This window comes from Pinus tabuliformis, chromosome 6, assembly GCF_031772625.1.
Source record: "Pinus tabuliformis cultivar Carrire ecotype Pingquan chromosome 6, CPIR1, whole genome shotgun sequence".
In the NCBI taxonomy this organism is placed as follows: Eukaryota; Viridiplantae; Streptophyta; class Pinopsida; order Pinales; family Pinaceae; genus Pinus; species Pinus tabuliformis.
In genome coordinates, this window is record NC_142292.1 from 522,688,786 (window position 1) to 522,760,874 (window position 72,089).

Here is a 72,089-nt window from a genome sequence, read left to right on the forward strand (position 1 = left end):
GAAGATAGTGCAGCTCGAGCAACAGTTGCAAATTGAAAAAGAAAATGTGAACCAGCAAGCTGTTGAACAAATCGCTCAATTGCAACAGAATATGGAAGTGTTAAAGATAAGCCATGAAGCAGACATTTCTGCAAAGAACATGAAAATTCAAGAATTGCAAGAAGCCATGGAAAAATATGAATATGTCCCTACTGTCGATGAATTCATCAAAGAGGCATTGGAGCTAAATTCCCTTCTATCAAAATAGCAAGAGCAATTTTTCCAAAGAATGTCGCATATCGCTCCTTATCTAATCACCAGTGATTAGTTAATGGATAAGGAGATTGACCAAAGAACTAAATATAATGATTTAAATACAAGGATATACAAATTCATTGAATGGAAAGAAACAGAAGAAGGAAGGAGAGCTCATCTACCCAATATTGAGGAGAAATGTAAGGGCATTCTATTCACAGATTGCGATACGCGGATCAAGTAAGCTAAATTGGTAGTGGCAAGAGTAGCAAGGGTGTCAAAGAACATAGTAATAGTAGTAAACCACAATTTGCATGCCATCAACCTGGTGAAAGATGATAACCTGAAAATAGTACCAGATTTAAATGACTTGCATAAAAGCTGGAAGGAAAGAGTGGAAATCCAAAGCAAAGAGATAAAAAAGTTAGCAAAGACTCATTGGGAGGCGTATTGGCAATACATTGTCAAGCCACACAGCCAAATAATGACCCTCAAATTCTCACTCCATTCAACTCAATGGATGATGCCACCTCTCGCGGATGTTATTTTCACAAGATAGGTCATAACACAATTTGGGGCACCTCCTCAAGTGAAATTGATGGCCGATATATGTGATTTAAAAGAGAAGCTCGAAGACAGCAAGTCATCGTTATAACCTCTACTCATCAAGTCACTTTTATTTTTAGAGTTAGTTAACTAGTTAGGAGGAAGGTTATTTGAAACCTCCTCAAATTTTTGTATAATCTATTTTTGAACATTAGTTAGAATAGTATTTATACCCTTCTCATGCATTTAGAGAAGGGTCCAAAATTTTATCAAAAACATTTGCAAAGAATGCACTTCTGTAAGTTTGTGAATTCCTTGATGAAATTATGGAACATGGTAATTTCTTTTTAAGTATCAGACTACTTTCCTTTGTTGATGCATTATTGTATACTTGGAAGATAATTTAATCTTAAGAAAGGAGCTGATCTATGTCATTAGTGAAATGAGAATAACTTCACACATATGGTACTTCTATCTTGTATGATTAGTTGTGTTTTTGTTTAATTAGTGATAACATTTCATTTTCATGAATCGTATATGAGATACGTTATTTTTATTATGCGTTAATTGCACTACTGTATGATGCCTAGCTGAAATTGTTTATTTTCATATATAATCATCAGATATATGCGATATAGTTTATACAATTTTTTGATTAAATATTAGTCAAAGAAATTACCTTTACACGTTATCACCTTTTTTTAAAGTGTGATTGATATTTATTATCAAATGTCAAACATGTAACTCTTTTAGACTGCATATCATACAGAATACTCGGGTTTATATTAGATTAGGTTAGTGGGTTTATATTAGATTAAGTCAGTTAGAGATTTGCATGCTAGAATAGGTCATTTAGTTATCATTATCCTTACTACAATCACTTACTCTCATTTTAAAACCCACACTAGGAAACTGGTCCCATCATCCCCAGTCAGAGCCACCACTTCAAATGGAAAAGGAGTTGTCTTTAAGGTCCATACTAGGTGGTTATCCCCCATGTTGGACCAGTAGAAATCTGAGGCTTCAACATCATCATATGAGCAACTTGGTGTGGCGGACTCTTCTGATTTGGTTGATACATTGAGGATATTGAAGGAATAGATAAGGAGTTGTAAGGTAGATAATGATTGGATCATACAGCCACAAGAGAAGCACGCATAGGCTAATTCAATACTTCTTCAGATTTTGTTAGACATGCAGTGACAAGGGCCGCTTCAGATCAACCATGGACATGAGGATGGAACTAATGGGGCATATGGAAATAGGTATCCTAGTAGACATAGGTCACATAGATATGACACACTGAGATATGGCAAGTTGTTGGACACTCTGAATAGGAGGGGCGATGAGTACAGGTACTATTCTAGTTCTAGTTCTGATAGACATCATTATCATCATCGTTGTCATCCTTATAGGAGGAATGATAGGGGATACTTTCCAGATGAGTTTAAGAAAGCAAATCCACCTACTTTTGATGGATATGTGAAGAAGTCAGAAGATGCAAAGGCTTGGATACTTTGGATGAACAAATTCTTTGAGTTGCATGAGTACACGGATAACATGAAGGCTAGAGTAGTTATCTTAAGCTTGAAAGGTAAAGCATACATTTTGTGGGAAGATGTTAAGCAGGTCAGAGACATCAGGACAAATGACTTGAGTTGGTGGGAGTTCAAGAGGCTTTCTAGGAAGAATTACTTGTCAAAGAGGTACTACGACAATAAGGACAAATAATTCTATGAGCTAAATTTGGGATCACAGATAGATGAAGAGTACACAACCAAGTTTCTAGAGCTATTGAGGTATGTGCAATATCTTACTGATGAGAAGGGTAAAGTTCAATTATTTGTCAGCGGTTTCCCATTAGCATTTAGATATCAGATTGAGTATAATGAGCCTCGGTCACTTGAGGAAGTTATTGGGAAATTGATGCATTGTTATGAACAATCAAAGCGTAAGACTGAATCTCAACACAGATGGAAGCGAAAAGACAAAGGTAAAGATAAAGGTAAATGGCAGCCTAAGAGGACAAGGTGTCAGCATGCAGATGAAAAAGAGAATGTGGCAATGCAAAAGAAGTTTAATGCAGCTGGACAGGGACATGGGCCGCAAAAAAAACATAGAGGTGTGGGTACTAGTCAGTTGGAGTGATGGACATGTGGCAAGGAACACCTTAAGAGATATTGTCCATAGAATTAGGGTGGTAGGCCTCAGGTATGCAATGTACAGGAGGTGCAAACTGTTGGGGATGTTGGGAAGAGCATTCCTCATATCTATGAAACAATGGATAACATATAGGAAGAACACCATGAATCTATCATTGAGATGGACGGTAAGATTTGTGAACAAGTTATTTCTATTTTTGATTGACCCTGGATCTAATTATAGCTATGTTAGTCCTGACTTGGTGGATAAGTGTGGTTTGAGTAAAGAGTTACATGTAAATTCTTGGTTAGTGCGGTTGGCTACAAGTACAAAGAAGTGAGTTCATCATTGGGTAAGAGCTTGTGCATTTTATTTGAATGGTATGCCTACCGCAGCACACTTAAATGAACTATCGTTGGGATCATGTAGCACATTGTTGGGCATGGATTGGTTGTATCTTCATAGAACCAAGGTAGACTGTTATGATAAAGCTATTGAGTGTGTTGATGATAATGGGGAACCAAGAGTCTTGCAGGATAAGAAGAAATCCACATCAGTTAGGATGGTGATAGATATGCAAGAAAAACATAGCCGTATGAAAGGGTGTATGTTATTTGCATTATACGTTTCTAGTGATAACAGTAAGGAGGTTGAGGATGCATTGTAGGAATTTACAGGGTAAGTTCCTCAGAAAGAATACCAAAAGGACACCGCTCATAACCAGATCACAGATCAATACACCAGTAATTTTGACGTGGTTAAAACCCTCAAAGAGGGAAACAGTCCACGGCCTGTCCCAACGTGGGTACTACAGGCAATTTATTAATCAAAGAATGAAAATTTACATAAGCTTCTCTCATGCACGGATTACCCAAACAATGACCCTCCATGCGCTTTAAATAGAACTCATGGACCAATCGGGTGTCAAGCCACGGATCAAGTGTCGGTAATACCGAGGTGAGAGTGAACCGTCGGATCACTACATATCGTGACCATCGGATTGTAAGTTACAAAATGTACAACGGTAAAGAAAGACACTTTACCTAACTCTATACCTAACTCTATACTAGACCAAGTTGAACTTAACTATATCCTATGTGTCGGAATATCCTAACATCCCCCCTTAAGAACAACTTGGGATAGGATTGAAGGATTTACAAATATGACACAATAGGAGAAGGAAGGAGGCACTAGAGCCTATCCCCCCTTAGTGACAACTTCCTGAACTCCAAGCATATATCGAAGTTTAGTGAACTTCGCCTCTGTGAGAGCCTTTGTGAAGATGTGTGCAACCTGATCATATGTTGAACAATATTGCACTTCAAGAACATGGTCATGAATGAGCTTTCTGATGAAGTGCATGTGCAGTTCAATGTGTTTGCTGCGCTGATGCTGGACTGGATCTTTGCATAGCTGAATGGCACTTTGATTATCACACCAAAGTGTGGTTGGATGCTGCTGCTCAAAGCCAAACTCTGATAGGATCTGACGAAGCCACAAGGCTTCCTTACTAGCTTCCACGGCACCACGATACTCTGCTTCTGCTGACGAAAGAGAAATGGCAGCCTGTTTCTTACAAGCCCATGTAATAGGTCATGAACCAAGAGTGAAGACATAACCGCAGTAGACTTCCGATCATCAGGGTCACCAGCCCAATCAGAATCAGTGAAACCAACTAATAGAGGAGCTGCTTTGGCACTGTAATGAATCCCAAACTGTACTGTACCTCAAACATAACGAAGTATTCTTTTGGCTACTTTCCAATGACCTTCACGGGGGTTTTGCATAAAACGAGCAACAAGGCCAACAGCAAAGGAAAGATCAGGACGAGTATGGGTTAAATACAAGAGTTTTCCTACAAGTTGACGGTATAAGGTAGCATCAACTTCAGGAGAAGTACAAGAGACTGAAAGTTTGACTCCAGACTAAAAGGGAGAAGGGGCTGGCTTACAGTCTTCCATGTGAAAATGACGAAGAATATCACAAGCATACTTGGACTGGGAAAGGGAAATACCCTCCTTGGATTGCAAGACTTGAAGACCGAGAAAATAGTGTAAGTGTCCTAAGTCTGTCATTTCAAATTTCTTTTTAAGGCTGGACTTCACATGGTTGATAAGGTTGGGATCACTACCAGTAAGAATAAGATCATCAACATAAGGAACAAGGATGATAAGAGAGTTTCCCACTTTCTTGGTGTAGACAGTATTGTCATAATGACACCTAGAAAACCCAGATTCTAAAAGAAAGCTATCCATTTTGGCATACCAAGCCCAAGGAGCTTGCTTGAGACCATAAAGGGATTTCTTAAGTCGACAAACAAGGCTGGAGTCTGTTTGTATGAAGCCAATGGGTTGTTCCATATAGATTTCTTCCTGCAAGTCCCCATGCAAGAAGGTAGATTTAACATCCATCTGATGGACTTCCCATTTTAAAGAGGCAGCAAGGGAAAGAACAAGGTGGATAGAGTTCATTTTGGCAACAGGGGAGAAGGTTTCAGTGTAGTCAATGCCTTCAACCTGTGAAAAACCCTTAGCAACAAGACGAGCTTTATGTTTATCAACTTTCCCATCTGGTCCATACTTGGTTCTGTAAACCCATTTACATCTAACAAGTTTGCGTCCCTTTGGTAGAGGAACAAGATCCCATGTATCATTTGTCATCAATGAATGATATTCTTCATTCATAGCTGCTTCCCAATGTGGATGGCCTGAAGCTTCTGCAAAAGTGTCAGGATCATGATTTACTGGAGCTTGAGCCAGTAAAGAAGAGGCTCTTTCAAACTGAGAACGTGTACGTCGCTGATCTGTAGGATCACCGGCAAGATCACCTGCTACATCCCAAGTAGCACGGACCCATCTTGGAAGTTGAGGATCCTGAGAAGGTGGGGGAGGATTATCATCCTCACTTTCATTATATGAAGAAGAAATGTTTTCAAAAGTAGAAGAGATAGGAAGAGGTGGCACATCCGCCAGACTAGGCTCGCAGGCCGATTTATTTTCATCAAATTTTACATCTCTTCTAATGATAACATTTTTGGACTTAAATGGAATAAGTCTATAACCTTTTACATCTTCAGAATATCCAACAAAAGTACATTTCTCACTCTTAGGTTCTGTTATCACTTAAGAATTTTAATGCCAAAATTTCTCATACTAGCTTGATGGTAAAGATTTGGTGCTAGTCCAAGTTTGAGTTTTTGTTTGCCTTAGAGTCTGAGTCTTAGGAGTCCACTATGCATTCTCATTCACAACTGGTCTCATAATTCACACAATTTCCATGTGTCAGCTCTGTTCAAAGGTTATTATGTGCTACAAAGCTCTTTAGGTAATTTCGTAGTGCATAAGTCAGTTTTAGGTGTTTTCGCAGCGCAACTGTCTAGGTGATTTCGTGTTGATCCATAAAAAATCTCACTCATCTGTCATATTTATCAGAATCCTCATCATTAGGTCATTATCTGTCTTGGCGTGCACAGGTTGCAAGTTTCAAAAAGAAGCAAAGAAAAGAAATACATTTATGAACTCCAAAGTTTTATTATGAAAAGGTAGTCAACTTCCAGGAGGTCTCTAAAGCAAATGAAAGCCTATTTTGGGAAATGGAAAGAGGTTTTAATTTCTAACAGACTGAAATAGAAAAACCTCCTTCAGTTTCCTCAAATCCATTACGATCTGAGAGAAATTAATGACCAAAGTTGCGCTACGAAACTGCTGTAGGTGCAGTTTTTCATCTCCTGTTTTACACCTGTTTTTCAAAGACACATTCTGGGCGGTAGGGAAGGTGTTTCAAAAAACCAAGATAGGTTTGTGTTCAGAATGGATTGGTTCACAAAAGCCTCCTTCAGTTTTTCCAAATACGTTTTTTGTGAGAATTTATGAGCTCTGTCCCAAGCCCTATTTTTCAGCCAGAATAGAAGCTTATATCTCATGTCATCTTCACTTATTGGCAATGCAAGAAAAAGGAAGAAAGGCATCATGATTCAGTTCCAGAAAGGGGTTGGGAAATCAATCTAGATCAACTTCATACAATTGTAGACAGCAACACAGTGGCAATGGTTGTTATCAATCCAAGCAACCCATGTGGCACCACTTTTACCCATGATCATTTGGCTAAGGTTGCAGAGACAGCTAAAAGGTTAGGTTTGTTAATAATCTCAGATGAAGTATATGCTCATATTGTCTTTGGTAAGAAGCCATTCATTCCAATGGGATTCTTTGCATCAACTATATTAGTAATTACTCTTGGGAGCATATCGAAGAAATGGATGGTTCCTGGTTGGCAGATTGGTTGGTTTATGACATGTGATCCAGATGGTATTCTGAGGAAATCTCAGATAACTGAAGGAATTATTGCAACCCATTTAATTGACTAGGCACTAGATAGGTTTGTTGCTGCAGCTTTCCAGAATCCTATGTGTAATCTCTCATTAATGGTTGGCACAACAAATGATTGGTGTTATGTGGAGGCATATGGAAGGAATGGGGTCCATATATATATATATATATATTCAGTTTGAAAAGCTCCAAGACAGATGAAAGGGACATTCCAAGATAAAGAAACTCAAGACAGTCGGATTTTGGCATTAAGCTGTGTTTTTGAAATTACACAGCAGTTTCGCAGCGCGCTGCGAAACCCCTGTAGCAGCCTGTTTCAGCAGAAAAAACTCTGTTTTCTGAGTTTACTAGTAAATTTCCAGAAGGGGTTCTGAGCAGCTGAAAACTTAATTTTGAAAACTGAACGAGGATTTTATTCCTAACATACCAAACTACAAAAATATCTTTCATTTTCTTCAAATCCATTCTGAGGTGGGAGGAATTTATGGTTAAACTTGCGCTACGAAACTGCTGAAAGTCAAGCTTTGTCTACTGGTTTTAGCAGTCTTTTTCAAAATCCGTTTTTGGTTACAGGAAGACTTATTTTGGAATTCTGAGGGAGGTTTCTCTTCATAAAATGTCCAGCTACAATAACCTATCTCAATTTCTTCATAAGTGTTTTCAGTTGAGAGATACGAAGCTTTCATTGAGACCCTAGTTTCAGAAAACAGATTTTTTCCTGTTTGGCACGTGTTTTTCAAGGACAGTTTCTGGACAGCTGGAGAAATTTTTTAAAAAACCAGGAGAGGTTTTTGTTCTGGACAACGTGGGCTACAAAAAAATCCTTCAGTTTCGTAAAATGTGTCATGGATGAAGAGATAAAGGCTCTGCAATTTTCAAGGATCTAAACCTAAAAACAGGGAAACATGTTCCCTAATTTCTAGGGTTTGTCTTCAGCAGTCAGATGACCACGTGGGAGGCTTCATCAAATTCGACTTAGGTTGCAGCTGTCAAAGAATGCTTTAAATGCTTAGATAAGGTTGTTGTAATCATAATAAGGAGTTACACTCCTAGTTGTATTAGGACACTAGCACTCCAAGTTAACGGCTAGTTCTAATTAATAGTTTGTTTTATGGTTAGAATAGGTGTCACTGATGTAAAATTCGAATTCTCTTGATGAGGGATGATGGAATCCTAATTGTAAATGCCTTATATAGAGAAATAGGTCGAATTAGAAAAGGGTTGGAGACTTTTTGGCTCAGCTGCTGCTCTATGTGCAAACTGTGTATATTTTTAACCTAATGCAGATTTCTACTTAGACAACTCAAGATTCATGAAGAGTTCTTGTATGTTCTTGTTATGATGGCATCTTCCAATACTTACATTGCAGTGGTGTTTACTTATGATACTCAGAACTCATCACTGATGCTCTGACTTTCTTCATAGATAAACTTACAATGTTTCACTGTTTTGTATTGTCATTTCTACACTTGAACTCTATAATGCCTTGACTTCCATGCTAGGTAGAATGCTTTGGCTTCACTACTCAGGATTCATGAAGGATTTCTTATATTCAAAATGTGCTTTGTCCTTTCCTTAGTTTTGTTTACAGTGGTATGGATGTATAATCACTCAGAATTCACTGAATGTGCTCTGATTTCCTGTATGCATCTATAAACTGTGTGGTTCCATATGAGTGTATGTTCTGAATATTCAAATTCTGAATGCCCTGACTTCATGTTAAGCTGATCTTGTTGTGGTACTGAAACATACTTTGACTCCATAGCCCAATGGTAGCTAGCCTTCATCTTTCAACCTATAAACATATACAATTACAAACCATAGAGTTAGCCATCTATTCATATCTTTAATCTAAATCATTAACCCTTTGAGAGAGCCCTCTCAGGCTGAGGAGGCTAAGCCTTAGCTAAAAGATTGGTTTGAAATAGTTACACCGAGATAGTCTGATCAGCAGCCTATCAGGGTCCTATTTTGGTGATAACAGGTTCTAAAGCTTTATGCTTTTCATCTGGAATATGGGCCCATGCTTCACTTCCAAAAACACGAAAGTGACTTACATCTGGTTTAATGGAACTCCAAGCTTCTTCTGGAGTGATATTCTGTAGAACCTTAGTATGAGTGCGATTGATTATATAATTTGCACAATTAATTGCTTCGGCCCAAAAACTAAGACTGAGTCCTTTAGATTGCAGCATACAATTAGCCATTTCCTTTAAGGTGCAGTTTTTCCTTTCAGCTACACCATTTTGTTGTGGAGTGTATGGAACAGTATGTTGCATTTGAATTCCATTTTCAGTGCAAAAGTTGATGAATGTGTTTTTAACATATTCTCCACCATTATCAGTTCTTAGCTTAAGAATTTGATGTCCAGATTGTTTTTCAACAAAGGCTTTGAAGGCCAAAAATGTGTTAAATACTTCGCTCTTGAGTTTTAAGAAGTATACCCAAGTGCGTCTGGAGAAATCATCAATGAAAGTTAAGAAATACTTGCAGCCAGAGAATGAAGCAATAGGAAGTGGACCACATAAATCACTGTGCACAAGCTGTAAAGGGGTTGAGGCGTGCCAAGAGGCACGTTTGTCAAAACTGTCCCGATGATGTTTTCCGAGTACACATCCGGAACAAACACCATCTCTGCAAGATACCATAGGAACACCTGTCACCATATTTTCTTTACATAGATGCTGAAGGGAGCGATAGTTTAAGTGACCAAATCGCTCATGCCAAAGTTTGCTCACTTCATCATTATGAGCAACAAATACCGAGGGAAGATTTGATGACCCAAAGTTGTGAAACTTATACAACCTTGTGGAATCATCAGCAATACCAGTAGCTAGAATCTGTTTAGGATCTCTCAGATCCTTGATTACAACATCATGAGGTGAAAATTCAACAATTTTGCCTTCACCTGAATGAGTTATCTGATATACAGATAGAAGGTTGCAGGATAAGGTTGGAACACATAATACATCATTAAACTGACCATTGTCTAGATGAACAGTTCCAGTCCCTACAACATTAAGAGATCTATCATCACCAACATATATGTTTTTGGTGTTACAATCATTTAAAGAAGAAAACATGGCTTGGTTTTTGGCCATGTGATAAGAGGCTCCTGAATCAATGAGCCACTCATGAGAAGGAGAAGAAGAAGATACATTTAATGCATAACCAGACTGAGATGATTGACAACGACATGCAGAAAGTGCCATTCTGGAAGTTGAAGTTGAAGTATGCTCCACATGGATGTTATGTTTCTTCATTGCGGCTTCCAAGGCTTCCATCTTCTTAAAGCATTTAGATTCTAAGTGGCCATCTCGATTACAAAAGTTACAATGTCTATCAGTCTTCTTCCATTTGTTTTTATTGGTCTTATCATTTTGCTGAAATGATCTTTCATTTTGAGGCTGAGGACCATTCTTTTTAGGATATGACTTCTTAGGATTCTTTGAATTTGGTTGCTGCTGGGCGGCTAACGCTTTCGTGGAAGAGTTTCCAAGATTAAGAAGACCAAGGTGTAAGAGTTTTTCTTGTTCTCTTATTAAGGAATCACAAAAGGAGTCAAAGGAAGGGGCCTTGTAGTCTTTTCCTTGACAAATGAAAGCTTCCCTTGTAGAATGGAAAGTGGAAACAAATACAGAGTAGGCTGGTCCCAACTTAGTAAGGATGGAATAAATAAGGTTACCATCTTCGTTCTTAACTTTAACACCTTCCAAGAGATATCTAAGGGTCTTGAATTTGGACAAGAAATCTTCAATGCAAGAAAAATTATTAGGATCCAAAGTAAGCAACTCATTTTCAAGTTGATGGGCTCTAATTTCATTTTTAATCCCAAAAACTTTAGCGAGTTTTTCCAATGCTTCATGAGGAGTCTCAAGTTCTGCAATATGGAATCTAAGATCAGGAGAAATAGACATCCCTATCAAACCACGTGCTTGATCTTGTCTATTTTCCCATTTTGCAGCCTTGTCTTCATCTTTTGGTTTCTTCTCTTGGTCTGTGGCTATTCTGAAGAGACCTTTACTTCTAAGTAAATCTTCCATGTAGGCTACCCATTGGAAGTAGTTAGTGTTGTCAAGAATGACTTGGCATGGACTTTCCAATTTTTTTTAAAAAATCTGAAGCTGAAGATGTTGGAAATAATACTGAGAGGGGGGGTGAATCAGTATTATCAGATCAATCAAACTTTTTCAATGCTCAGAAACATATACGCTACTTTAGTTAGGTGAACCAGCGTGTACACGCTACTGTGATTAAATAAAACAGCGTATAAGAAGAAAACTCCTAATTTAGTTAGCTTATTCTTCAGTTAAGTTCATCAGGACATTATTCACCACATTAACAGTAAACAGGTGCAGTATAACAGAACAGATCAAAAGCCACACACATGAACACCAAGATGTAAGGTGGAAACCCAATGTGGGTGAAAACCACCTGCTGCAAGTTGTCTCTATCTTTCTTTAATATGAAACTTCAGTTTACAATCTTTTGTACTGGTGCAGCCTTATACCAGTACGCAGGCTACAACCTGCAGAAGGCTACAACCTTCTCTCGTTCTCCAAACTTCCTTGGAAGGGAGCTCCAACCCCCTTTGCTCTTGTACTAGCCAAGATACTAGTACGTAGGTGCTGACCTACAATCTTCTTTCCTTCAGGTACCACCTTTCATACATTTTCAGACTGGATATTCCTGAAGCACAACATTACAATCTGTAGACCCCAATTCATTCAACTTTCACAACAGATCATTGAAGCATAAAACAACCAATACTAGTATTATCAAACTTTGAATCACAGAACCACTGAACCCTGTCAATCACCAGATACCAGAACACAGAGCAGTCTACAGAACTCTGTAATAACAGTCAGATCCAACTGCAAACCCAAAAATCAAGCTTTAAGAGATATACGCTACTTCAATGAGCGAAACTCGCGTATACACGCGCTTTTACCTAAGCCAACCTGCGTATAGATCTAAAAATAGATTCTCTCAACTTGCAGCTGTACCAGACATCAGTTAGATCCAGAACATAATATTGCGACAGTATGCAGATCTAGAAATACGCATAATCAACCAAATCATAATAGTGCATTTCAAACCATTAGATCCCGATTTATCCTTAGATCTAGTCTTCCATCCACCGATGTGATTTCTCCTTAGCTCATATCAAGCAACCCAGACCCTGCATATCAGATCTCTTTCTCTCTTAGATATTCAAGCCTTGTCGAAAGATGATTTTGCCTAATGATCTTCTTCTCCTTATATAGCCTTAGGCCTTGCTCAATACCAAGAGCCAAAACCATAGTAACACAATACCATCAACTTCAAAACTAGGGATCGACACGCCCGTCGAGACACAATGGTCCGAAATCATAGGCACAACTTCCAAGGACTAACCACCATGGACCAAAGGTACTTTTCCACATACACGCGCTTTTTCTGAATCCAACTAGCGTGTACACGCGACTTGGGCTTAACGAACCTGCGTATATGAACTTCCTTGGCATGCTGTACTAAGATCTGTCTTCTGATTAAGTTGCCATCACCTGTACCAACCTCTGAGCACCTGTACCAACCTCTGAGTGAGTTTCCATCAAGGACAACACTTGAATCATAATGCCAACAGAAGATGCTGAAAGTAAGTGTTCCAATGGATAGATCTCGAAAAATTAGGCTGTTTTAAAGAAAACGGCTCTAAAAAAGGCTTCCGGATGAAGAAGTTATGGCTTTTTGAAAAAAAAATTGTTGAAGTTGCCGACAAAGTGCGCGAATGTGCGGGAATGAAAAAAAATCCGCCCCCACAAAATGGAGACTTGAACCCAAGACCTCTACTCTCTTAAAATAGCTTTGAACCAATTGATCTATACAAAAAATTTGAGAGAGAGAGAGAGAGAGAGAGAGGAGGGGGGGGGCCTTGGTTTGCGTGCTTGCCTTGAGAAAGCTCTTTTTCCCTACAAAACACAAAACACAAAACCCAACACGAATATGCAAAGAAAAACGAACCTTGCGGCTCGAGTTAGATTTAACCAAAAAGCTAGATATTTTAAAAAAATGAACCTTGCGGCTCAAAGTTAGCTTTAGCCGAAAAACTAAATATTTTTCTCAATGTTTCTGATTTTCTGAGATCACACTAAGGTGTAGGGAAAAGAGCATATGCATGAGAAAAATCCTTCCTTTCTGTTTCTGATTTTCCCAGATCGCACAGAGTCGCAGGGCAAAGAGCATACGCAGAAATGAAAGGTATAGATCCGGTTAAAAAAAAATGGCTAAATAAACCGAAACCGAAATAAGCAGAGAGAAAAATAACAGTAAACTGCAAAAACACTGTATACCTCCCGATCTGAAAAATAACGCAGCTAGGGCTACCGGAAACCTTTTCGCATGAAATGAAAGGGGTTCCTCACTGGAACAGATGCTCCGAACGCAACAGAGCAGTCCTCTCAGCCCGAAAGCAGTCAGAAACAGCAGATATAGGAAACGACAGCCGCATGCAGTTCTACCGGCTTCAGATTTGGATCACCAACGGACGCGACCCTCAAATAGCTCTGATACCATGTAGGAATTTACAGGGTAAGTTCCTCAGAAAGAATACCAAAAGGAAACCACTCACAACCAGATCACAGATCAATACACCAGTATTTTTGACGTGGTTAAAACCCTCAAAGAGGGAAACAGTCCACGGCCTGTCCCAACGTGGGTACTACAGGCAATTTAATAATCAAAGAATGAAAATTTACATAAGCTTCTCTCATGCGCGGATTACCCGAACAATGACCCTCCATGCGCTTTAAATAGAACTCATGGACCAATCGGGTGTCAAGCCACGGATCAAGTGTCGGTAATACCGAGGTGAGAGTGAACCGTCGGATCACTACATATCGTGACCGTCGGATTGTAAGTTACAAAATGTACAACGGTAAAGAAAGACACTTTACCTAACTCTATACCTAACTCTATACTAGACCAAGTTGAACTTAACTATATCCTATGTGTCGGAATATCCTAACATGCATATGTGTTGAGAAAGTATCCAGTTTGATAGAAATTCAAGGATGTATTTCCTGAGGACATTACATAGTTTCCACCTCACAGGGAGGTAAATTTTTCTATTGAGTTGGTGCCAGGGATAGCCCCAACATCAAAAACACCTTACAAGATGAGCACATATGAGTTTGTTGAGTTAAAGTTGCAGCTGAAGGAAATTTTGGACAAGGGATACATTAGGCCGAGTGTATCACCTTGGGGTACACTAGTATTGTTCGTGAAGAAGAAATATGGTGCTCTCAGACTATTCATTGACTACAGGCAGTTGAAAAAAGTGACTATCAAGAACAGGGACCCTTTGGTGAGAATTGATGACTTGTTCGATCAACTAAAGGGAGCAGCAGTGTTCTCCAAGATCAACTTGAGATCGGGATACCATCATGTACACGTCAAAGAGGAGGACATTTACAAGGTTGGGTTCAAGACAAAGATGGGCATTATGAGTTTGTTGTTGTTCCATTTGGCTTAACTAATGCTCTAGCTACATTTATTTGCTTAATGAATAATGTGTTGTGTTTGTATTTGGACAAGTTTGTTATTATGTCCATTGATGATATATTGGTATATTCTAAAAATGAGGAAGAGCATGTCAAGATTTTAGCGGTAGCGTTGAGGATTTTGAGGTACATTTACATTAATAGGGGCATGTTATCTCCAAGAATGGCATTGTAGTAGATCCAGAAAAGATAAGGGCCATCATGGAGTGGGTAGCTCCTAAGAGTGTGGATGAGGTGAGATCTTTCATGGGTATGGAAAGCTATTATTGGAGGTTCATCAGGAACTTTTCGTAGATTTCTTGTCCTATCACATCATTGTAGAGGAAAGGTAAGAAGTTTGAATGGACAAAGGAGTGTTGGGCTATTTTTGAGCAACTTAAGTAGTTGTTGACACACGCACTAGTGCTAGATATTAGAGATCTGGACAAGGATTTTGTGGTATGCACAGATGCTTGCAAAAGAGGGCTTGGTGGATTCTTTACGCAGGATAGACAGGTGGTATGCTATGAGTCACAAAAACTAAATGAGAACAATAAGAAATACCTAACACTTGATCTTGAGTTAGCAGGGATCATACATGCATTGAATATGTGGAGACAATATCTTCTTGGCAGGAGGTTTGTACTTATGAGTGATCACATCGGGTTGATGTACTTTTTTGTCCAGCTAAATCTGAATGTAAGGTAGGCTAGATGGTTGTCCATGATCAGCGAGTTTGATTTTGAGATCAGGTACATCAAAGGTAAGGAGAACAGGGTGGCAGATGCTCTTAGCAGATGGGTGTGGGTAAATCACTTAGCAGTTATGATCTCCTATGGGACAAATCTACAAAATAGAATCTTACAGGTAGGTTAGCAGGATGTCAGGTTTATGGAGATTGTGCATAGGTTCTAGCAGGGTGTTGGTATAGGTACATGTGATAGTACAGGTATATGTGCGGGTATAGTTACAAGTAGTGGTACAGGTACTGGTGGAAGTACAAGTACAGGCACAGGTACAGATACAGGTGCAAATGCACATGGTATGGGTTATTGTATTAGAGGAGATGGATTGATATGATATATGTACCAGATAACAGTGAGCTCAAGAAGGTGATCTTGAGGGAGTTTTATGCATAACCATATTCAGGTCACCTAGGCTATCAGAAGACACTAAAAACAGTGAATAGATTTTACTATTGTCCAAATTTGATGACAGATGTAGCATAGTTTGTGGCAAGGTGTTTCAACTGTCAACGAGTGAAATCAGAGTGTAAACATCCAGGTGGACTATTATAGGTGATCACGGTTCCAGAGTGGAAATGGGAAGTCATTTCCATGGATTTCATTACAGGGTTACCGAAGACAATGAAACAACATGATTCCATCATGGTCATTGTGGACAGGTTGACAAAGGTTTCACATTTCATTCTAGTGAATTCCAACTTCTCAGCTAGCGATGTGGCACGAATATTCATCAGAGATGTTAGACTTCACGTATAGCTTATCATCCACAAATAGATGGACAGATAGAAAGGGTCAACAAGATATTGGAGGACATATTGAGGATGTATGTGATGCATTAGCAGTGAAAGTGGGAAGAGTATCTCCCCTTGGTAGGGTTCTCATACAAAAATGGTTATCAGGAGTCATTGAGAATGAGTCCTTTTGAGGCATTGCATGGGCGGAGTTGTAACACTCTTATCCATTGGAGTGGTCTGGTTAGCAGCGTGTTGATTGCACCAGAGATATTGGCAGAGATAGAACAGGAAATGCAGGCGATCAAGAAGAATCTAAAGGGATCATAGAATAGGCAGAAGAGTTATGCACATAGGAACAAGTTGTTCAAGGAGTTCTAGGTTGGGGAACAGGTGTACTTGGCATCAAACCGAAGAAGATCTCCTTGCAGATTGGATCTTATGCCAAGTTGGCACCATGGTTTTTTTGACCCTTCAGTATTATTGATAATATTGGGCAAATAGCTTATTGAACTGCACTACATCCACAGTGAAAGTACATGATGTTGTATTGCAAGTGGAACTAGATGGAGAATTCCATCTGGAGACTCAGTGTATATTTCAAAAAAAGGTGCTCATATTCCGAAACCGAGAAATTGAGCAAGTTAAAGTGTAGTAGAAACACTTTGGGCCCGATGAAGCTACATGGGAGATGGCAGATCAGATGCAGGCTATGTATCCTTCCTTGTTTTCCGGTTGAGGCAAAGCAACTTTGATATGGTGTTTTTGTATATGCTTTGATACGGTGTTTTCATATATGCTTTGATATGGTGTTTTGGTATATGTTGTAATATGATGTTGTGGTATATGTTTTGGAACACGTTTTGGTATATATTTTGGTGATATGACTATGTACATATGTATATGGATGTAAATACCAACATGAGATATGTTATAAAGGTCCACTAAGTGATATAGGTGTCATGTCATTATGATTATGTTTTCATGTTACTATGCTAACATATGGTTATGTTATCATTATGTTATGATGTCATGTGGGTTGGCACTCAGTAGGATGATCATTGTAAATACGATAATGAGCTATGTTATAAAGCTCTAGTATGTGGTTTGTTGTCATGATATTTTTCTTTTGAGAAGGTCCTTTATTGTAAATACTGCATCGGTATGTGTTATAAACCTCCATGGATAGTATTTTTGCTTTTCAGTAGTTTTGCTGAGGTCTAACACCGAGGTTGGTGTTCCCTAAGGAGGAGGGATCTGTAACATCCCTGGTGAAAAATCCACGTAATAAAAGTTAATAAAGGAAAAAATGATATTCACGGTTGATGGGACACTTATTCCAAGATAAATGTTGGGTAAGACATCCTAGTGGGTGTTCATTTGGTTGTTTATGGCTAAAGAAATTGGCAAAGGCAATGACACTACTTTAGAAAGGAAAAATGGAAATTTTGGCATATTTATTTATGAAAATAATGGAAATTAGGAGAAAAGGATGTGAAAGGTCACAAGTTGCATGCGAGGAGGAAATTGAAGGAAAACAATGGAAATTAGGAGAAAAGGAGGTGAAAGGTCACAAGTTGCATGTGAGGAGGAAATTGAAGGAAAATAATGGAAAATGAAGAAAATAGAGGCATCATTCATAAAAAGGCTTCTAAGGATCAGTGGGTAACCTTTTGTCAGTTGAGTTTTGTATCTCTCTCATTATTCTTTCTCTCTCTCTCACTCACTCCTAGACACTTAGAGTTTTCTTAGGGCAATTTTGGCATTGGAACAAGAAAGTAAAAGAAGGTAAGAGGAAGCAAATATCAAGTAGGAAAAGGCAAGATCAAGCAGTTACAACGAGATTCATTGCAGGTATCAACTTGCACATGTATTTTCCTTACTATATTTGATATGCATGGTATTACATGTGATTCTTTTCTATCATGTCATGGGTTTTCGCAGGTGTAATAGTGTTTTTAGACTAGCCTTTCCATTTCCAGATAGCCATGGTGTGATGGGGTTCTCATGTTTTGGTTGATATGGAATTCCGGGTGGATTTGAAGCTGAGTGGGGTGGATCTCCAAATGATAGAGCACATGGTCTAGTGGTCCTTGAACCAGACTTGGATCACCATAAAGCCACTGGCCTAGTGACTCATGAGCCAAACTATGGGTTGCAGTAAAGCCAGGATTGTGTTGCCTCAGTGGGCCAAGGAATCCTTGCCAGTGAATGGAAGGATATGCATAAAGACAAGAGGTGGTTTACTCTCCATTGGACCTAGTCATTCTGAGTTTGGCATATGCAGTAAACCTTAGAGAGTGGGTCTTGGTTTAGGGCCTAGTAATTTGGGTTTAAATTGCGGTAAAGCCTAAGAGACTAGGAGTCAGGAAAATTACTCCCAATGTAGGTGGAGAAATCCAATGGCATCCATGCTTTTTTTGCCTAGTGATTGGGTGGAGATCATCGTAAAGCCTATTGTGATGTGTTCATTGTGTTGGCCTAGTGATCGGGGATGGATTATGGTAAAGCCTAATTTCTATTAATGAGGGTGAGGTGGTTTAGCCTTGGTATGCCTTCATTGGTAATTTTGTTTTGAGTCCCACATTCATTCTTAAAATATAGCACGAGGGTGAATGGCTGAAGAGATATTTGGCTCAACCATTCTAAAGTCGGGTGGAACATGGTAGTCCCATATCCGATTGGTTTATTCCATTCATTAAATTCATTCCCTTGAATTTCATGTGTAAATGTATTGATGTATATGTGGATTTCATGGCTGATATGCTTATGATATTTTTGTCCATATTACGCTGGTTATATGTATGTTTTATGGCAGCAACTATGTATGGCTCTCAACATGTTTTTACTTGTGAAATAATGGATAATGTATCTATTCCATAATAGATGATAATCCAGCAAATGATGCAAGGGAACAATGGTTCATAGCGATTCTCAAATATGTGTGAGATCCCTACAATAAATTTTGTTGTTTACACCTGTAGGTTACATGTTGATGATATGTTTGACAAAATGCTTGTCATGGCTAGTAGGGGTCTGGTTAAGCTCTTGTTCAACTTATTGATTTAACATCATTGTTTCCTTGTACTTTTACTGATTTTAAGCTATCACTCCATTCTAGGCAGCGACATGGGCTCTGGGCCAGAAAAAGTGGCTTAAATCTTGGGGTCGCTGGCACAAAACTAGAAATTTTAGTCTATAGTCACTGGTAGGCAGGTATATGAGAGTGACTTTGGGTTCCTAGATGCTCTCTTGCCCATAGCATGGGAGTGACCTAGGCCTAAGTTGTCCAGAACATCAGTGGGACCTAGGGACAGGCTCTCTTAATGGTTGTCTTGCCTCATAAGAATTTTGAAGCTGATGTTGGATGATTGTGTGTGATGTTTTTGTTGATTCCACTTCCTTAAGGTCACATAGGAGGTCAAATCCAATCATAGTAGCCTCTCGTCTCATGTTTTCCTCGATTGGCTAGTTACTTGGTTAGATGTGGGAGGAGGGTGCTATAGTGTGCCTTGGTGGGCCTAGGAATCCTTTTCATTGAATGGCAGGATATACGGTAAAGACAAGAGGTGGATTGCTCTCTGTTGGGGCTAGTAATCTCGGGATGGGATGTGCGTTAAATCTTGGAGAGTAGGTCTCAATTTAGGGCCTAGTGATCCGGTGTGGATTGCGGTAAAGATGAAGAGACTAGAAGACAAGAAACTTCCTCGCGATGTAGGTGGATAAATCTGGTAGCATCCATGCTTTTTTGGCCTAGTTATCTGGTGGAGATCATGGTAAAGCCTGTTATTACATGTTTATTGAGTTGGCCTAGTGATCCAGGATGGATTACGGTAAGCCCTGGTTTCTATTGATGAGGGTGAGGTGGTTTAGCCTCGGGATGCCCTGGTTGGTTCTTTTGGTTTGAGTCCCACATTCATGCTTGGAATATGGCATGGGGGTGAATGGTTGAAGAGATATTTGGCTCAACCATTATATGGTTGGGTGGAATGTGGTAGTCCCACCCCGGGTTGGATTTTTCATTCATTAATAAGAGGTTCTCTCCTTGATATCTTATGTATAAATGTATTGGTTTGTATGTGGATCATATGGTTGTGATTTCCTTGGTATTTTTGCTGTTATTATGTTGGTTATGTATATGTTTTATGACAGTGGATATGTATGGCTCTCAACATGTTTCTACTTGTAAGTGAATGGATAATGTAGCTATGACCTAATAGATGATAATGCAACTAATGGTATAAGGGAACAATGCTTCTTATTGATTCTCAGGTAATTATGAGACCGCTATGTTTAGATCTGTTATTTAAAACTGTAGATTTCATTTGACATGCCAAGTGTTTGACAGAATGTCAATCTTGGTTGGGGATGGCCAAGCCTAGTCCTAGATTTAGTTTTTGGTTTATTAATTTTTTCATCATGTGTTTAATGGATTCCGTAAGTTACAACAAGTTTTGGGCAGTGGCTGAAATTCTTGGCTTGAAAAGTGCCTTAAATCACGTTGACTCTGGCATAGATCTGCGGGAAATAGTCCCTATACGCAAACATGCAGGCTTATGGGAGCGTCTAGAGCTCACTAGACACTGGCATGCCCATAGAATGGGAGTGTCCAGAGGTTTAATAGCATAAAAACTTATTGGGACCCAGGGAATAATACTTGAGTGGTTGGGATGGCTCCTGGGAGTGTTGTTGGTGATGTGGAAGGTATGTTTGTTGTGTTTCCTTCGATTATGCTTCCTTAAGGTCTTATAGGAGGTTTAATCCCATAATAGCAGCCTCTTGTCACATTTTTATGCTGGCTGGTCGATTACTTGGGTAGATATGGGAGGAGGGTGTTACACTTTTTAGCTGTAACCTAGTATGATTGACCCTAGTTACCTTGGAGGAATGCAAATTCAAACTGCACATGCTATTCCAAGATATCCTTTGTATCCTCCTCCAGGGGTTAGACTTAACCCATAAGGTTATCAAAAAATACAACAAGACCTTAACCAACAGTTACTGTTTATCGCAACCCTAGACTTACCAGATTTATCCTGGTTAATGAATGATCCTATTTATTATTATCCTTTTTGGACAATGATTCCTACCAAGTTATTGAGTGATATACCGAAGTTTGTGGGAAAATAAGGAGAGGGTCCATCAAACCATGTCATGACATATAATCTTTGGTGTGCATCGAATTCAATTATTGATGATTCTATCAGACTTCGCATTTTCCAACAAAATTTAACCAGTTTGGAAGCTAAATGGTACATTGAGTTACCTCACGCTTCTTTCCATAATTTCAAGTCTCTAACAACAACGTTTTTGAACACTTTTGGCTACCAATTTGATACGACACTGGTATTGAACTGTCGACTTCCTTAAAACAATCGAAATCTACTTATATTTCAGATCATATACATGAATTGAGACATAGACGTTGATTAGTTAAAGTTTTTATTCCAGATCAAATTTTAGCTAAATGGTTTACAAAATCATTTCTTCCCAATATTACCGAGGATGTTTTTATGGGAGGTGTTGTAACGGAAGAGCAGGTAATTTCTCATGCCTAGTACTTAGAATTAGTCTATACCCAATTTGGCACCTTGTACAAGAAAATCTTGAATTTACCTCGTGTAACAATTTTAAATGATCAATCAGATTGAACTCCTACAAGATCTAACACCGTTGATGGTTTAATTGATTATGTCAGTGAATAGTCTAAGGGTAAAAAGAAGAATTCTAAAAACACTCACACTTTTGCTATACAAGGTTCACCCACTGAAAGCCTTTCTCGTAAACTACTTCTGAAATTCATGTCAAAGAGTCATCTATTGGAAAGAACCAATCATCTGGGGGTAAAAAGAAGGGGAAAGGTGAAACAAAACAAAATGCTTATCCGAAATAGAAACCCACTAAAAAATAACTACTAACGAGAAAGGGAAACCTTGTTATCCTTGCCTTATTTGTAATAAACATCATTATACGAAGGAATGCCCACATCAAATAGAGGTTACAATATTCATAAAAGGTTCTCCAACTCCTATTGTTTTGAAGGATCCTTTTCTTTCTCAAGGCAACAAAATGATTTCACATAACCTATCTTCTTCTTCCACTTCACAATATATCATGATGATGTCTTCACAACAAGTTATGGTAGCAACAAGATCAAAAGATTATGGATCTAAGGGTCCTATAGTAAATTGAAACAATGATAGTTCATGTAGTCAACCTTCCAGTTCAATTACTCCTCCTCCTGAACCATTACAGATTGGGAAACTGAACCCTGACATGATGATTGAATGACCTCCCAAAGGTGTTCTTCAAAAATCATCTTTCAACCCACATGCTAGAGTTTCTCAAAACTATAATATTTTGAAGACCTAGCTATGTCTCCTTCAGCAATGTCAGCTCTTGAAATGATGCAAATATTTCCAACACAAAGAAAGTTACTACTATAATCTATTGGAGCTATTGATCTACATATTCTAATATTATAATCTTTGAACTTGAAAGTCATATAGCTAGACTCCCACATCAATTTACATTCCAGATTCCAGTTTTTTGTCAAAACTAAATGAGTGTTTTGCACAATTATTGACAAAGGGGATTCTATGTGTATCATGTCTATTTATTGTTGGAAAGCTTTAGGTTCTCCAACTATCAATTAGTCACATGCCACCCTGAAAGCCTTTGATGGAAGAGGTTTTCGTCCTTATGGAATCCGAAATGATCTACCCATAGAGATAGAAGGTAAGACAATCATGATCAAAGTTGAAGTTGTTGATGCTCAAATCGATTATAACCTTTTACTTTATCGAAGTTGGACCTATGATATGTCTGCAGTGGTCACATCACTTTTCCATATGACATAATTTCCTCATCGAAGGAAAATAGACAAAATAGACCAGTCATCTTACTACATTTCCGACCCTAACTCTACAGGTAGCACATTTTTCATCAGAAAAATGAGTACTCCTTATGAGGACATTGGTGTTGGTTTGCTCAAAGATTCATCACTGATGGGAAATTTTGCACTTCCTCCACTAAATTTTCCTTCTAATGTTGTTGAGGTTAACATGATCGCATCAAGCACTATGGAATCATCTAATCTGTGAATAGTTCCTTTAGAATATGAATTGAATTCGTATGGAAATAAAAGTCCTTTAAGTCCATTTGAATTGGCTTATCAAGAATTTCAATCTTTTTTGACCCACCATCTTGTGAGATTAATGGAGTGAATGTGACCAATGATGATTATTCTCCTTTACCTTGGTTAGAACCAATGTTAGGTCCCTATAATACTGGTGATTCCACGATTACTATTGTCATTGTATCCCTTATTGTTATTGTTGTGCCCCTATTATCCCCATATTGTTATTATTATACCCCATAGAAGCCCACTATTGTTATTGATCTGCCCTTATATTTTTATTGTTATGTTGGCTTTGATTATATTGTGACCCCTTAGACTCCTATATATAGAAAGGAAGTTTTTGCCATTTGTATCATCCAAGAATTGTTCATTTGTGTAATGTAAAGGAGGTTTCCCCGTTAAAGAGGTTGATTCTGAAGTCTTTGATCTATCTTTTGTATCTTTTTGTGAGATGGTTTCTAAACATTTGGTATTAGAGGTTTGGATTCTAGAGTTTCGCTGCTCCAAACAGGTCATCATGAAATTTTCGCTATAACATTTTCTCTACAAAGTTTTAGAACCTAAAAAAGCACCCATTTGAGCCGAAATCATTTTGAACCTCGAGTTCGAATTTCAGATCTTGCCTCGCTATATTTTCAAAGATATGATCTGAGGAAATTAGGGTTTATGAAGACTCCCGAATTACATTCCAAATAGGTGACCTTGGGAAAATCGTCCTAACTTTCTCTCTATGCATCAGATTGAAATTTCGTAAGAATTTACCGAAAGAGGATGGACTGTAGTTTGCTATGTATCTTGTTCAGATCCAAAGGTCGAAACAGTGGCACGTCGTACAAGTTTTCTCTACTGAAAAATTATATAATCAGGTCATCTTGGGAGATTGGGCATAAATCTTTCTTGGAATTTTGATAGGATTGGTGGAATTGGAAAAAGGACTCAGAGAGCTACTGCAGAAGAAATTTTAGACCATTGAGATCTGAAATTACAAAGATACAACATATTCAATATCAAGCTTCTACAAAGCAAAAAAAGGTCTGTAGTCTTTTTAAAATTTTGCATAAGTTTGGGTTGAAAATTTAGTTTGAAGTTCAAATGGCATAGTGAAGCATAATTATCATTAATTGATTCCCCAAAGAAAGAAAATGTAAACACCTAGTAAGCAACCAAAAATATCTAGCATGACTCATGAAGAAGAGGAAGAAATGCAACATGATATATCAAAATTACGAGACCAAGTGCAACAAGTTTCACTCTCATAAAAGGTAACAAAAGCTAAGATTGAAGGTTTAAAGAAAGGTGTGGAATCTAAGATGAATGGCGTGGAAGCTAAGATGAATTCCATGGAAGCTAAGATGGATGGCATGGAAGCTAATATGGATGGCATGGATGCTAAGATGGATGGTATAGAAGAAAAACTGAAAGGTGACATGGAAGATTTGAAGATAGATTTGACCAAGTTGCTACAAGAAATGCTTACTAATGGTGAAAGGGCAGTAAAGGAAAATCCTGATGTGAACAAAAGAAATGTTAATCATGATTTCATAGACTCTAACATTGGATTGAAGACCCACCATGTTCCAAAGATCAATATGAGGAAGTTTGATGGAAAGGATCCTGTAACATGGATACCACATATGGAGTAATATTTCGATCTCCATAATGTGCAAAACACACAAAAGGTACGCATTGCAACTTTATATTTGGAACCAAATCAGTTTGTATGGTATCGATGGCTTTGCTCTCATAAACAAATTGTCACTTGGGCAATTTTTATGGAAGAAATGATAGCACATTATGAGGATACAAAAAGCAACACTTTTTTTAGCTAATTGATAAACCTCAAACAAAAGGGTTCAATGAGGGAGCACATTGAGGACTTCCAAAAATTGAATATAAGGTTAAACTATATTCCAGAGGAGCATACGATTGATGTATTCATAGGGACTTTAAACGATAACATCCAACATGAGGTTTGCCTTTGGGACCCTAACTCATTGGAGAAGGGATTCAGGTTGGCAAGAAAAATGAAAAGCAAAATTATGAAAACAAGGAAGCCTACCACTCACAAATATAAGGATGAAAGTGTTGTTTCCCCTAGCCTTCCACAACCTACAAGTTTTACACCCCAACAATGGGAAGAAGAAAGAGAAAAAGGGCTTTGTTATAGTTGTGATAGAAAATACACTAAAGGTCATAAGTGTTCTGAGAAGAAATTATTTTACATAGATTGTGAAGAGGAGGAAGAAAAGGAACAATAAATGTCAAAAGAAGAGGATATACACAAGGAACAAACCCTAGAGAATGAAGAAATGAATTCGACCATATCTTGTAATGCATTGGCCATAATTACCACTCCTCAAACTATCAATATAGAAGGACATATCAAGAAGAAAAAGGTAATAATGTTCATTGATTCGGGTTGTACCATAATTTTATTCATTGTAAGATACCCAAGGAATTGAATTGGTTCCTATATCCAGCACCAAAGTGTCAAGTGATGGTTGCAAGTGGAGGAACAATAAATTTCTCTGGAAAGTGCCATAATATCAAGCTATCCATGGGAGAATATGTATTGAATAGCCCAATGCTTTCCATTCTAATGGGTGGTGTTGATGTTGTACTAGGAGTCCAATAGCTACAATCCTTGTGTACAATAGCTTTTAATTTTCAAGAAATTTTCATCAATTTTTTTTTTGAAGGAAAGAAAGTTGAATTAAGAGGTATCACAAGGAAACCTGGAAAGATAATCACCTCTAATGTAATGACAAAGCTTCTAAAGAAATAAAAATGAGGTGTAATTGCACAATTATGTTCGCTAGAGGTTCCCACATAAAAATCATATATTTCTCCAGATCTCCAAAAAGTCTTGGATAATCATTCTAAGGTATTTGAGACCCCCAAAGGTCTCCCACCTATTCGTGATCATGATCATGCAGTTCATTTGATTCCAGGAAGTGTTCCTCCAAACATGAGGCCTTACAGATATACTATGCCCAAAAGATTGAAATTGAATGTATGGTTGTAGAAATGCTAGATGCTGGTATGATTCAACCTAGTCAAAGTTCTTTCTCTGCTCCAGTAGTGTTGGTGCACAAGAAGGATGGATCATGGTGCATGTGTCCAGATTATAGGGAGCTCAACAAGCTCACTATTAAAGATAAATTTCCCGTTCCTATCATTTATGAACTATTGGATGAATTGCATGGATCAGTTTACTTCACCAAGGTGGATCTTCATTCAAGATATCATCAAATCAGAATGAAGACTGAAGACATTCCGAAAACAACATTTAGAACTCATGAGGGTCATTATGAATTTTTTGTCATGCCTTTTGGCCTTACCAATGCACCTTCTACATTTCAAGGTTTGATGAATTCCATTTTCAAACCCTTCCTTAGAAAATTTGTGTTAATATTTTTTGATGATATACTAATCTATAGTAAGTCTTGGAAGGATCATGTTCAAGATGTTGACAGAGTGTTCAAACTATTGGAGGTGAAACAATTATGTGCAAAAATCTCCAAATGTTTCTTTGGAGTACAAGAGGTGGAATATATGGGTCATATTGTATCTCATGAAGGTGTTAAGGTAGACCCTAGCAAAATTAAAGCCATTAAGGAATGGAAAATCCCCACATCCATAAAGCATCTATGAGGATTTCTCAGGTTCACTGGGTATTTCTACAGCTACAACCATATAAACAAATGTCCCTCAAGCAAGCTAATAAGGATAATAAATTATCACAAAAGTTTTATGGTCCGTACAGGGCATTGCAAAAGATTGGTACTATGGCATGTAAATTGGAGCTTCCTGCAGCTTCCCAAGTGCACCTAGTTTTCCATGTTTCATGCTTGAAAAGGTTATTGGTTACAAGTTCCCAATTCAAACAATATTCCAAGAACTTGAAGAGGAAGGAAAAATCATATTGGAACCTGAAGCAGTCACAGAAACAAGAACTCGAAAGCTATGAAATCGATTAATTTTGGAGTATTGCGTCAAGTGGAAGAACTTACCCACTGAAGATTCCACATGGGAGGATGAGAATTTTATACAGAATCATCCAAAACTATTCAAGCATTGAGGAAAACACTTTTTTGAAGGAGAGGGGCATGTTAGGTCACTAAAATACTAGTGATTCCCCTATTACTATTTTCATTGTAGCCCTTATTGTTATTGTTGTGCTCCGATTGTCCCCATATTGTTATTATTGTGCCCCATAGAAGCCCACTATTGTTATTGTTGTGCCCTTATATTATTATTGTTATGTCTGCTTTGCTTATATTGTGACCCATTAGAATCCTATATATAGAAAGGAGTTTTTGTCATTTCTATCATCCAAGAATTATTCATTTGTGTAATGTAAAGGAGGTTTCCCCCTCGAAGAGGTTGATTCTGAAGTCGTTGATCTATATTTTCTATCTTTTTGCGAGTTGGCTTCTTAACAACCAATTTCACTTCCTGATCCTTTTGACAATACATTTCCAACTTATAAAAGTATTATGTAGGTCATGAATTTGGATAAAATTCAATGGGATGATTATAATCATCGTTCATCTTTTCTCCCTAACATTGATAAAATTGAGAATGATTTTTCAACTATGTTTTCGACTAAGATTGTAGATAGTAATAAATGGCTCATGTTAGTTCTTCAAGTTGAATCTGAAAATAATTTAGGAAACATATCTACAGCAATTGCAATTGATATCTAAGTCAAAACAAGGATTATTGAGAACATTCACATAAGTGCTTCATGCTCACTAGAAGAGATTCAAACATACAAATCCCTATTTCAAAAATTTTGCGACAGTTTTGCTTGGTACTATGAGTAAACTCCACTTGAAGCTATAAGAAGAAAGGAGGAAATAAAAATAAAAAATTTATCTTCATCAAAATCATATCAAGAGATGGTTTGACGAGAAGTTTCCAGGGAAGAAGGAATCTACTATGGGAGACCTCGTATTGAAGTGGAAAAAATCCAACAAAGATAAAGGGAAACACACTAAGTTCCAATCCCTATGTTCATGAGAATATTGGACACCACACTTATTGTCTCCAATGTTTGGATGGGAATATGGACTCTATTCTTGTCAATGACCAAGATTTGAAACAATACTTTCAATAAGAGTTTAGGGTTGTGCCCTACCCTATGTATATAGTCTTTCATTTTAGTTTTGTTTATCTTTCATGTTTATTATTTTCCATTGTATTTTCGTTCTTGTCAATAATCCTCATGCGAAAGTGTGCATTTGGTTCCAATGCATGTTGCAAAATGGAAAATGGCCTTGTGACACTATAACATTTGGCTAACCTTTAGTCTTTCTTCTTCCTCTTGGTTCATACCTTCTCATCGGTGATGTTTTGATTGAAAATATGATCCTTGTGTAAGGAGAGCTTTGTGTAAAACCATGATACACTTATCTATTCTAGGAACCTCATTCCTATGCTCAGTTCTTTGTGTTTTAGTGTTTTGCACATTGAGCCAATCAAGTAGAGAAGGAAAAAGGGAAACTATTAATGAGCAAACTCATACCTCTGAAGGAAAAACCTCTTATGCTCTCAATAAGTTAGGATCCCTCTTTCACCCCATGAAATAAATAAGTGTTGAAGCACAATTATATAAATAAAATAAATAAAGGGTGAAAGAAGAGAAAGGATTCCTGCATAGGGAGGTGAAGTAGTTACTTCATCAGGTACTAAACAGGCTTGCTGAAATCAAATAAATGCTTGTGACTCTATCAAGGCATTGTCTAGGCCTACTCGAAGTGGAGCAACACTAGAGATGAAAAATTATACTTTTAATATCTTAATCCCGTGAATTATATTACCCTTCTTCCAAATTGAAACAATTGCGATATGGTTGGCCTTATGAATGTGTTTAACTAAGAAAGGGATGAATGGGACTATATCTATAACCAAGTTATGTGGGGAAGCCTGAGTAATACATACAATGAATCAATACTTCTTGAATGACTAAACACTGCACAAAAGATTAGACCAAGGCAGAGAAGCTAGAGTTCTATCATTGTGTCTCCAAGTGTTGTCATTGCTACAACACCCTCCAAAATTTTGGCATACATCCAAATTTTGAAGCTACTTTGACCTTGCATGATGTCATTTTTAGTACTAAGAGTCATTCCATGTGTATTCTCTAAGTTTTCAAGTCCCTTTTGGAAGAAAACCAAACTGCCATATTTTGGCGTGGGAAGCGTCGCACATCGCATAAGTGGATTTATGGTTCATTTCAAGGGGTGCATTCGGTGCCAATGAGTCTCATTTATCATATAGACATGCATTACACTCATTCCAAAAGTTGTATGCACTGTCACAGAAGTGTCTTCACTATCATTGCAAAGTGTATCTTAAATGTTGCACTTGGAGGAAGTTGTTGTATTTTCATCGCATTGAGGGGATCATGTTGTTCGTGTATACTGAGTGATCAATTTTGTGTCAGTGATTTTTATGAGTTTTTTATCATGTTCAAGTTCTATCCTTGCTCACTTTTACCTAACGTATCTTGCATTTAGTCAAATTCTAGAAAGTTCCTACCTGATCAACTTAACTTCACTCAGCCCCCTAGAACTACATAATGTGTAGTTCCTGACTACAAGGACAATGCACTACATAGTCTCAGCTCTCCACCATGGCCCCTTTGGCTCCACAACTTCCCATTTCATCCTCCAATCAGCCTCGTTTTTCAAATTGCGTAGTTTCATACCTTAATCTTTCATCCTACCTCCTTGAACTGCACAATTGTGCAATCACTAGGCCTCTCTTTCTCATGTATTATGCATTGGGAAGCTCCAAGGCTCAAGAATGCCTCACTGAGCTCCTCAAATGAGCATCCATCTTTCCTAGGCCTCCAAAACTACACACTACGTAGTCTCAAGAAACAGTCCATCACTCTTGACCTATTGTAACTATGCACTGTTAAATACCTCAACTTTATTCTCAGTCCAAAACTTTGTTTCAGCTCAATTAGTAATTTTCATGAAGCATGTTAGACTAGTATTTTTTTGGACTAATGTTGTCTTGTCATGAGTGGTTTTTTGTTATAGGCATTAGATCTTGCCATGATAGGATGATGATGAATGAGGAGGAGAAGAAGACCCTTCTAGAAGACACCTATGCAGTTGCAAAGACAAGTTGATCATTGAATGAGAACATGAAGGGACACTAGATTATGACAACATCTGAAGATCAAGACCATTTTTAAGACTCCCTACCTTCAAGCCTCATGGAGGAGCAAGAATAAAGTTGTGTACCATATTTGAAACAGACACACAGATAGTAGCAGAAATAATGACTTGACATTTCCACATTATCATTGAGTCCATGTCATCAATGTCATGACATGTCTTTTCAAGGTGTCATGTCAAGGTATTATAAAATTCATTGTTTGCCACAACATTTGTGCATATTATTATGTAATTTTCAATATATTATAAATTTAATATAAAGTGGAAGTCCAAGAGTCACCTATAGAATGTGAAAAGTCATGAAGGAGTCAAAGTTCCCTATGGAAGTCAAGGAGTCATGAGGGTAGTCCAAGAGTCACAAGGGAGGTGACAAGTTGACCCATTTGTTATATATACACCCTCATAGCTCAAGCAAAGGACTTTTCACCTTGGGGTCCTCCTACTAGGCATCAGAGAGGAAGATAGTTCTTTTGGAGGAGCACGTGGTTGCTCTAATGCTGCAATATTGGAGCTAGTGGTGTTTATTATACCGATGTATCTTGGAACTTTTTCTTAATAATTAAAGCTCGTTGACCGATCACACTTTCATGCATATGTCGTAAATGTTGTAAGACTATTCTTTGAATGTTTGGGATATATGTTTTTTTCATCTGTACTGAAGGAATTGAACTATTTTGGTGCCTTTGGGGCTTATATTGTTGAAGGTGTGTTGTGTTTTTTTTAACGATCATTGCTTCTATGTGAACTATTTCACTAGTTGATCAATAATTATTTCATATATATATATATATATATATATATATATATATATATATATATATATATATAGATATAGATATAGATATAGATATAGATATATATACATAGATATATATATGTATGTATATATGCTCGTGTGTCTTTATTAGATTAGTGTTATTACTCTTCTCTTAAAGGGTTACTTTTATTTCCCCTCAAATGAAGAACCCTGATACATTCTGCAACTGAACATTCCATAAGGCATACTCTCTTATTCAATCAAAAGTTTATCGCAATCCCGAGAGGGACGACGTGTCACCGAACCGTGTTATTATGTATCTTCTGAATAAAGGGAATTAGGGTTTTGGTGCGAGGGTTTAATGAACCTTTAATGTATTAGGCCTGACCGTATGTACTGGCCTTGGTTCCACAAATGAAATTCATTTCCACCTGCTGAGGTAAAACTACGCTTCGGCCTCCATTTTTTCATGCAATGTGGGTCTGGTTCGGCTCTATATGTATGTTGTGCCTTTTTTCGTTTCTTGGGGTGATTTGTCTGTTATTCCACGGAGGCTTTAGGTTGGCTTACTATCTATGAGTTCCCTCTTACTCTCTGTTTTCTAGTTTAATCTTTGTTTGGTTCTGCTTGCAGTTGTCTTTGTTATTGGTCCCGGACTTGACCTGGCTTATGTATCCATAGGTGTTTCTCTTGCTACTACTGTGGGCGGCTTCAAAAAATTCTATTTCAGGTGAGCTTTTGTTCTGGTTTCATTTTCGCAATTTATTTTAGTGATTCTAACCCTTTAGCCCCTTCATGAGCAGGTGAAACTTGCCAATGGCGCTCTCACTGCGAGATTCCCTTAAGCTAAAGACTTGTTTCTCGTCCTCTGTCTTGGAAAAGACTCCTTCAAGGTAAATCCTTGTTCTTCCCTTTCTTAAATTTCTCTCTGTCACCTTGTTTCATTTTCCATTTTGGTTTTGTTGACTTCCATCTCATTTTTGTGGTGGTGTGTAGGTCGGTTCTAGAGATTGTTGCTCCACGGCCTCGCCCTTGATATTCTCTGTGGCTTGGGAAAAAACAGGGTAGGATCCCTCCGTGTCTGCCTAGTTAACTTTTCTTGCGTTTTCTTTAATCAGCACAAGCCGTTGGATCTCGTTTCCTCTGTTATGTTTGTATGGCTTCGTGGGTTTCAAACCCTTGCTATCAGTTTTTTCTGAGCCTGCATAATTTTGTCAATTTGTTCTGAGCCTGCATAAACGTTGGTTTCCAGTTTCTGTGGGTTTCGAAACCCTTTGGGTTTTGTTTTGAAAAATGTATATTGAACTATTTAAACTTTAAAATGAAATGAAAATGCACAGGCGTGCTTCTTTACTATATGACATTTGTACTTGGGTCTTTATTTTGTTGAGAAATGTGTGATATCTTGCTGGGTTGTGCCTTTGTCTGGTTCTTGGTCCTGAATGCCTTTAGGCATGAGACTTGAGTATCGTTCTCTTTTTTTTAATGAAATTTCTCCACTGTTTTACTTACAACAATATTTGAAACACATAGACACAGGAGAAAAACGAAAAATGCCTTTCTTTTCTTTATGAGAGAGATATTAGACTCATTTGCTTTACACAGATACTTAAAGAGAAACAAACTGTAAATTCGTTTTCTGTATTTTTCTCCTTTCTCGATGGCAGCCCTTCCATAATCTTTGATTTTTCCTTTTCAATACATTTTCAGTAGTTCCTTTAGAGTTTGAGGAACTGTTCCTCAGTTATGTTTCAGTTACTAAACAATTTCTTCAAAAAAATCCCTAACTAATTGCTATTCTGTCTAATTTAAAAAAACTAATAATGGATGATTCAACCTTAATTAAAAATGACACAAAATGTAACTACATAAAACAAAAACTTGAAAATAAAAATTAAAAAAACACAAAATGAAAATAAAAATTAAAAAAACATCTCCCAGTTGTCGCCTCTTCACTCGAATGCTCCTGCATCAGGCTCCCGAGGTAAATTAAACTCATGGCTCCTATCCATGAGCTCTTTAAGACAGTACCTGGCGCTTTGAATCTAGCCAACATCTAACCAAGAACTATCTTCAATAGGATGACCCTTCCACTTGACTAGGTACTGCAAATATTCCTTCCTTTGAGTCCGTCTGGCCACCTGAGTATCTAGGATCTGTTCGATCTCTAGAGGCTTTGTTGGGGGAATTTGCTTAATCCGTGAATCATTTTCTTTCTGGGCGTCCCATGTTCATCTTTCTGAACTATCTTCTCCATCTGTTGCAATGTAGGGTTACAGATCTGCCACATTGAAAATGGGTGAAATTCCAATACCTCGGGGTAACTGCAACTCATAAGAATTCGCAGAAAACTTCCAAAGAATCTTGCAAGGCCTGATTTTTTTCCATTTAAACTTGTTGTATTCACCTTTAGGAAACCTTTCCTTGCATAGGTGTGCTAATTCCAGGTCTCCTACATTGAATCGTAACTCCCATATTTTCAAATCTGCCTTTTGCTTGTATCTTTGACTGTTGTCTTGTAATTTCAATTTCACCTATTCATGAAGATCACTGATTATCTTTGCGAAATCTTCCCCATCAGCACTCCTGCGCTCCAACTATCCCAAATCCCGTAAACTCATGTACTCCATGTGGGGGCATTCCGTATAGGATTTGGAAAGGACTACTGCTCGTGCTTCGGTTGGGTGAATGATTATAAGCAAATTCTGCTTGTGCAAGCACACAATCTCACTGTCGAGAATTTTCTCCAACCAAACTCTTCAACAAGTTTCCCAGACTTCGGTTAACCACTTCGGTTTGACCATCGGTCTGTGGGTGATAATTTGAGCTGAAGTTTAGTTTTGTGTCTAATTTTTTCCATAGGGTTCACCAAAAATGTACTGTAAACTTAACGTCTCGATCCGAAACAATAGACTTTGGCAAGCCATGTAATCTGACTATCTCGGTAAAGAACAAATGTGCTACATGCGTGGCATCACTAGTTTTCCTACATGGAATGAAATGTGCCATTTTGGTGAAACGATCCACCACCACCATGATGGAATCGAATCACCGTTGTGTCTTCGGCAGACCTAAGACAAAGTACAAATTGACAAAGTCCCATGGTATGATTGGAATAGGTAAGGGTGTATACAACCCCGTGTTCTGGCTGTGTCCCTTTGCAAGCTGACACACTTTGCATCTATTCACAAACCTCTGTACATCCCTGCACATCTTCGGCCAAGAGTAAAAGTGACTCAACTGATCCAAGGTCTTGTCTATGTTAAAATGTCTGGCTAAACTGCCATTATGCTTTTCCTGGATTAAGTTCTCTCTCATAGAGCATTCCAGAATACACAACTGCCCTCCTTTGAACAACAAACCTTCCTGCATATATAGTCCAACCATGAACTGTTATCTCTCAATAACGGATTTTGGCAAGCTTCATAAGCTTCCTTAAAATCTGCATCTGCCTCATATGAGTCCTTAGGATGTTCAAATCCTAATACTTGTGTCATACTTTCCTGTAGGATCAAATTCCTCCTGCTTAACGCATCTGCCACTTTGTTGGCTTGACCGCTAATGTGCTTCAACACAAACTTAAAAATCTATAAGTACTCCACCCACTTCGCATGTTTATGGTTCAGCTTATGCTGCTGCATAATATACTGCAACACAGAATTGTCTGAAAACAAGACAAATTCATTGGCCAACAAGTAATGTCTCCAATGCTTCAGCGCTTGAACCACTGCGTAAAATTCCTTGTCATAAGACATGTACTTCTGCCTACTTTCATTTAGTTTCTCACTAAAATAGGCTACTGGCTTGTCCTCTTGACTGAGCACTGCACCAATGGCTATCCCACTAGCATCACAACGAACTTGAAAAAGTTTGTTAATGTCTGGTAACCTCAAAATCAGTTTTTCAGTAATTTTCCTTTTGAGCAGCTAAAAACTCTTCTCTACCATTTCTGTCCAATGGAAAGGATGATTTTTCTTCTTAATGGTGTCCAACATGGGTGCACAAATCCCACTAAAATGTTTAATAAATTTCCGATAAAAACTCGCCAATCCATGAAAACTTTGTACCTCAAACAAACTTTTGGGGGATGGACAGCTAACTATGGCTACAGCCTTTTCTGGATCCATTTTTAGTTCATTCTCGGAAATCACAAATCCCAAATAAATTAATTCTTTCTGGAAAAAAGAACATTTTTTTAAATTTATCAACAATTTATTCTGTTGTAATTTTTCCAATACATACCTCACGTGTTGAAAATGTTCTTCCTTCATTTTGTTGAATATAAGTATATCATCCAGATATACAATCACAAATTTCCCAATGAATTCCTTCAGCATCTCGTTCATCAACCACATGAATGTGCTAAGGGCGTTTCTCAATCGAAATGGCATAACCAGCCATTCGTACAAGCCTTCATTAGTCTTGAAAGTTGTCTTCCACTCGTCACTTTCTCAAATTCTGATTTGGTGGTAACCGCTTTTCAGATCTATCTTTGAAAAGTACACTGCTCCACTCAAACAATCCATCATATCATCCATTCGAGGTAAAGGAAACCTGTACCTGATGGTAATCTTGTTAATGGCCCAGGAATCCATGCATTTTCGCCACTCACCTCCTTTCTTGGGAGCTAAAACAGTCAGTACTCCACAAGGGCTTAAACTCTCCTGAATTAGTCCCTTATCCAACAACTCTTACACTTGCTTCCGGATTTCTTCATTATCCTTAGGACTCATCCGGTAGGCAACCTTGATTGGTAAACTGGCTCCTGGAATAAAATCAATATGGTGACTAATTCTCTGCTTCGGTGGTAATTTGTCCAGTAGATCGTCTACCACAATATCATTAAACTCTTGCAGCATGTCCTATATTTCTTTAGGTACGTCGGTGACTTCAGTACGGATCAATACTAGTTTTGGCCTTCACACAACTGCATACTTCACCTCATCATCCTCCATCTGTCGCAAAAACTCTTTTTCGCCTAACAGTAGTGCTTTTGTCCCACTGGTTTCTGCAGCTTCCTCTTCCTTCATGGGCACTAGGGTATGATTTATCCCATCTTTAACAAACTTGTAACAATTTGTTGCCCTATCATGAATGACCTTCTTATCATACCGCCATGTTTTTCCCAACAGAATATGGCACACGTCCATTGGCATGATATCACAAGTCACCTTGTCCTTGTACTTGCCAATATGAAACTCTACTTTGCACTGCTCATCGACCAGCAGTTGGTGTCCTTTCTGCAACCAAGACACCCTATATGGAGTTGGGTGCTTCAACTTCTTCAAACCCAGTTTTCCCACCATTTTCGTAGCTACCAGATTATCGGTACTTCCACTGTCTATGATTAGTTTGCAGCATTTCCCATGCGACTTGCACACAGTCCAGAACAATGCTTTCCTCTGTGTCTGATCAACTACTTCCTTAGCTGGTTTCAATAACACCTTGTTCAACACCAAGGCTTCCCCTGTTTCAGGCATATTTTCCACCTCCTGTGGCGGTGCCTCTGCTTCATCGGACTGAGCAACATATGCTCCCCTCTGTCCAGTTGGTTCATTTTCAGGACATTCAAAGGACCTGTGTCCCCACTTGTGACACTTGTAACACTGATAGGAATTTCCTCTGCCTCTACCATTACCTCTTCCTCATTGGTATGACCTTCCTCCTCTAATATTACCTTCCCTTTCAGTCTGTCCTGAAGTTTTTGAACTACTACCCTCTTCATTGTTGTTGGCAGTCCTACCTCTACCAAAGGTCTGTCCCCTACCTCTGCTTGAAACACGTCCTCTTCTAGCATTCTGTTTCCTGGCGATCTTTTCTTCCACCTTCAAAGCACTCTGATAGGCTTCCTCTATGGTCTTAGAGGAAAGAATACTAATTTCATCTAGGATCTCCATCTGTAGACCATTTACAAACCTCGTTGTTTTCTTAGGAGTATCCTCAACATAACCAGCTCTCAGGTTTACATTATAAAATTATTTGGTATACTCCTTTACAGTCATCATTCTTTGTCTTAGGTTTTGTACTTGTCTATAAAGGGCATTTTGGTAATATTTAGGCAGAAATTTGCTCTTCATCTTAACAACCATCCTATCCCATTTTTTTAATCAATGGTTTGTTTAATCTCCCCCTTTCTACTTGTACACTGTCCCACCATAGAGCTACATGTCGCTTCAATTTGGTGATAGTAAACATGATCCTCTTGTCTTCACTAATTTCTTCATACTCAAAATATTTATCTAGCTCACTTATCCAGTCTAATAATGCCTCTGTGGACAAACTGCCATCATAATTAGAAAGCTTCGGTCTTGGCTTGCTACTAGCCAGCAAAACCGATCTCAACAGTTTAATCTATGGTCCCTCTTCATCTGACCCATCTATCGTGGCTGTGTTTTCTTCCTCACTATCATCCCCACCTTCCGGATCTCTACGCCTTCCTACTTCCACTACTGCCAAACGTGCAGTTAAGGTCTTGATATCTTCTCGTAGCCTTTCATCTGCTACTCTTCAGATGGCTCTACCTTGGCCTCTTCTACCTACCTCCATGTTTACTAAGAAAAATAACTAACCCACTTTGATACAAAAAAATTGATGGCAATTCTGAGAGGGATGACATCTCACCAAACCGTGTTATTATGTATCTTCCGAATAAAGGAATTAGGGTTTTCGTGCAAGGGTTTAATGAACCTTTAATGTATTAGGCTTGGCCATATGTACTGGCCTCGATTCCACAAATTCAATTCATTTCCACCTACCGAGGTAAAACTACACGTCGGCCTCCATTTTTTCATGTGTTGTGGGCCTGGTTCGACTCTGTATGTATGTTGTGCCTTCATTTGTTTCTTGGGGTGATTTGTTTGTTGTTCCACAGAGGCTTCAGGTTGGCTTACTCTCTACGAGTTCCCTCTTATTCTCTGTTCTCTGGTTTAAGCTTTTTTTGGTTTTGCTTGCAGTGGTTTTTGTTATTGGTCCCGGACTTGACCTGGCTTATGTATCCATAGGTGTTTCTCTTGCTACTACTATGGGCAGCTTCAGCAAACGCTATTTCAGGTGAGCTTTTGTTCTGGTTTCATTTCTGCAATTTATTTTAGTGATTCTAACCCTCTGGCCCCTTCGTGAGCAGGTGAAACTCGTCAATGGCACTCTCACTAGGAGAGTCCCTCCAGCTAAAGACTTGGTTCTCGTCCTCTATCTTGGAAAAGACTACTTCGAGGTAAACCATTGTTATTCCCTTTCTTAAATTGCTCCTTGTCACCTTGTTTCATTTTCCATTTTTGTTTTGTTGAATTCCAACTCGTTTTTGTGGTGATGTGCAGGTCGGTTCTAGATATTGCTACTCCATGGCCTCGCCCTTGGGAGTCTTTGGGGCTTGGGAAAAAATAGGGTAGGATCCCTCCGTGTTTGCCTAGTTAACTTTTCTTGTGTTTTCTTTAATTGGCACAAGCTGTTGGATCTCGTTTCCTCTGTTATGTTTGTATGGCTTCATGGGTTTCAAACCCTTGCTGTCAATTTGTTCTGAGCTTGCATAATGCTGTCAGTTTGTTCTGAGCCTGCATAAATGTTGGTTTCTAGCTTCTGTGGGTTTCGAAACCCTCTGGGTTTTGTTTTGAAAAATGTATATTGAACTGTTTAAACTTTAAAATGAAATGAAATGCACAGGCGTGCTTGTTTACTATATGACATTTGTACCTGGGTCTTTATTTTGTTGAGAAAGATGTGATATCTTGCTGGGCTGTGCCTTTGTCTGGTTCTTGGTCCTGAATGCCTTCAGTCACGAGACTTGAGTATCATTCACTTTTTTTTTTAATGAAAATGCTCCACTGTTTTACTTACAACAATATTTGAAACACGTAGACACAGGAGAAAAATGAAAAATGCCTTTCTTTTCTTTATGACAAAGATATTGGACTCATTTGCTTTACACAGATACTTAAAGAGAAACAAACTGTAAATTCGTTTTCTATATTTTTCTCCTCTCTCGATGGCAGCCCTTCCATAATCTTTGATTTTTCCTTTTCAATACATTGTCAGCAGTTCCTTTACAGTTTGAGGAACTATTCCTCAATTATGTTTCAGTTACTAAACAGTTTCTTCAAACAAATCCCTAACTAATTCCTATTTTGTCTAATTTAAAAAACTAATAATGGCTGATTCAGCCTTAATTAAAAATGACACAAAATGTAACTAAATGAAACATAAACTTGAAGTGTTTTCCTCCCTATCTGTCAAGATAAAATGAAAATAAAAATAAAATAAAAACATCTCCCAGCTGTCGCCTCTTCACTCGGATGCTCCTGCATCAAAAGTACATGTACATTACTCTCTCATGTTGACCATTGCAGCTAAGAAAAATCTCTAAGAAAATGGCATTCGGGCCTTATTTCTGGAAGGGCTCCTAGACCAAATGGTGCAAACTCTAATTGGGACTTTTCATCGAGGAGACCTCCTTGCATGCTCACAAGATCTAGCCCAGTTAACAAGTGGTGAGGTTGCAGTTTTATCCCTTGGGAATATAATTTCTATGAACTGAAAGGTTAAGACTGTAGTGGAGAGTTGAACTCGGGTGGAGAAGACAAGGACATTCCACACTTAAGCCACGTTTCCAGGCCATGGTTACATGAGACAAAGTGCTAGAGTTAAAGATGTCGTCTCATGCAAAATGGATTCAAAGTTAAGGGCATGACACCATTTGAATCTGGCATTACAAGCACCAAATTTAGTTAAGTGACAGTTGAATAAACACCCATTAATTATTTTGATGAATATGTTTATTGATAGACTCTAACAATTAGATTACCAAGGGAAAAACTATAGTTCAATAACCAAGTCCCATTGATACCATTAATGGTGAAATTATCAAGAGTAAACTGGGGTTTGATGCCCATGCTATTTCAAAGCGTAGAGGCTATAAAAGATGTAGAAGTTGTGGATAAAGGGTTGGATGTCCCATTGAAGGTCAAAGGGTGAGAGAGTGTCGAAGTTAGATTTGAGAAATTAAAGGAAAAATTACAATTGATTGTAGTAGTTGACAAGTTTCTACTTGAGCCAAGTGAGAATGAATGAAATATATCCTTGAGCTATGTATTGAGTAAATAAGTACATCCTTGAGCCCTGTAAGAGGAAATGAACGCCGGAATTGATCCTTATGTAATTGGAAGATCAAAATTTAGCTAGGTTGAGTGTGTACAACGAAGAAATTTAGTTACTATGAATTTATGTGTAGGTTGTTATGTTGTGAGTGTGTGTGCCAAAGGGTCAAAGGTTGATTGAGGAATTGTGTGGCTATAAAAGTGCAAAGAATAACCCAGAATATAAGATTTTTTGTATGGTTCATGCATGTGTGAGAAGGAATAGACTTGAAAAGTTGTAGCCAGATTTGAATGTAAGGAGAGTTGTTGAGCATAGGCAGAGATAAATGATACTAAGTTCATTTTGATATATTATGTTGAGTGAGAGTTATAGCATAAAGAGAGAAACAAGTTTAATGAAATGGAACCTATAGATACAAATATGAGAGTAAATTTAAAAAGGGGTTTGCAACGTTTACCAAGTTAGTTCTCACACCTCAGGGAGTTGGTGCTTCCTTTAGGTGGGTTCTTAAGAAAAAAATAGGCGATAGTTCCTCCTACAAGTAGTGGCTTGCAAATCACGGAGTTAGTGCTTCCTATGAGTTGGTGCTCATGAATTTGATGTAATCAAGAGTGGTGTCTTAATATTTATATCATAACAAAACAAGATTGGTGGTTTGATCTCTTTATGGGTTTCCACATAAAAATATATGTCTTATGTGTATTATGTTTGTGGTGTGGTTATGTATCTCTTGAGATGTTTACACGATACAATATTTAATCTGTTAAATTTTAAAATATGGTAATCATAATAAAATTAGCCTTAATATTGATCCACCCCCACATTAGTATTGACCTTGTTTCTAACAATTTCTCCCATGTGTTACATGTTTTCCTCCTTGCATGCCAATACAAACCCATCATCTCCATGGTAGAGGGACATTATGACACTATTTCTTGATGTACAAGGAAATGATGGAAATGAGTGCAAGCTCCTCTCGAACTAGTTTTAACTACATTCATTCATTGGACATCTCTAGATTTATTTTTGTAAGCATTTGGTAGTTATAGGATAAGATCATCAGAATACAAGGTCAAGGATGGTCGTACTTAGGGGAAAACATGATAATTAGCTGAGGGTCCTTGACCGATTAATGGTTACGATAACTTTGTTGGGAATTTGAGGGAAAGCTCTCTTAGGTGGGTTCGCAATTCATGAGATTACATAGTGTCTTTGTCTTTTGTTATTTTTACGGCTGTTTATGGCATTGTCTTTCCTTCAAATTCCTTATATGTTTCATTCTTTGTAATTTATCTAGCATGTTTATTCTTTTCGGAGTGAGATAAAGGCCTTGAAAAGTAGAGGGCCTTTGGTGGTTAGCGCTCTAGGCTAAGCAAGCCCAATATTGTGAGGTCCATTTCTTCTAAGGGTCCCTTTGTCCATTTTGGATCATGGTAGAGGGATTGTACATTTTGGGTGCTATTTCTAGGAGGGTTTACAATTTTAGAAACTCAATGACAAGGGGTGTTTGGTAGACTAGGGGAGGGAAGAATTTGAAGAATAATGTTTGTGTAGGATGAACCTCCTCCTCTACACATTCCAAGCATTCTTCCCAAGTTGTTGAAGGTGCTTAGGAGGAAAATTTTCTTTTACTACAACTAGTGCCTGGAACGTGATAAAAGATAGGTGAAGGAGTTCAAAAATGGGATGGAGGAAAGGAGGAATAAATTAATGGAGGACTAGATCCTTGAAGAGGCACATAGATGGGTCTTTGACCTAGTTCATTCACACACTTAGGGAAATATAAATTTTCAAGATTCTTGAAACTTATTGGATCATTCATACCATAGTTATTCAAGCCATAGAGAGGACGAAAACAACCTTGGAAGACACCCTACACATAGTTCATGTTTTGAGGGAAATTTTGAAAGAATGTGTAAAGGGGTATTTGGTATAGGTTTTTCAGTCACATCAATAACAAAGGGAGAAGTAACCCAATCATAGGATGATGAGGTAGATGGCACCCCATCTAACCGTATCAATCTTAAGGATAAGGGCCAACCTTTTCAACCAAAGCAAGATTAACACAAAAACGCAAAGGAAGTTAATGATAGGTAGGAAGAGGAGCAACTCCATCCCCCCTTGTTCAATGTTATGGTTTGGGCATTGTTTCCTTGTATTTTACAATGTTTATCTAATTTTTTAGATAGACATAGTTTGGTATTTTTTTTGCTAATTCTTTTTTGAATTTTGTTTGATAAACTACAAATGATGATGAAAAAATTGATAAATATTAAGTTGGTGAAGATGCAAATTTCTCTTGAAGTAGTTATCCACCAATAAACTAGTTATCTTTTGTTTATAATTTAAACTAGCACAACCTTATAGATTAAATGGTTGGTAAAAGTCAATAAACATCAATTTGTAATAAGAATCAAAACAAATATTTCATAAATATCTTTTGGAATAATCACATCATTAGGACTTGGTCGAGGTTTCGAACCAACCAATGTGGTTCATCCTCATGACAAGGTGAAAGAAATTGTACAATCTTTAGGAATAGATAGTAAGGATGCATCATTTCCCAAGGTTAGCTGTTGAAAACTAGCCATTGAAACCTAGCTGGGTTGAAAGCTAGCCTTGGGCAATGATGCATCCTTACTATTTATTCCTGAAGATTGTACCATTTCCTTCACCTTGTGATGAGGATGAGCCACATTGGTTGATTTGAAATGTGGACCAAATCCTAATGATGTGATTATTCTAAAAGACATTTATCTACAATATGGATCACAAAAGTCTCGGATCTAACATCTGATATTCATCAAATTAAAAAAATCATAAAAAACTAAGTAAATTATAACTTCATTTTAAATTATTATTACTAACTATAAAAAGAATTAATATACATTTGAAAAAACATAGACCAAGATTCTTATATATAGAGATTTATTTCCACTTTACCATGAAAATTCTTAATTTGTAAATAAGATTTTCCACAATACCATGGGCCAATACCATGGCTTATCAATACCATATGTCCAAAAAACCATAAATGAGTTCATATGAAGCTTATTCATATGGGATTTTATTTAATTAATCAATTTAATTAAAAGAGAAAAAAGAGCATAAAACACATATTTCATTAAATTTGGAATTAAATAGTGGATCTAGAATTTCAAAATAACCAAAAAGCTCAATTTTGTTGATGTCCTTGTAATAAAATATTTCCAATTTTAATAAAATATGTGTTATAACTACTTTGGAGGTAAATTTCAATCTTTGTTTTGTGTATATTACTAAGAATATTATAGAATATTTTGTGAAGGTTAATCATTACCATTCACCTATTAATTATTAATAATTAAATGAAAATTATAAAATCCCATTCCAAAAAAAAATTAAATTAAATATGAAGTTTAAATAAATTTAATGATGTTGTCTAATGAGGCGACAATTTCGCTTAAATGGTGAAATTGTTGCTAGAATCTGGAGAGTCTTTTTGAAAAAATCTGACCATGGGAGTGTTTGAATTTTTCTTTTATGGTTGAAATGGATTCATGACCATAAAAAACCCTCAGGCACTCAATATCCTCAAGCGTGACAATTGTAATCTGGATTTCCAAAAATATCCCTGAAATTTGTTAAAATCATCCCAGAATTTCTATTGTTTTCCAAGCGAAAATGTCACCTCCTTAAATTACTCTTAAATTAAATTGATTATAATAACCATAAATAATTATATTTGAAAATATTATCATCACCCTAACAACTTAATGATTGGAAAAGGAGTAGTCCTTGTAGGACTTTTTGGACATTTCACCAGTTTGTGGTTAAATCTTTATTTGTGTTTTTTTAAAGTGATTTTTTTACTACATATATGGATCAAGTTAAATCTTGATCTATGTTGTTTTAAAGTGATTTATTTACTACATATATGGATTAACACTCTGAAAAACCCGTGAGGCACTTGGCTTGAGAAAAGGTCAACCATCAAAATCTTGATTTATATTGTTTTCACTTGGCTTGAGAAAAGGTCAACCATCAAAATCTTGATTTATATTGTTTTAAAGTGATTTTTTTACTACATATATGGATCAACACTCTCAAAAACCAGTGAGGCACTTCGCTTAAAAAAAATTCAACCATCAAACTTGTGATTTCAATGGATATTTGCCAAATTGTAGAGAAATCAGATCGGAAAATAAACCAGAGAATTTTCAAAAAGTTACACTTAAAACTACTCTATTAAAAAATATTACCATTAAAAATAACTTAATAATTTAAAATAAAAAGTATAATTCATTTATTAGTAACATTCACTATCACATATTGCACTCAAATATTCGGTTTACCATAACAACTCAATGGCTTTTATAAAAGTAAACACACTAATGTCAAACCAAAAACGATAATTCATTTATTAGTAATATTCACTATTACATATTCCATTCACAAAAGGATGCGTAAGCATTACTATTTTCCATAATTCACTATTTTGTTTTCTGGTGAAGTAATCTTTATGGCCTTTCTCACCCTTTTCCGTTTATCATTCTCGGAAGTGAGTTTGCAGTCCCCTTAATAATGGGCAATGAAATCACTTAGAATATTCTTTTCAAATTAGATAAACGATATGTTTTAAATATTATGGTGATTGAGATTGAATTTGAACATTATAAGGAAGCTCAATTATTGTTTTTTTGCTTTGTCATTAATTACTTTTGAATTTTTTCTTAACACGTTTATTATTTTCATTTTTTCTTAAATTAAAAGTATACTTTTAAAAAATTTATTTTAAATTATTTAATGGCCAAGTAAATATTGATATGATATAATATATTGGGTGGAGAGAGATGTAGTTATATTAGAAAATGATTTTAAAATTAAAAAAGATACATTATTGGTTGTTATAGAAGTTGTTACGAAGTCATTTTTGGGGAAATTATTTTTTACTTTTGAACATATAATTGTCTGTTTTTTTAATTTGATACTATTATTTTCCTTTTACTTAATTATTTTCATTTTTTTAGTGAAGATGTGTTTTTTTCATTTAACTAAGGGTTCACTCTCATATTTTTCACCTTACTTATATATATATATATATATATATATAGTTTAACTTATAAACGAAATAGTCTTTTTCACCAGAATTCACTAAAATCCGACAATACAATTTCAAGACGTTTTGTTGTCTAAAATACAATTTTGAATGCATAAATGTATTTAGCACCTTGAAAAACACGTGGAGCACTCGAATTATGTAGATTAAACAATTTAAACCCAAGTTTTTAAAAATCTATCATATTCTAATTAAAATTAACCAAAAAAATAATAGTTAAAAAAGCCCTGTCATCTATAAATTAGACTACTCCTATATATATATATAATTCATTTACATAGTTTATACCTATAATTTCACACTAACCATTTAATACGAGATTATATTATAAACTCATTACGCTATGGTTGAAATGATATTGTGGTCAGGCTACTCATGTGCAATGTTATTTTTGGTTGATAAGTAATTAGCGCTAGTCGGGTTATACATATTCATGGATCACCTAACTTGATTTCTAACGAATATCATGTCAAAATTTTAATGAACCTTTGGACGATGAATTGTGGAAAGATGTGTCACGAATGAGCAGAAGCCACACACCCCAATTCCATGTGAAGACCAAAGTTCTGCCATGCGCCTATCGAAGTTGACGGTTTAGATGATCCAAGGGAGAAGTATGAGTTCTTCTTCAAAGCCTAACCCTCAATTTGTAGTTATCGCACATCGACTTTTGTTGTCTTAGTTTGTTGAATGGTTACTCGCGCTCTGAGCACCGCTTTGAGGATGGCAGGGAGGCTCGGAACTTGTAGCGTTTTTCCAGATCTCGGTGGCATGGAAATCATCTTTTATCTGGATTCTTGATAACATTGCAGCATCCATGGTAAAAGAGGGTATACTTTTGGTTATGAATTTGATGAATGGTTTGTGTGGCTCCTGGTGTTTGGCTTATTAAGACTAATCTGTGTTATTATGAATATTCTACACATAAAGGTTCAGGTGGATGTATGGGGCTATGGCCCCCTGGGTTTGTTTCATGGCGAAACCTTTTTAGGCAAGTGCTACCTGTAAGTCTCTTTTTTTTTAAGTCGTATTGGGTATAATCACTGTGAATTTCTCACAAAAATTCCCTTAGCTGTTGTACTCTTTTTTTCAAGTTTTTTCTCAAAATGTGAGGTGTTAGATTAGTGAAAATGTGAAGTTAGATTACACTTTTGGGTTTTTTTTGAAAAAAATTATCATTTTTAGAAATTTTTTAACTTTTGGCCAAGACAAAGTAATTTTTTTGTTTAGAATTTCATTTTACACTAAAAAAAAACTTGTCAAAAATTTTATTAGCTTTCTATTGTTTATTTTTTAGAATTTTTCTTATTTATATTTGATATGCCAACTTAACAATTGTTTGACTACGTGTTCTTTAAAAATCAAGGGATTCATAAAAGGTCATGTTTTTTTGGCACCAAATGTATTCTTTGTTAACCTTGCATTTTTGAAAAAAAATGTCATGCAACAATTTAGACATATTCTACTTCGGTATGGCTATAATTAGGAAACCAATAGATGCACATCATAATTACTAGAATTTTTTAAATTTAACCAATATGAAAAATTGTAGATTTTGAAGATGTTTAACATAGCACCATGTTTCTTCTCAACATATTAGTGAAAAACTAAAGATTGAAAAACTACCTATTAAAGAAAACAGACCAACGTAATGCACCATAAACTTTCTATATTTTTTCTCAGTGTATTTTGGAAGATAAATAATTTTGATTTTACTGAATCATAATTGTTGGGTCGTTAATATCCCATTATTATTGTCACTTGTGAACGTTTATTCCACCCATTTCTACCATTCTTCATCATGTCATTATAATTTATTATATAAATCCATTTTATGATGATTTATGCTCTTACATTATTTATTCTCCTTTATTTCTAATAAATTGATGATTCTGCATTATTTTACCAATGATAGTTCTAATAACTTGGTTATAACATTATTCACCATTTTTAGCCTCCAAGGTAACTTCCAGATTGAAGATTTGATTTTTAAATCTGCCAACTCAGAAATTCGCTGGTTTAAGGAGTGACAGTTTTGCGGTTGAGATTCTGAGCAAATGAAGACGAATTTGAGAAATCCGGAACATGGGTTTTGTCCAGAACGGGCCCAATTAACTTTAATAAAGAACGGTTTTCCCAAATTCGGCTTGTACAGGGAGAAACGCAGGGTTCTTTGAGCATGATTTTCTCAGATTTGCAGTTGCGGCCGTCCTCCAAATCTCAGCTGCAAACCCAAATTCGTCTTGCTTTTGTTGAAGAGATGAAAGGAAATATATTTTCTTGTTGATCATCTGGTTAGAATCAACCCAAATTTGTAAAAGAAATCATGTTGTAATTATCTATGCTCTGATCTTTCTCTATTTAAATGAAACCAAAGATCAGAGGGAAGAGGAGGACTGTTTTTGTAATTCTAAGTTTCAGAACCAACTGTGATCATTGAGTCTCGCTGAGACCTGACTTTGTTATACTTCTGTTGATGCGATTAATATAAAAGACTTGGTGTTCATTCTGTCTCTGCGTCTGGAGTAATCTAAGGCGGTGTACCATCGGTAGCTAAGGGCCTGGCTCCGAAGGACACTTGCCTTTGTATCATTATACGGTGATTTGTGTGTGGATTGTTTATCTTTATTACGTAGCAATCTGATACATTCTTTATATGATACGCTATGTTCTGTTATGATCAATGAATGAATGATTTCTCCACGTAAGAACTCTGCACTATATAATTGAATTCACACGGGGTCGAATTGCATCTTTCAGCTATTTCTGTAGCGGAATGTTGGTATGAATGTTATTGTTATCAGATCCATGTGAAATAGTATTTGTAAGACTTGAAAGCAATATTACTTCGTTCAGAAACATAGTCATATCATCCATTACTCTCAGATTGCTGTAGTAGTAGAGAACGTGTACATACGGTTGAGGATTGCTGTTCCATTAGTGTGTTGAATGTATATATGATTGACGTTCCTGTTTTATAAAGAACTGTTGTTCCATAATTCATTTGTAAATATCTTCTTGTAAAGTAAAGATCATTGGAATTGCTTTTGCCGATTGTTATTTGATTGCGGAATGAGAGTTCAGTTCTAACGCGCGAGATTTAGTTCTTTTAATTGCTGTTTCATTTACTGCTGTCCATTTCGTTTCATGCTGCTTTTTGCCATTCCTTTTACTTGCATTTATTGCTTTGGTGTGAGAGAAGGTCCAAGGTTGTCGTGAGCCTCAGCAAATGCTACCACGCTCCCTGATCCATGGTCCATGCTCTAATTCCTTTTGCATCAATTTCTAGAGGAATGAGTTATTGCTACTATATCCTCGATTGATGGGTGTTTGAATGAATGATTTAGTTTAGAACATTTCAGTTTCTTATTGTTCCAATTAGATTCTTTTTCAAGCATTCATTTACTTTTGGGTTTTAAGCACTATACTGCAAAACATTACTCTTGAGTAAATAGCCGCCTCAAACAGAGTACACTCTTGAAATAAAAAGTCGTCCCTGGGTTGATAATTAATGTGAAGGTAATTAGGAGTTTAGGAGACACCTTTTTATCGCTCCACATTTTGGCGCCGTTGCCGGGGAGAGTGTAGCCATTTCTAAAGAGTAGTGTGAATCTGATGAGTGCCTGCTAGGGAAGAGTTGGATCTTAAAAACGGAAGGTAAGAACCTGCGTACGGAGCATGTAAAAGCCCTGCTCCCCCGTCCGCTTTCCAGCAGGACTGTTAAAGAACCTAGAGTAGAAATAGATGTTTGAATTTTTGTGTGAATTATTAGGAAAAAAAAAAATTTGAAAAAAAAAAATGAATCACATGATTTCACTTAAGTGGTGATGTAAGCACCACCCATTTCACTAACTAATTGACAGGAACATTTGAAGAAGGAGCCTTGAAGAAACACATGAAGAACATCTTCTATTATGGTAAGAAATGGCTCACGTTTCTACTTTTGAATTTCCTATCAAAGATCTAGGAGTGACACAAATGCACATAATTCCCCCATCTTTACCAAATTTTCATGGTTTAGCAAATGAAGATTCATATACATTTATGTTTGAGTTTGAAATACTTTGTAAAGGATATGATTATTGTACTAATGATCAAAAATTGAAAGTGTTTCCTCTTACTCTAAAAGGAGCAGCTCTCCGATGGTTCATGAGCCTAGGTGGGAATTGCATCCAATCATGGGAGGACATGAAGAACATATTCTTGAAGAAGTACCAAGACTATTGCAAAGCCAATGAAGATATTTTCCATATGATACAAGGGGAAGATGAAAGTTTGGAGGACTATGTAGATCGATTTCATTATAACCTTCAAAAATCAAAGCATAAGCATTTGGAAAAAGAGATCTTAAAAACACTCCTTAAAGGAATCAAAGATGAATTTTTAGAACTTTTAAATCTGATAGGAAAAGACGATGTTTTTCAGTTGTTATATGATGATGTTTGTGAATTGTGCATAAGGTATTCAAGAGGAATCTCCAAGGCTGGTAACAATTCTAGAGATGTTTGTTCTGCTACAAGAATAGGAGACATAAGAGCTGAAATCAATGTGTTATTTGAAAATTTTAAAGTTGATTTTATTAGCTCTCTAAATGAAAAATTGGATGTTTTGCAGGTTCATAAAAATGAAGAATTTGATGAAGTGTTTTGTTCTCATGACCGAAAGGAGCATCTCATAGATACTCACTCTTCCTTATCTATGATGGAAGTGGCATATCAAAGAGGTAAGGAAGCTGCAACAAGGTCAAAACCACAGAAATCATGGCCTACAAGTATGGTTCAAAACACTTTTTCTCCATTATCATACTTGCATAATCCATTATGGAATGCTAATGTGTTAGGGCAGCCATGTCAATTTCAATATAACCACCTATCTTGTTTACAAGTTGGGCATGGTTCATCTTATGATGGCATGACTACTCTCCCTCATCTTGTAGCACAAGCACATTCTCCATATTCTCCACCAGCTCTTTCACAACACCTTGCTTGCCCCTCAAAACCATTCACACAACCCAATCAGCCACATCATCAAAATGCTCCATTCCATACACATTTTCCTGCTCAACTAATTCCACACCCTCACCATAATAAACCAGTACAACATGCTTACAATGTTGAGCTGGAAAATTTACGCACCCTTCCCACCCATTCTATCTCACATGTGTTATTAGAGAAAACCTACAATGAGATTCAGAATGTTTCAAATGCAAAAATTGTAGAAGCTATGTAAGAAAATGAGGTTTCTTGTAGGATGCATCAACAAGTTATTTTAAAAGACCAAGGACTTCATGATCTGATGGATATGAGAAATCAACAAAGTAACGCATACATTGAAGATTGGTTTCACTCCATCATTTATTTGCAACATCACTCTATGCTTCAACAATTTTTGATATCATTTTTTCAAGGGAAGTTGGCTTCTCATACCCTAATATCCATTAACATGCATTTTTCAAATTCGGGTATGTGCATACGTGAAGCCTTACTTCGAAAATGGCTTCACTGGAAGTACTCATACACGTAGTCATATTCATCCTTCAATCAAAGTAGGTTAGTGAAAAAATAAAATAAAATAAAATAAGGACATAAATAAGTGCATTTTGCTCTTTTGTAAAACTAGTTGTTTTTGTTGCAACATGCTATCGAAATCAACATCGGTGATAATTTTTTTAATAATTTGTGTATGTAGATGAATCATAATGGAAATAATAAGTTCTACAAACACTCATTTTCATTTTTATCACCAAATTTGAAAAAATGCTTGAATTTCATTTTTTTTGGCTTGCGGGCTTGATGAACTTTCTGGAAAAATAGTCGGGACAGTCATGTTTTGAGGGACCAAAAGTGAGTATTTTTAAAATCTGTTTCTATCCTAAGTAGCCCTTGATGTCTACTTTCCAATCCAATTTGAATCACTCAATTTGGATTTGAAATGAAAAAGTTAGAGCCAAAACATTGACCGGATGTCTAGCGGGCAACTCAGGAACAGAGTTGGGACAGTCAGTTTTTGGAGCCCTAAATGAATGAATTTTTAAAACCTGTTTCTATGGTAGATTCCCCTATGAATCTAGTTTACAATGCAATTGGAATCACTCATTTTCGATATCGCATGGGGAAGTTATGATCAAAATACTGACTGTCTATCGTAAATCAGCACCCTTAAAACCCTTAAAACTATGTTTTTCCGGTTGTTCCTTACAATATTTGACCTATCAATTCTTCTTGTCTTCAAAACCTGTTTCTATTGGAGATCAATAAATGAATCTATTTTCATTTCCAATTTGAATCATTCGAATCTGACATCAAACGAAAAAGTTATGCTTGAAATATCAACTGTTGGTCTAAGCCGGGTAATCGAAAATGACTCTATTATGCAGGTTGTTCTAAACAAATTTGACATATCATATCATTGAGTTTTTAAAACCTGTTTCTATTGGAGATACACCTTTGAATTAGCTCTCATTTGGCTTTGGAATCACTCAATTTGGACGAAAAACAAAGAAGTTGTGATTAAAACACTGCTGGTTAGTATGGTCGACCACTGCTCTCCCGCAGGTAACAAATAAACTTTACTTTGTTATTTTCTCCAATGATTTGTTCTACAGAGTAACTACTTGTTAGTTTTTTACATAATTCTTGGATTAGGGGAGCCCGCGCACCTCTCTTTCTCCATGATTTAATGTTTTATTGCAGGTAGATACTCGTTTTTTGCAGGTCTTGGGAAAATAAGGAAGGTCAATTTATGGACGAGTGATTTTTCAAAGAAGTTTTTATAAAACAAAGGAATTTTATCCAAATCATTACCCAATGGATTCATAATAGAACAAATGAAGAATTGATTTCAATTTCAAGATTCATGTCTTGTTACTGCTACCAAAACATTTTTCAAAAAGATCATTTTTTTACATAATATCATAACTGTTGTAACTTAATTTACATATTGTTTTTTAATAAAATGTTGTTTCTTTTCTAATTTCTTTTATATTTTGTGTTTCAGGTGTTGCTTCATTCAAAAGCATCAATGCAGTGAACAGCTAATTCATTCTTTGCGTGTTTGCATTTTATGGTTGTGTATTTTGCTATTCCTTTTCGAAATGGAACAGCTGCTGTTCCTTTTCGAAATGGAACAACACTTTTGCACTTTCACGTTGGGTGTGTTTTTGCTGTTCCTTTTTCAAAAGGAACAACATTTGGTGTGTTTTTGCTGTTCCTTTTTTCAAAAGGAACAGCAGTGCGTGTTTTTACTGTTCCTTTTTCAAAAGGAACAACAGTTTGAGTTTTTTGCTGTTCCTTTTTCAAAAGGAACATCAGTTCGTGTTTTTGCTGTTCCTTTTTCAAAAGGAACAGTAGTTTGAGTTTTTGCTGTTCCTTTTTTTCAAAAGGAACAGCAGCGCGTGTTTTTGCTGTTCCTTTTTCAAAAGGAACAACAGTTTGAGTTTTTGCTGTTCCTTTTTCAAAAGGAACAGCAGTTCGTGTTTTTGCTGTTCCTTTTGAAAAAGGAACAGCAGTTTGAGTTTTTGTTGTTCCTTTTTTTTTCAAAAGGAACAACAGTGCATGTTTTTGCTGTTCCTTTTTCAAAAGGAACAACAGTTTGAGTTTTTGCTGTTCCTTTTTTTTCAAAAGGAACAGCAGTGCGTGTTTTTGCTGGTCCTTTTGAAAAAGGAACAGCAGTTTGAGTTTTTGCTGTTCCTTTTTTTCAAAAGGAACAACAGTTCGTGTTTTTGCTGTTCCTTTTTCAAAAGGAACAGCAGTTTGAGTTTTTGTTGTTAAAAAGGAACAACAGTGCGTGTTTTTGCTGTTCCTTTTTCAAAAGGAACAGCGGTTTCGCGTTTTTGTGTGTATTTTTGCTTTTTTGGTATGCATTTTTTTTCTTGTTCCCTACACAGAACACCACTTTCTTTTTGAGTGTTTTTGCTGTTCCTTCAAAAAAAAAAAGCAACACTTTGAGAGTATTTTTGAGAGCAACCCTTCCTTTCTCTTGTGGGATTATTCATAGTTCATCTCAACAACATTTTCCTGATTCTCTTTCATGGCATGAAGTACACTACTTTTATGATGACAAGAATTATGGATTCTATTGAAGCAAGTTAATATCATTCACGTTATGATCTTTAATAGGACAGCTCCTTGATGATAGATTCTTTTCAGAAGGGACACAATTATTTATATACTACTTTACTACATTGGTTTCTGTTAAACATGATATTGATTGATCATCTTAATACCATGCTGGTTCCATCATCCCTGATTATAATCCTCTTTCTCTGTAATAAATGAGATTATGGGTATATTTTTTTCTATTGACATCTTCAACTTCTTCTGCCATCCCTGTTCTTAAGGAGTACTGAGCCTCCCTCTTTTTATCATAAAAATGTGTAATAACAACAAAATTTTGTTCGCAGATGGAGGATAGGGGGTCTCATTACGAGCCAGCCTACCATGTTCATAAGGCTGTAACAAAGTGACATTCCCATTATGGCCACTACACCAGGGTTATGATCCATCGGATAGCCAAATTATCCTTGGAACAGGAGGTCTCATCACGAGCCGGCCTGATCACTTTTGCTACCTCCTAGTGAATGGCAGTGTGGTTATCTGGTTACCACGCCAGCACACTCATCTCTTCTGTAGAACAGCACTAAAACTCTCCATTTATAAATTGAGGATTCTGGCTCATATGGGTTAAAAAGCAACCCTGCCGAGGCTATGGACGCCTGCTGGCAGTAGCGGCTCTGCTTATGGTATTGAAGTTATATCTTATCGTCAATTATTATTATAATACCTTTTTCTTATTTTTCTTTTTATCAGAGAAGTTATTTCCTTAACTTTTTCCCTGTTTGAACCTTTATGCATGAGAAATTGTTTTATGATCAATCACATCATTTTCAGCTAGAATACCGTCAGCAAAGCATCTTTTTAGCATATTGTTGTCCTTTTTCGTTTTGCATAAACTATCATCACTCTAAAGCGTCCTATCTCTTATTCATAACTATCTTTACACACTTTGCTCTCAATATAACCATAATTTTCACCGTCCTATCATTGATAAGTGTACTCTGCTTCATTTACTATTGTATTGTTCACTCCCTTGCCTTGCCATCAACACCACCCCTTTCATATGCTTTATGGTTATGGAACCCATTTTCCAATTGGAGGGGGGGAATGTATGCATTATGGAATTGCATGCGATATGATTACTACACTTTGCCATACCTTGTTGATTTGACAACATATTAGTATTGCATGTATACATAAGTTTTTCTCATTGAAATTTTGCATGCATTTTATCTGTTGCTATTCAAAGCTAACACTATGGATTCAAGAACATTGTATGCAAAATAGTGCTTTGTTTACAGGAGAACAACAAGTATGGGCAGAATTCTATTCGTAGCATGACCACACTATTGCACTTCACAGTAGAGGCTCGCGAACGTGAACAATTCTTCAGACATGATGTGCTTCTCTGGATTCTACCTTTTTGCATCGCTTTCAGCACCAACTTTGCCTACATCAGCTTCAACAACTGTCAGTCCATATATGTCATTTTTGGAGGTAAAACTTGAGGTAAAATTGCATAGTTTTCTAATTTATTATAAATTTAGGAGAATCTAATGAAAATCCATTCTGAGCATTATTTGTCATCCTTCATTCCACATCTTTACCACTTCCCCTTTTTCAGTAGCATGTCATTTTCGAGTGTGGGGGAGTGTTCCTTTCATTCATTTCTTTCTTATACCCACGTCATTCATATTCTTTATCATCCATTGCTATTCTTATTCACTCTCAACACCTCCCTTATTTCATGTTGTTTTACACCAAGCATAGAATTCAACAGCTGGTAGCAACCACCTCTCTTTGTTTTCTAGCATCGCATGAGGACATGCTAATTTTTCAGAGAGGGGGAGGAATTGCTATGCATGATGGATGTTTTCTACTTTCTTCCTTATTTAAGGCATACAATTTCATTTTTACACAGTGCAGAAATTGATTTCCCATATTTTTAAAACTATGAACTCAATTCTTGTAATTTTTGGAAAACACATTAATACAAAACCACACAATTTCAAGAAATATTGGTTCATAAAATTTCGGAAATCATGCACTCTCACCTACAGCCATTTTGTTTATATCTCATGATCCGTGCATCAAAACAATCTGATTTTTGGATCATAAAGGCATTCATATATTCTAAATTTACTTGCCAAATTTCGACAAAAGCTGGTTTGTAGTTTTTGGGGAAAATGGTTAATGAAGTTTGTTGCTATCTATGTCATATTTTGCTGCAACCTCATACATATAGTTGAATGTCAATGTAAAAATTGTTATGCCTTCATCGAGATTGCTAAAATTGAATATTTATTAATTAAGGAAGCATTCAGTTATTCTCAAATTTTTATTGCTTGGTTAACACATGGTTTTTGTCTTTGGGTTGCATGAGGACATGCAATATATTCAGTTTTCGTTGCATGAGGACATGCAACATATTGAGTGTGGGGGTGTGTTGGGTCGTTAATATGCCATTATTATTGTCACTTGTGAATGTTTATTCCACCCATTTCTACCATTCTTCATCATGTCATTATAATTTATTATATAAATCCATTTTATGATGATTTATGCTCTTACATTATTTATTCTCCTTTATTTCTAATAAATTGATGATTATGCATTATTTTACCAATGATAGTTCTAATAAGTTGGTTATAACATTATTCACCATTTTTAGCCTCCAAGGTAACTTCCAGATTGAAGATTTGATTTTTAAATCTGCCAACTCAGAAATTCGCTGGTTTAAGGAGTGACAGTTTTGCGGTTGATATTCTGAGCAAATGAAGACGAATTTGAGAAATCCGGAACATGGGTTTTGTCCAGAACGGGCCCAATTAACTTTAACAAAGAACGGTTTGCCCAAATTCGGCTTGTACAGGGAGAAACGCAGGGTTCTTTGAGCACGATTTTCTCAGATTTGCAGTTGCGGCCGTCCTCCAAATCTCAGCTGCAAACCCAAATTCGTCTTGCTTTTGTTGAAGAGATGAAAGGAAATATATTTTCTTGTTGATCATCTGGTTAGAATCAACCCAAATTTGTAAAAGAAATCTTGTTGTAATTATCTATGCTCTGATCTTTCTCTATTTAAATGAAACCAAAGATCAGAGGGAAGAGGAGGTCTATTTTTGTAATTCTAAGTTTCAGAACCAACTGTGATCATTGAGTCTCACTGAGACCTGACTTTGTTATACTTCTGTTGATGCGATTAATATAAAATACTTGGTGTTCATTCCATCTCTGCGTCTGGAGTAATCTAAGGCGGTGTACCATCGGCAGCTAAGGGCCCGGCTCCGAAGGACACTTGCCTTTGTATCATTATACGGTGATTTGTGTGTGGATTGTTTATCTTTATTACGTAGCAATCTGATACATTCTTTATATGATACGCTATGTTCTGTTATGATCAATGAATGAATGATTTCTCCACGTAAGAACTCTGCACTATATAATTGAATTCACAAAGGGTCGAATTGCATCTTTCAGCTATTTCTGTAGCGGAATGTTGGTATGAATGTTATTGTTATCAGATCCATGTGAAATAGTATTTGTAAGACTTGAAAGCAATATTACTTCGTTCAGAAACATAGTCATATCATCCATTACTCTCAGATTGCTGTAGTAGTAGAGAACGTGTACATACGGTTGAGGATTGCTGTTCCATTAGTGTGTTGAATGTATATATGATTGACGTTCCTGTTTTATAAAGAACTGTTGTTCCATAATTCATTTGTAAATATCTTCTTGTAAAGTAAAGATCATTGGAATTGCTTTTTCCGATTGTTATTTGATTGCGGAATGAGAGTTCAGTTCTAACGCGCGAGATTTAGTTCTTTTAATTGATGTTTCATTTACTGCGGTCCAATTCGTTTCATGCTGCTTTTTTCCATTCCTTTTACTTGCATTTATTACTTTGGCGTGAGAGAAGGTCCAAGGCTGTCGTGAGCCTCAGCAAATGCTACCACGCTCCCTGATCCATGGTCCATGCTCTAATTCCTTTTGCATCAATTTCTAGAGGAATGAGTTATTGCTACTATATCCTCGATTGATGGGTGTTTGAATGAATGATTTAGTTTAGAAGATTTCAGTTTCTTGCTGTTCCAATTAGATTCTTTTTCAAGCATTCATTTACTTTTGGGTTTTAAGCACTATACTGCAAAACATTACTCTTGAGTAAATAGCCGCCTCAGACAGAGTACACTCTTGAAATAAAAAGTTGTCCCTGGGTTGATAATTAATGTGAAGGTAATTAGGAGTTTAGGAGACACCTTTTTATCGCTCCACAATAATGAGATTCAAAAAAAATTTGCACACATTTTACTAAAAAATTAGCTAAAATTAGCAAATATCTATGAAATTCCATAAAATTTATATCTACTAAAAGTATATTCAATTCTGCAAAAGTTGGTATTGGTTACAAAAGTCAATTCATCATATTTTATGGAGTTGAACCATTCTAAACTTCGAGAAAGGTTATCAAAGTCGAGTTGTTGTAGAGTTGTAGGTTTTCGTCTGAAAAAAATTGGCCTAAAAAAAAAATTCATTCGAATTACTTTTTTCCACGAATAGACGTCAAAGTAAATCGAAAAATTTTTTTAGCCAAAATTTAAAAAAGTTCGACTGAAAATCCTATTCATATTTTCCATCAGCCACGAAATTGAAATGATGTAACCCTCTGATATAATTGTTTCGGCCGAACTGTAGAAATTCCCACTGTAGATCAACAGATTATGCAATATACTAAAACACAACACAAGATCTACTTCTACAACACTTTGCGGAAGCTTAATCAAATTGAGCAAGATCAAGAGAACACATATAACTGAGAATGAGAAATCAATCACACATAACACAGAAGAAATAACCCGGGGAAAGCCTCAGCGTAAAACCCCAATCTCTGTATTATCATATAAGTGGAAATCTTGTTCAAGTTATAAAAAGAATCAACTCTCAAGCTATCATGCTCTCTCTATAATCAAACAATACAGCTCACAGACTGAATAGACATAGTATATGTCCTCCTCAAGCCTTCCAAGCCTCCTAGTATATGTCCTCCTCAAGCCCTCCAAGCCTCCTATTTCCTTGTGCAGTTTTTCTTGGGGTCCAATTATGTCACATGTGTGAATTGTCCTCATCACACTCACTAAACCTGAAGAAGTAATTGTGTAATCCTCAAGGAAAGAATTCCTTCTGCATGCAAGGAATATTCACAATGGAATATTCTAGCAACTGATAATACACTACCCCTCTATCTGATCTCAACTGGGTATATGTCTGAACTGACATGCATGAGTTATTTATGAGAGAATACTTAGTTATCTGAAATGCAGTAGTTACATTCATGCAAGCATTAACTAACTGAACTTACAGTAATTCAACAAACTGTTTGAACTAATCTAACTGGACTTGACTCAAATAACTGAGCCAACTAATTACAACTCAATATTACAACTCATCTTTATTTGTTTAACTTATGGATAAATTCCTCAATTAATGGAGAAACTGTTGCATGTACCCACATAGACTTCATGTTTGATTTTCCTTAACTAATTAACTCAAGATGAATTAATTAATTATTTTACAAACAACTACTAAGATCAAATTCAAATTTTACTTCACTATTTTAGTTTAGGGACTGACTAAAATAGAAAGGTATCCCGAAATTCTATTTATAGAATGCTATTTTTAGCACTTCCATTTTTCTATCCATTGTTGCTAAGATCAACACTGGCTGAACTGCTATTTATAGCAGTGCTATTTTTAGCAATTCTATTTTTAGCATTTCTTGTTGTTATTTTCAACACTCCCTCTCAACAAGAAAGGGAGTATCAGTAACCCCAATTCTGTCTCTGTGGAACTCGAAATTGCATTTTGACAATGCCTTAGTCAAAATATATGCATCCTATTCCTCGGTCGAAACATACAACAACAACATGATCCTCTTGACCACAGTCTCGAAGATGGTGATACCAGATATCAATGTGCTTGGACCTATCATGAAAAACTGGATTTTCCGAGAGTTTGTCACAATTGTGGTTATCGAAGTAGATCACTGTAGGATCCATCATCTGACCAAACAATCCCACTAGAATCTTCCGCATCCAAATGGCCTTATATGCAGCCTGACTAGCAGCCATGTATTCAACGTTCACTGAGCTAAGTGCAACTAATCTTTGTTTCCTGTTATATTAGGAAACTGCAGCTGAACCAAGGTTGAAGATTCCTCCATAAGTGTTCTTCCAGTCTGATGGACTCCCTGCCCAATCTGCATCTGTGAAGCCCTAAAGCTTCACTCCCTCTGTCTGTCTGTACCACAATCCAAACTAAGATGTGCCTCTAAGGTATCTCTGCACATGCTTTGCTACCTTCCAAAACAGCTTGGTAGGCTGAACCATAGCTTGACTCAACTCGTTCACCGCAAAACATAAGTCAGATCGTGTGTTCACCAGATACATAAGTGAACCCACCAGCTGTCGATAAACAGTAGCAGCTACTACCTTGCCTGAAGTAGCATCCTCCTTCCTCCAGTTCCCAGCTAGAGGAGTCTGCATGGGCTTGCACTTCTCCATGTGAAAGCACCTGAGTATCTCATTAGCATACTTTCCTTGAGACACAAATATTTCCCCATCTCTTTGCCACACTTCCATGCCTAGAAAGTAGTGCATAAGACCCATGTCCTTCATCTCAAACTCTCTTGCAAGATCCTCCTTGCAAGACTATATCATTTGATCATCACCTGTCAAAATCAGATCATTGACAAAAAGAACAATGATCAATGGTTTACCTTCTATCATGATGTGGTAAAGGTTCACATCTGCTTCACTCTTGGTGAAGACCAAACTAGTGAAATAGTTGTCGATCCTGGTGTACCAAGCACAGGGTGCTTGTTTCAGCCCATACAGAGTCCTCTTGAGTCTGCACACATGCAACTCACAATCAAAGGTTTCAAAACCTTCTGGTTGCTCAATATATACCTCCTCCTCAATATTCGCATTGAGGAATGTCATCCTCACATCCATCTGATGGATCTTCCACCTCATCTGAGCTGATAGTGCCAATATCGATCTAGTCAATGAGTACCTTGCTACAGGAGAAAAATTCTCATCGTAGTCGATCCCCTTGACCTATGAGAAACCCCGGGCAATAAACCTTGCCTTATGTTTCTCAACACTGCCATCAACTGCCTGCTTTACCTTGAAAAACCATCAAAACTCACCACTGACTTGCCCTGAGGCCTTGGGACAACATCCCACACACTATTTTGAATAATAGAGTCATATTCCTCTACCATTGCATCAAGCCAGACTGGTTGTTGCACTACCTCTTCGAATCAAGAAGGTTCAGTATCTACACACTCCCCAACCAGGGCCATGTACTTAGTGTACCGCTTGGGTGACCTCCTCAATCTGCACTGAGAAGATGGTTATCCCACATTCTCCCGTGCATCCAGTATCAAACTATCAGCTTCCCTTGAGCATTTCCGCCCATCTCTTGAAGTCTCAGCATGAGTGGATGTATCTACTCCTGGATCTTCTGCATGCGACTGCTTCGCATCAATCTGAGACTCCTCCTGCTTAGGTAATGAAGGCTACTCATCTGCATGCAAATCGAGCTCCCTCTTAAGTGATAAGTGCATGGCTTTCTACTCGTCAAACTTCAGATCCCTGCATACCACTGTCCTCTGAGTGGAAGGCAAGTACACCCAATAGTTGTGGGGTATATCCGTGTACCCCACAAGTATTCCTAACTCAACTGTTGCGTCTAGCTTCTTCTTGGCATCTTTGGTCACATGACAGTAAACTGATGATCCAAAGATTCGGAAGTGACTTACATCAAGTCACTTCCTAGAATAGGCCTCCATAGGTGTCTTTATTCCCAGTATACAATGTGGGCTTCTATTATGTAAGTATACTATTGTATTGTATGCCTCAACCCACAAATGCAATGGTAGGCTTTGGTCATGCAACGTCGCTCAAGTTGCTCCCACAATCGACTTGTTCTTCCTTTCGGCCACCCCATTCTGCTGTGGGTTATGGGGTGCTGTCAATTTCCATTTAATACCTTCTACAGCACAGAAGTCTTTAAACTGTTGGGAGACATACTCTCCACCATTGTCTCTATCCAAGGCTTTTATTTTATTTCTAGATTCTTTCTCTACCAAGGCTTTAAACTCACAAAACCTCAAGAAGCTCTGATCCTTCTTTTGCATAATGTAGATCCAACATCTACGAGAAAAATCATCAATAAAAATAACATAGTACCTTTGTTTAGCGGTGGAGGCTGTAGAGAATGGTCCAACAACATCTGAGTGAACTTGCTCCAGGATTGCTCAAGCTCTACTGTCTCGATCCGAAAAGGAAGAATTCGCATACTTACCCAAGGTACAACCTTTACATCTAGTCGTCTGCTCAAGTTTTCCCTTGGGTAATCTGATAGAAAACTGCTGCATTATCTTCAGGGCTCCATAGTGCAAGTGGCCCATTCTTCTATGCCATAGCTCGCCAATATCTTGGCTTTGCACCATCTTAGATTTGGAACTCAAAGCAACACAATTATCTACCTCTAGCTTGTAGAGATTCTTGACTCGAATCCCTATTCGCGTTCTCTGTCCAATACTGATATGCCTCAGGAATACCTTTCCTTGACTAAAGACTACATCATAGCCTTTATCTTCTAGCATAGTGACAAACACAAAATTCTTCTTCACACCTAGTACATACTTTACATTAGTCAGGGTGAGGGGAGCTTCATGCTCCCTCTGAAACACAACATTACCTTCACCTGAAACACGGTACTTTCCATCATTGCCCATCTCGATCCACATCTGGAGATCCTTCTCCTCCAAGGTATTGAAAATATTCTTGTCACCTGACATGTGGAATGAAGTTCCACTATCCAGGTACTGCACACATCTCACCATGGATGAAACCATGCATGCGATAAGTGAGAAATCCAGCTCAAACTGTGAGGCCAGTGCCTCACCATTAGATCCCTTCGAGGAACCCTTCATGGATTTCTTCTGTGGACAATTCGTAGCATAATGGCCCACTTCATGATAATGAAAGCATCGCACTTTTGATTTGTCAATCTTCTTCCTGCCATGGGAAGAACCAGATTTGGAATGGGACGCCTTCCCTTTCCCTTTCCTCACCTTACTCACTAAGGCTATATTTTCCTCATCATCTTGCTTCGATGAGGATCCATCTCTGGTGCTTTTTCTTATTTCCTCCTGCATCAGATCCGACCAAAGTTGTTCCCAATCTGGCAGTGTTTCTCTTCCATTAACCTAGTCTTGGTAGCTATGCCAGCTCTTAGGAAGACCGAAGAGTGCAAGAGTCACCATGTCATCATCAGTGGTTATGATCCCTACACTTCCAATCTCATTCCTGTAGGTGGTGAGCTTGTTCAGATATGTAGATATTGTATCGCCCTTTTCACACTTGATCTTATGAAGCTTGTCTTTCAATGCCAGCTTCCTCTGATCCCTATTGTTCTGATATAAATCTTTCAATGTTTTCCATATTGAAAATGGTATCTCCTTCCCATGGAGGCTCAAGACAATGTGGTCTCGAACTCCCTCTAGGAGGATTCTCCTTGCTCTAGCCACACATTTCTTCCATTCCGCCAGTTAAGTAGCATTAGTCGGCTTGGGGACTTCTTGATCAATGAAGTCCTTTAGACTGTTATCCTCTAGTACTACCTCCATGCGATCCTTCCAAGATATATAATTCGAGCTGCCATCAAGAGCATACTCGAGTCTTAAACCATTGAACACCATCGGTGAAATTGAGATGTGATAAGAACTCGATTTCTATATTCAGGAGCCACAAACTTCGAACTTCTCCTTCTTGTATACTGTTCTTCGCCTTGATCACCTTTGCTCTGATACCATGTAGAAATTCCCACTGTAGATTAATAGATTATGCAATATACTAAAACACAATACAAGATCTACTTCTACAACACTTTGCGGAAGCTTAATCGAATTGAGCAAGATCAAGAGAACACATATAACTGAGAATGAGAAATCAATCACACATAACACAGAAGAAATAACCCGGGGAAAGCCTCAGCCTAAAACCCCAATCTCTATATTATCATACAAATAGAAATCTTGTTCAAGTTACAAAAAGAATCAACTCTCAAGCTATCCTGCTCTCTCTGTAATCAAACAATATAGCTCACAGACTGAATAGACATAGTATATGTGCTCCTCAAGCCCTCCAAGCCTCCTATTTCCTTGTGTAGTTTTTCTTGGGGTCTAATGATGTCACATGTGTGAATTTGCCTCATCACACTCACTAAACCTGAAGAAGTAACTACACAATCCTCAAGGAAAGAATTCCTTCTGCATGCAAGTAATATTGACAATGGAATATTCTAGCAACTGATGGTACACTGCCCCTCTATCTGATCTCAACTGGGTCTTTGTCTGAACTGACATGCATGAGTTATTTATGAGAGAATACTCAGTTATCTGAAGTGCAGTAGTTACATGCATGCAAGCATTATCTAACTGAACTTACATTAATTCAACAAATTGTTTGAATTAATCTAACTGGACTTGACTCAGTTAACTATGCCAACTAATTACAACTCATCCTTATCTCTTTAACTGATGGATAAATTCCTCAATTAATGGAGAAACTGTTGCATGTCCCCACATAGACTTCATGTTTGATTTTCCCTAACTAATTAACTCAAGATGAATTAATTAATTGTTTTACAAACAACTGTTATGCGCAAATTTGAATTTTACTTCACTATTTTAGTTTATGGACTGACTAAGATAGGAAGGTATCCCGAAATGCCATTTATAGAATGCTATTTTTAGAACTTTCATTTTTTCATACATTGTTGCTAAGATCAACACTGGCTGAATTGCTATTTATAGCAGTGCTATTTTTAGCAATTCTATTTTTAGCATTTCTTGTTGCTATTTTCAACACCAATGTTATAAATAAAATAAGCCCAAATGTCTTTTTCACGCTCACATTGTTCATGTGTGGCTTTTGAATACCAAACTTCTTTGAATCTAAGTTTTGGACATAATTCTTTTTTAGGTTGAATTTAGAAAGTAAGATTTTTAGGCAGAATTTTGAAAGTGAGATTTTTGGGCTAAATTTTGAAAGTGAGTTTTTTAGGTTGAATTTTGAAAGTGAATTTTTTTGCTGGATTTTGAAAGTGACTTTTTTGGGTTTGATTTTAAAAATCTACATAGATTGAATTATCATGACGAATTAAAGAGATTGCAAGACAAAATATGATTGAATTAGAGACATTGAGGCTCGTAGAGAATACTCAAGAAAATATTACAAAAAAAATGAAGGAAAAATGCTTAAATATTGAGAGGAAAAATCAATATCAACAAGAAGTTAAACTAGGTATGTAAATGTAGCTATTATAAATTATATTTAAAATTTAATAGTGTATTGTGGAGTTTAATTTTTATTTGATGAACTAATTTGAAAAATATTTTGCAATGTGAACAAAGAGATTTATTTTTTCATAACATTGATGATGAGATTGAAAATGTTAAAAGACAAAGTGAAGAAGAAAATGAACCAATGATTGGTGATGTTGTTGAAGATGTTGAAAGAGATCCAAGTGAATAAGTTGAATCACCCTTAGGCATGTCTATATATGTCATGTATTATTGAAATTATACATATTTATTAGTTGCAATTTCATGAACTATATTTTTTAATTTAATTATTTAATATATATACACATTTACATTAAATTTTCATATGTGCAAATGAAATCAATATCAATGATGATATGCTAGAAAATGTCGACACTCGCACATATACAATATCATGTTAAGCTCATTATTGATAATTTCTTCAAAGATGAACATATGATAGTTCAAGCTCAAATTTTGAGAGGTCTCTTAACATCAAATAAATTAAAAGAAGTTACAACACTATTTGGCATTCGAAAATCAACGAAATATAAAAAGGTGAAGGAAAACGTGATTCAAAATATAAATAGTGCTCTAAAATCAATTGGAAGATCTAGAAATAAAAGTGATATAGATGCACGTAGAATGGTGTCATCAAGTAATAAAGAAAATCATTAGGTAAAATATATGGAAAAATCATTAGGGGCCTCACGAATAACATTACACATGCATAGGAAATTTCGATTGCAAATAGATGCAAATGGTGAGTTTGCTTGTTAGATAATTATTTGTGGGAAACGATAAAAAGATAGACTTGGAGAAAATGTTAAAAAAGTAATATATGAATATTGGATGAAAAATTCACATGTTTCACCAAAAGTAAGGAATGTGATGATGCAAGAGTATCCAGCTCAGGCAGGTCATGGCTGGGAGTTTGTCTTTTTTCTAACAGTTTGAGTTTCGTAGTTTTCATCTTCATTTACATTTCTAGGAATGGATGTCTCAGCCAGTGTTTGTTTTTGCTCACATGTTCTTTTTTTTACTTTTTACTTTATTTAAAATTTGTTTTTAGTTTACAAAACAAAAAAAGACAGTTATTTAGAAACCACTTAATGTAACCACAAAATGTAACTACTGGCAATTTGCTAACTGTCCAGTGTTATCTACAAAACAAATAAAGGAAATGATTGTTGTAATCTTTTGGACCATCATAGAATTGAATGAAGAAAAGGCACAGAAACATTTCTAAAGACAAACATCTGAATCCATTCATGTTACAGCTTTAGCATCTTTCCTACAGAGTACAATTAATTTATTTTCTTTTCTATAAGCATAATGAAGACAGATAAGTGAACAGTGAGCATAAAAGTGAGGAGAGCACCCAAACAAGCCAGTAGCACAAACAGAGTGAGCTTATGAAGGGAACGAGAAAGCTATTACCCAAGAAAACAAGCTACAGGTACAGAAACGAACACATAACCATTTTTCCTTTTCAAATTTGTAACAATCGAAACTGTTGTATAAATATAAATATATTTGTCAAAGCAAGCATCCACAGTTCACTCTTCAGAGACCAATACATAAAACAGGACAAAACTAGAAACCACCATGAGGTCATTACAAGACCGCATTAATACAACCATGGTTACAATAGCAGAGCCATAAACAAAAACATACAAGAAAGCCACAGGCATAGTGAGGCTAGGGCACAACAAGGCCATAGCCAACCTCAACTAAAGACCCATAAAACCCTACAAAAAAACTCTTAACCAGTCAACAGGAAAATACCAAGGAGTGACCCTACCCAGTTCAGGCGTAGGCAATAAGGCGAGAAGACAACGAACAATCCCGCCACTCACCTGCATTGGCCAACAGGCAGGCCATTAGCAACGAAGAACAAAACCACAACTACAGTTATAAAACACAACCATAAATAGAGGAAAGCGTTATGAGAAACTCACCGAGGGAGAGTTGAGCCCGAGCAAGCTAGAAGAGAAGCCACGGAACTAAGGTTGCAGTCACAGAGTTGCTCGCTTCCCACAAGGAGAAAATATTGTTAGTGACGGAGAAAAAATGAAGCAAATAAGATCGGCATGGAGGGAGGACATACCTTTTGGACAACTGCCGAGTGAGAGTGAAAGAAAAGCCACTCCACAACCGCAACCTATGTTAAAACAAAACCAAACAAACAGTCAAACTATGAAGCAAGCCCATGGAGGACAGTCATGTAAACCAAAGTTGCAACTGGAAACACAACTAGAGCGGAGCGAAATTAACAATAGAGATGGATACCAAGGGTTCCAAACCCGGGTCTCGAAACCAAGCACGGAACAAGGAGCATAGACATCATCTGCAGGTGGAAACCCTCACCAAGTTGCAAGCTAGGCACAGTGGAAACGAAACCCCAACAAAGAGACAGAGCAAACCCTCATTTAACAAAACCGCAGACCTCACAAGCAACACAGTGATGCAGCAAATGGAATGAACAGTTCGGGGTTCAGAGGATAGTAAGAGCAGGAAGAAACGAGGCCCAAGGCCAGGACACATGTCCTTGTCACAATAAAACAACAATATGATATCATTAAAGTCAACCAACCACCATGTTAATAAAATCCAATCAATAGTTTATCATTAACCCGAAGGTATTAAGGGTTGGACCCATCAAATTTTTGTATCAGAGCTACTACAGTTAACTGATTTTCTTATAAAATGGAAGCTGGAAGAAGAGATCGTGGCAAAGCTATTCGAAGAGTGGTAGATAAAGGATTGAGGGAAGAGACTAGGATCCTGAATGCCCATTTGGCGGCAGTAGAAGCAAGAAGGAGAAGGGATCCAGAAGTAGGGGACGACAGTGAACAAGAAGCTATAGTGCGACAGATGGATCAAATGAAGAAGGACCTGAGATCAAATTGTTAAGGTCAATTTTATTGGTTAGCAGTAATCCAAAGCCTAAAATTCCAAACTATGATGGTAGTTTTTCCACAGAAGTGCTGTTGGACTGGATTAGTGAGTTAGACAAATATTTCAAATGTGAGGAGGTCAATGAAGATAGGAGAGTTAAGTTCATTGTCACCAAGATGAAAGGACACGCGGCCTTATGGTGGGATAGTGTCCAAGCAGAGAGGAGAAGATTGAATATGTTACCCATTAAAAAGTGGACCAGAATGGTCGCCAAGATGAAGGGTAAGCTTTTGCCCAAGGATTACCAGATTGCTCTGTATCGATAGGTGTAGAATTTGAAGCAGGGAGGAATGATAGTGAAAGAATATATTGAAGAATTCTATCAGGTGAATTTGCGAGCTGGTTATACTGAAGACACCCCAGAAAAGACAGCGAGGTTTGTGAATGGCCTAAGGTTGGAGATATTGGACGAGATAAGTATTCTTTCTCCAAAGACCATAGAGGAAGCATACCAGAGTGCCTTAAAGGCAGAAGAAAAGATTGCAAGAAAGCAGAATGCTAGGAGAGGACGAGGAACTAGCAGAGGAAAAGGAAAATCCTTTGGCAGAGGAAGAACTACTAACAACAATGATGAGGGTAGCAGTTCAAAGACCTCAGGGACAACAAAGAAGGAAGGTAGCACTAGGGGAGGAAGACCATATTAGAGAGGTAGGGGAAATGGCAGAGGTAGAAGAGCTGCCTACCAGTGTTACAAGTGCCACAAGTGGGGGCACAGATCGTTTGAGTGTCCTGAAGGAGAACAGGTTGGTCAAAGAGGAGCATATGTTACTCAGACAGAGGAAGTAGAGGCAGCACCTCAAGAGGTAGAGAATGTACCAGAGACAGGAGAGGCCTTAGTCTTGAAAAAGGTACTGCTGAAACCGGTAAGGGAAACAACAGAACAAACCCAAAGAAAGGCATTATTCCAGACTGTGTGCAAGTCACATGGCAAATGTTGCAAACTGATTATAGACAACAAAAGCACTGATAATCTAGTTGCGACAGAGATGGTGGAGAAATTGGGTTTAAAACGATTGAAGCACCCAACTCCCTATAAGGTGTCGTGGTTACAGAAGGGTCACCAACTGCTAGTTGATGAGCAATGTGAGGTGGAGTTCCATATTGGCAAGTATAGGGACAAAGTGATTTGTGACGTCATGCCCATGGACATGTGTCATATTCTGCTAGGTAGACTGTGGCAGTATGATTGAAAAGTTGTTCATGATGGGAAAACAAACTGTTACAAGTTTGTCAAGGATGGGATTAAGCATACGCTAGTACCCATCAAGGAAGAAGAAACAGCAGAGACTAGTGGAACAAAAGTATTGCTGGTGGGTGGAAAATAATTTCTAAAATAGATTGAAGATGACAAGGTAAAGTATGCTGTTGTAAGGAGACCAAGAGCAGTGTTGTTGCACACGGAAATTTCTGATTTACCTGAAGAAATCCAAGAAATGTTGCAAGAATTCACCAACATTGTGGTGGATGATTTAACAGATAAATTACCACCAAACCGGATTATTAGTCATCATATAGATTTCATCCCTGGAGCTAGTTTACCAAATAAAGTTTCTTACTGGATGAGTCCCAAGGACAACAAAGAGATCAAGAAGTAGGTACAGGAATTGTTGAACAAACGCTTGATACGAGAAGGTTTAAGTCCCTGTGCAATTCTAATAGTTCTAGCTCCCAAGAAAGGAGGCGAGTGGCGGATGTGTACGGACTCACGAGCAATAAATAAAATTACTATCAGATACAGGTTTCCATTACCACGAATGGATGACATGATGGACTGCTTGAGTGGGGCAGCATATTTTTCGAAGATAGATCTGAAGAGTGGATACCACTAGATTAGAATCAGAGAAGGGGACGAATGGAAAACAACTTTAAAAACTAATGAAGGGCTGTATGAATGGCTGGTGATGCCATTTGGGTTGAGTAACACCCCTAGTACTTTCATGCGCCTGATGAACGAGATGTTGAAGGAGTTCATTGGGAAATTTGTGATTGTGTATCTTGATGATATACTAATTTTCAGCAAGACCAAGGAGGAACATTTTCGACATGTTCGATATGTTCTAGAGAAGTTGCAGCAAAATAAGTTGTTGATAAATCTGAAAAATTGTACTTTCTTTCAGAACGAGTTAGTCTATATGTGTTTTGTGATTGCAGAAAATGAGCTGAAAATGGACCCAGAAAAAGTTGCAGCTATACTTAGCTAGCCATCCCCTAAGAGTTTGTTCGAAGTTCAAAGTTTTCATGGGTTGGCAAGTTTCTATCGCAAGTTTATAAGGAATTTTAGTGGAATTTGTGTAGCTATGTTGGATACAATCAAGAAGGAAAGTCAACCTTTTTAGTGGACTAAAGCTGCAGAGAAGAGCTTCCAGATATTGAAGAAAAAGATCACTAAGAGGCCAATTTTGAGGCTGCCTGATTTCAACAAACTTTTTCAAGTTCGTTGTGATGCCAGTGGTACAGCCATTGGAGCCGTACTCAGCCAGGAAGACAAACCAGTTGCCTATTTTAGCGAAAAATTAAATGAAAGAAGGCAAAAGTATATGTCCTATGACAAGGAGTTTTATGCTGTCGTCCAAGCCTTAAAGCATTGGAGGCATTATATGTTGGTTAATGAGTTTTTCTTGTTTTCTGATAATTCTGCATTACAGTATGTTATGCAACAACATAAGCTGAATCACAAACATGCAAAATGGGTGGAGTACTTGTAGAGTTTTACATTCGTATTGAAGCATATCAATGGTTAAGCGAACAAGGTAGCAGATGCACTAAGCAGAAGAGTTCTACTCTTGCAGGAGAGCACGATACAAGTGTTGGGATTTGAACACCTAAAGGACTTGTATCAAACAGATACATATTTCAAGGAGGCTTATGAAGCCTGCCAAAATCCATTGTTGAGGAAAAATAGTCCATGGCTGGACTATAACTTACTGGAGGAGCTGCTATTCAAGGGAGGACAACTGTGAGTCCCAGAATGTTCGATGAGGGAGAACATCATCCAGGAAAAACATAGCGGAGGTCTAGCTGGACATTTTAGTATTGAAAAGGCCTTGGATTAGCTTAGTCATTTCTATTACTGGCCGAAGATGCGAAGAGATGTGCAGCGGTATGTGACCAGGTGTAAGATATGTTAGTTGGTGAAAGGGCACAACCAGAACACGGGGTTGTATACACCCTTGCCTATTCCAAACAGACCATGGGATTCAGTCAGTCTGGACTTTGTCCTGGGTTTGCCCAAAACACAGTGGGTTTTTGATTCCATCATGGTGGTGGTGGACCGATTTTCGAAGATGGGACACTTTATCCCTTGCAGAAAAACTAGTGACGCTACCCATGTAGCACACTTGTTTTTCACTGAAGTCATCAGACTGTACGGCTTACCCAAGTCCATTATTTCCGACAAGGACGTGAAATTCAAAGGGAATTTTTGGCACACCTTATGGAAAAAGCTGGATGCGAAGTTAAATTTAAGCTCCGCTTATCACCCACAATCTAATGGGCATATGGTGATAGTGAACAGAAGCTTAGGAAACCCACTGCATAGTCTAGTTGGAGAAAATTCACAAATGTGGGATCATGTACTTGCTCAAGCGGAATTTTCTTAAAACGATTCACCGAATCGAAGCATAGGAAGTAGTCCTTTTCAGATCTTATATGGAATGCATCCCCGAGGAGTGCATGAGTTACGAGATTTGGGGCAGTTAGAAAGAAGAAGTGTTGATGGGGAAGACTTTGCAAGAGCAATTAATGACCTACATGAGTAGGTGAAGACAAAATTACAGGACAACAGTCAAAGGTACAAACAGAAAGCAGATCTAAAATGACGGGAGGTACAATTTAATGTAGGGGATCAGGTTCTAGCGCATTTGCACAAAGAAAGATTTCCTAAGGGCGAATACAATAAGCTGAAATTCAAAAAAATTGGACCTTGTAAAATTCTGCGTAAATTTTCTGCAAATTCCTATGAGCTGCAATTGCCTCCAGGTATAGGAATATTTCCCATCTTTAATGTGGCAGATTTATTCCCATACACTGCCAGTCCAGAAGAGGACAGTTCAGCACAACCAAAGCGGGACACCCAGGAAAGGAGTAGTTCATGGATGAGACAACTACCTTCAGCTTAGCCAATTAAAATTGAAGGAATCCTCAATACACA